At 45.1% G+C, this 65,921-nt stretch overlaps 1 protein-coding gene across 2 annotated transcripts; it reads right to left on the bottom strand.

Moving 5' to 3' along the window:
- Positions 1 to 29,148: 29,148 nt before the first annotated feature.
- LOC120989472 (serine/threonine-protein kinase PLK2-like) lies at positions 29,149 to 65,133 on the bottom strand. 2 transcript variants are annotated; one of them, XM_040417592.1, is made up of 15 exons: positions 64,924 to 65,133; positions 64,284 to 64,391; positions 63,908 to 64,024; positions 60,610 to 60,739; positions 52,205 to 52,292; positions 52,025 to 52,120; positions 48,915 to 49,113; positions 47,983 to 48,121; positions 45,540 to 45,625; positions 43,070 to 43,166; positions 40,619 to 40,693; positions 40,060 to 40,219; positions 35,962 to 36,091; positions 32,266 to 32,376; positions 29,149 to 32,170 (listed from the first exon to the last, which is right to left on the bottom strand). In XM_040417592.1, exons 1-15 carry the CDS (start codon positions 65,020 to 65,022, stop codon positions 31,988 to 31,990), a joined length of 1,818 nt encoding a protein of 605 aa, XP_040273526.1. In that variant the 5' UTR covers positions 65,023 to 65,133; the 3' UTR covers positions 29,149 to 31,987. The 2 variants fall into 2 exon arrangements, with proteins under 2 accessions (XP_040273526.1, XP_040273527.1); XM_040417593.1 differs by lacking the exons at positions 45,540 to 45,625; positions 47,983 to 48,121.
- Positions 65,134 to 65,921: the final 788 nt, after the last annotated feature.

Genomic DNA, 65,921 nt, shown 5'->3' with positions numbered 1-65,921 from the left:
CTGAAGACCCTACAATAGTGAAGGGACACGACCACCGGCTCCCTACACTGACACGGAGGGAGTCACGGTCACCTGGATCCAGAAAAGACAAAATCATAAATACATAAACAGCACTTATCTTGCAGACGACTGGGAACTGGGAACAGCATGCACACACACTCCAGGAAGTTGTATCAGCCGCACACTACTGCATTATGGGGAGAAACTTAAAGGGTAGCAATCAGTCCAACTGCATGACAGCTGAGATAGACTAACGAGATGAGAAACTAAACCAAAACAAAGAAATTCAAGGAGGAGGATCTGAGAAGCTCCTGTGAGCGCTTCTCAGCTGTCTGGCTGTGACAGTACCCCTCCCTCTAGGAGTGGACTCCGGACACTCAGAGCCCACCTTCTCAGGATGGGACCTATGGAAAGCCCTGATGAGACGAGAGGCCTTAATGTCCGTCCCTGGGACCCACATCCTCTCCTCAGGACCATAACCCTCCCAATGAACGAGGTACTGGAGGGAACCGCGGACAAGACGAGAATCCACAATCCTGGAGACCTGAAATTCAAGATTTCCATCAACCATAATCGGAGGAGGAGGCAAAGGCGAGGGTACAATAGGTTGAACATAAGGTTTCAATAAGGACTTATGAAAAACATTATGGATCTTCCAAGTCTGAGGAAGATCAAGACGGTAGGCAACAGGATTGATGACAGACAGGATCTTGTAAGGCCCAATAAACCTAGGACCCAACTTCCAGGAGGGAACCTTCAATTTGATATTCTTGGTAGACAACCACACCAGATCACCAACATTCAGGTCCGGACCAGGCACACGTCTCTTATCCGCCACATGCTTATATCTCTCATTCATGCTCTTTAGATTATCCTGAATCTTTTGCCAAATAGATGACAAAGACGAGGAGAATCTGTCCTCATCAGGCAAACCAGAAGAGCCCTCTCCCGAGAAAGTCCCAAACTGCGGATGGAACCCATATGCACCAAAAAATGGTGACTTATCAGAGGACTCCTGACGACGGTTATTTAAAGCAAACTCGGCAAGGGACAAAAAAGAACACCAATCCTCCTGATTCTCCGCCACAAAACAGCGCAGATATGTCTCCAGATTCTGATTGACGCGCTCTGGCCATTCGACTGCGGATGGAAAGCAGAAAAGAATGACAACCGAACCCCCAAGCGAGAACAGAAAGCCTTCCAGAATCTGGAAACAAACTACGTGCCCCTATCAGAGACTATGTCTGAAGGAATCCCATGCAATTTGACAATGTGGTCAATAAATGCCTGCGCCAGCGTCTTAGCATTGGACAAACCAGGAAAAGGGATAAAATGCACCATTTTGCTAAAACGGTCCACCACCACCAGAATCACAGACTTCCCCGAGGAACAAGGCAAGTCCGTTATGAAGTCCATGGACAGATGTGTCCAAGGACGGGAAGGAATGGGCAAAGGAAGGAGAGGACCTGATGGCCGTGAATGAGGGACCTTGGCACGAGCGCAAGTCTCGCAAGCTGCCACAAAACCCTCAACCGACTTACGAAGCGCAGGCCACCAGAATCTCCGAGCGATGAGATCCAGTGTGGCTCTTGCCCCGGGTGCCCAGCAAGGACCGTGTCGTGGTGTTCTTTAAAAATCTTGTGTCTCAAAGCGAGAGGCACAAACAACCTCCCAGGAGGACAAAGATCAGGAGCTTCTGACTGGGCTGCCTGCACCTCTGCCTCCAATTCAGGAAAAAGAGCAGAGACCACCACACCTTCAGCCAAAATGGGACCCGGGTCTTCAAAATTCCCACCTCCCGGAAAACAACGTGACAGGGCATCTGCCTTCACATTCTTAACCCCAGGGCGGAACGTAACAACAAAATTAAACCTTGAAAAGAACAAAGACCATCTGGCCTGTCTCGGGTTTATACGCTTGGCTGACTCCAAGTAGGCCAGATTTTTATGGTCAGTAAACACGGTAATAGGGTGTCTGGCTCCCTCTAGCCAATGGCGCCATTCCTCAAAAGCCAACTTGATGGCCAACAATTCCCTATCTCCCACATCATAATTTCTCTCTGCGGAGGAGAGTTTCTTTGAGAAAAAGGCACACGGTTGCCATTTGGCAGGAGAGGAACCCTGAGACAAGACCGCACCCACCCCTACCTCAGAAGCATCAACCTCAACTATGAAGGGTAACGAAATATCAGGTTGTACTAGGATGGGAGCGGAAGCAAAACTCTCCTTGATATTAGAAAAGGCCTTACGTGCCTCTACCGACCAGGAAGAAAAATCTACCCCCTTTCTGGTCATATCAGTGAGTGGTTTAACAACAGAGGAATAATTCAAATAAATTTCCTGTAATAATTGGCAAAGCCCAAAAAACGCATCAGCGCCTTCTGATTCTCAGGAAGCTCCCACTCAAGCACAGCGCGGACCTTCTCGGGGTCCATGTGAAAACCAGAAGCGGAGACAAGAAACCCCAGAAATTGGATTTCTGGAACCGCAAACACACATTTTTCCAGTTTCGCGTATAATTTATTCTCCCGCAGGATGAGCAAGACCTGACGTAAGTGTTCCTTATGAGTCTTGAAATCAGGAGAAAAAATCAAAATGTCATCCAAATACACTAATACAAATTTTCCCATTAAATGATAAAAAATGCTGTTGACGAAATGCTGAAAAACGGCTGGGGCATTCATCAAACCAAAAGGCATAACCAAATTCTCAAAATGGCCCTCAGGGGTATTGAAAGCCGTCTTCCATTCGTCTCCTTCTCTGACCCTAACCAGGTTGTATGCCCCTCTTAGGTCTAATTTGGAAAAGACTTTAGCCCCAACAACCTGGTTAAACAGGTCCGGGATCAGAGGAAGCGGATAAGGATCAGGAATAGTGATACTGTTCAGCTCCCTGAAATCCAGACAAGGTCTTAAAGAACCATCTTTTTTCTTAACAAAGAAAAAACCAGCGGCAACAGGTGACTTCGAGGGTCGTATGTGTCCTTTTCTCAGACTCTCAGAGATATAAGCCCGCATAGCGACCCTCTCAGGTTGGGAGAGATTGTATAAACGAGATTTAGGCAGCTTGGCGCCTGGGATGAGATTAATAGGGCAATCATACTCCCTGTGCGGAGGTAAACCCTGAACTCCACTCTCAGAGAAGACATCCAAAAATTCAGAGAGGAAAGGTGGTACAGTCTTAGTAGAAACCTCAGAAACAGATGTTATGAGGCAATTCTCTCTGCAAAAGTTACTCCAACCATTTATTTGCCTCGCTTGCCAATCAATGGTGGGGTTATGTTTAGTGAGCCAGGGTAGCCCCAACACTAGAGGAGTAGGCAAACCGCTAAGGACGAAACATGACACATCCTCAACATGAGCATCACTCACAATTAAACGGATATTGTGAACTATGCCCTTTAATGATTTCTGAGAAAGTGGAGCTGAATCAATAGCAAAACAGGAATATCCTTTCCCAAAGTGCATACCTGGAAACCATGAGTTATTGCAAATTGATTATCAATGAGGTTGACAGCTGCTTCACTATCCACAAAAATCTCACAAAAAATGCTCTTGCTCTCTAGCGCCAACCTAGCTGGCAGGACAAAACGGGAACTACAAGCAAACGGAAAACCTTCAATTTCCGCCTCAACCCTGCCAATAGTAACAGACGGAACATTTTTAAAAGATTTTTTCCTTTTTGTCTCTTTATTACTCCCAGAAAACTGCCTGAATCTCCTAGAGGGCCAAACATTTGCCAGATGATTTATACCTCCACAACAAAAACAAACCCTCCCCTGCGGGCTGAATCTTCTATTGTCAGAGGCAATCAACCCCAGCTGCATGGACTCCTGCTCAGAAGGGGCTGACAGCGACTGAGACCCCTGTGCACAGAATGAGACCGCTGCACTGTCCCGGGACTGAGTATGACAGGAAGGAGAGATCTCTCCTCTCTCTCTAAGACGCCTGTCAATACGAACAGCCTGAGACATAGCAGAATCCAAGGAGGTAGGTCTTTCATGAAAGGCAAATGCATCTTTCAATCCCTCTGAAAGACCATAGCAAAATTGACTTCGGAGTGCAGCATCATTCCAACCCGTATCTGCTGCCCATCTCCGAAATTCTGAACAGTATATCTCTGCGGATTGTTTACCCTGGCATAACAGACATAGTCTAGATTCAGCCAGAGCAATACGATCCGGATCATCATATATCTGACCCAGGGCTAAAAAGAATTCATCCACTGAACGAAGGGGCCGTGCTCCCTTCGGCAGCGAAAAGGCCCAGGACTGAGCGTTACCCCTGAGCAGCGATATAATGATCCCCACCCTCCGTTCTTCATCACCAGAAGAATGGGGAAGAAGGCGAAAATGGAGTTTGCAAGCCTCTCTAAAACGCATGAGGGAGCCCAATGCAAAGGAATTTGTACATTTAGGGCCCCTTGCACACAATCGGTCTGCAAATTGCACATCCACAAAATACCGATGTGGTCTGTGTTGCATCTGCATTGACTTCAAATAGTCCCCCGCCAAATATATGACGTGTTCTATCTTTTTGCGTAAATAGATGCAGACAGTACACGGATCATGCATTGAAAACAATGGTTCAGCAAATAAACTGCGGACAGCATACAGACTGCATCTGTATTTTGCAGATCCACAATATGCGGACCGCAAAACAGAAACGGTCGTGTGCATGAACCCTTACTGTAATAATCTTTTTCACGCTCCCCCTGGTGGCAGCTGCCTGAAAATGCAGTGCTTACATGTCTGCAAGAGAGGAAGCTTAGCATTGGCCCCTCCCTCCATGGAAGGTGCACCACTGACTCTAGGAGCATTGGCACAACCAGTCTCAATTAAGAATGAGAACCGGTTATTCTCAACAAAAAATATTACATCAGCTTGTTTTCTAGAACACTGTGATTAATATGTACTTTTCTTAAAGCATTGTTATTGAATATGTTTTAACCTTTTGTGCCCTGATAACCATGTATGCTTCAAGGTTAAGACCCTGCTGTAAGCACATCTAGCTGTATTTGTATGAATGAGGGGGTGTTAATAGCATTGAACAGTCTCCTGGCTCACCACTTGAGTTTATATAAAGAAATTGGCCTAGACAAGTGTCAGTCTAGTGACACCATGGTTATTCTGAGTAGAATGAGGCAGACCTAAATTCCTAGAACTTGTATATCCTGGCATGGTTTAGATAGCTACATTATTCTGAACTGGTAGCACTTGGGGAGTAGAAGACTAATCTTTGAGAAGACATGTCACATTCTTGAAGTGTCCAGGGGTCCTTGGCAGCTGCTTTTTGACGATGCTGAGAAAAAATATGCAGGCAAAAGGAAATTGAAGACCATCCCTGGTCTTAAAGGAACATTCTGGCTTTTATTTATTAGTTTATTTATATAATAGGATATTATACAATTTTGCTTACATATCTGTCTGGGCTATGGGGTAGAGTGGCAAGACAAAATACCTTTCTTACGAAGAAAAACGTCCAAGCCAGGCTACATTTTGCAAAAACACATCTGAAGTCTCCCAAAAGCATGTGGGAAAAGGTGTTACGGTCTGATGAAACCAAGGTGGAACTTTTCGGCCATAATTCCAAAAGATATGTTTGGCACAAAAACAACTCTGCACATCACCAAAAGAACACCATACCCACAGTGAAGCATGGTGGTGGCAGCATCATGCTTTGGGCTGTTTTTCTTTAGCTGAAACTGGGGCCTTAGTTAAGCTAGAGGGAATTATGAACAGTTCCAAATACCAGTCAATATTGGCACAAAACCTTCAGGCTTCTGCTAGAAAGCGGAACATGAAGAGGAACTTCATCTTTCAGCAAGACAACGACCCAAAGCATACATCCAAATCAACAAAGGAATGGCTTCCCCAGAAGAAGATTAAAGTTTTAGAATGGCCCAGCCAGAGCCCAGACCTAAATCCGATTGAAAATCTGTGGCTTGATCTGAAGAGGGCTGTGCACAGAAGATGCCCTCACAATCTGACAGATTTGGAGTGTTTTTGCAAAGAAGAGTGGGCAAATCTTGCCAAGTCTAAATGTGCCATGCTGATAGACTCATACCCAAAAAGACTGAGTGCTGTCATAAAATCAAAAGGTGCTTCAACAAAGTATTAGTTTAAGGGTGTGCACACTTATGCAACCATATTTTATTTTTATTTTATTTTTATATTTTTTCTTCCCTCTACTTAAAAGATTTCAGTTTGTTTTTCAATTGAGTTGTACAGTTTATAGGTCACATTAAAGGTGGAAAAAGTTCTGAAATGATTTATCTTTGTCTCATTTTTTACATCACAGAAACCTGACATTTTAACAGGGGTGTGTAGACTTTTTTTATCCACTGTATGTGCTGGGTCAGCACACTGGACACTTCCATAACTGCATAGGACTAATGGTGGAAACCATTGCGGTAATAATAAATATTTCACTGTATGTGTGCATTTAGTGTTACATGGCTGCCTGTTTCTAGCTGATTTATAAAATGGTTGCCTGTCTGTGATGTCATGTTAATAAAGTTAACTGTAAAAAATTAAAAATGCAGCACATACAAGGGAGAATGGGAGAACAATAGTATATCCCCTTTAACAGACACTGACAGACTGAGGTGCTGCTGGTAGTAATACTGTATGCATATGTGCTGCATATCAGTGAACTACTGTTCCCCTGCTAGATATCTTGATAGTTAACTGAATGCCAGAGGTCACATGACTGACGCCATCTTTAGTGCTATTCAGATTTCCTATGTATGAACTACACAGGACTAAAATGGGGCGTGCCATTTATTTTCTTTAGAGAGAGAGAGGCTAATACAGTCCTGATCAAAAGTTTAAGACCACTTGAAAAATGGCAAAAAAATCATATTTAGCATGGCTGGATCTTAACAAGGTTCCAAGTAGAGCTTCAACATGCACCAACAAGAAATGGGAGTGAGACAAAACATTTTTTGAGCATTCAATTTAATGAAAACAACAAATAAACTGAAACAGGCTGTTTTTCAGCTGATCAAAAGTTTAGGACCACACCTCCAAAAAAAAATAAACCCCCCCAAAACAGAAATCCAACTTCCAAACATGAACTCAGTAATGAGTAGCTCCGCCGTTATTGTTTATCACTTCCAAAATTCGTTTCGGCATGCTTGATGCAAGCGTTTCCATGAGGTGAGTGGGAACATTTCTCCAAGTGGTGAAGACGGCCGCACGAAGGCCATCTACTGTCTGGAACTGTTGTCCATTTTTGTAAACTTCCCTTGCCATCCGTCCCCAAAGGTTCTCATTAGGATTTAGATCGGGAACACGCAGGATGGGCCAAAAGAGTGATGTTATTCTCCTGGAAGAAGTCCCTTGTCCTGCGGGCATTGTGTACTGTAGCGTTGTCCTGTTGAATAACCCAGTCGTTACCACACAGACGAGGGCCCTCAGTCATGAGGAATGCTCTCTGCAACATCTGGACATAGCCAGCGGCCGTTTGACGCCCCTGCACTTCCTGAAGCTCCATTGTTCCACTGAAGGAAAAAGCACCCCAGACCATTATGGCGCCCCCTCCACTGTAGTGCGTAGAAAACATCTCAGATGGGATCTGCTTGTCATGCCAGTAACGTTGGAAACCATCAGGACCATCTAGGTTAAATTTTTTCTCATCAGAGAATAAAACTTTCTTCCACCTTTGAATGTCCCATGTTTGGTGCTCTCTTGCAAAGTCCAAATGAGCAGTTCTGTGGCGTTCAAGGAGACGAGGTCTTTGAAGACCTTTTTTGTTTTTGAAGCCCTTCGTTCTCAGATGCCGTCTGATGGTTATGGGGCTGCAGTCAGCACCAGTAAGGGCTTTAATTTAGGTCAAGGATCGTCCAGTGTCTTGACGGACAGCCAATTGGATCCTCCGGCTTAGTGCTGATGAAATTTTTTTGGGTCTTCCACTTGACTTTTTTGTTCCATAACCCTCAGGATCATTTAAGAAATTCTTACTGCGTCCCACCTCAGCAGCGATGGCGCGCTGTGAGAGACCCTGCTTATGCAGTTCAACAACCCGACCACGTTCAAAAAGGGAGAGTTTTTTTGCCTTTGCCATCACAACGTGTGACTACCTGACAGAAAATGACAATGAATCCACATCTTTGCACAGATTTGGCCTTTTAAAGGCATGTGGTCCTAAAATTTGGATCAGCTGAAAAATAGCCTGTTTCAGTTTAATCGTTATTTTCAATTAATTGAATGCTCAAAAAATGTCTTGTCTCGCTCTGATTTCTTCTAGTTGCATGTTGAAGCTCTACTTGGAACCTTGTTAAGATCCAACAATGTAAAATATGATTTTTGGCCATTTTTCAAGTGGTCTTAAACTTTTGATCAGGACTGTATGTAGATATAATAAAGGTCTGCGAGGAAAATTTTAAATATATGTAGATTAGAAAATTGTTCAACATTAGTGTTGTGCAAGCATGCTCGGCCGAACACCATTTTGACTCGAGCATCGCGATGCTGTGCATATTGTGGTGTTCGAACGAACACCGCGTGTGCTCGAGCGCGATGATCAAGTCTCCTCCCCGCACGTTTGTTGGCTGCTACGCAGCCAATAAACGTATAGGGAAGTACTGGTACTCACTGTAATTCCGTAGCCATGTTGGTTACGGGCATTACAGTGATTGGCTGGCCGGAACGTGTCATCGGGTGCTATATAGCACCCGATGACACGTGGTGCGGCTCAGTCTTAGTCAGGGAGAGCTGCAGCAGAAGGGACAGATAGTGTAGGGACAGGAATTGTTTTTCTTTTTTTTCAGGCAGGGTTTACTGTTGAAAGGTGTTAGAGACCCAAAAGTCCTGCTGACAGTGACACAGCCTCTGCTACATCTGTTGTGTTACATTTGCGCATCCTAAATGTCTGTGACATTCAGGGCAATTGTTTGGCCGCTGCTGACAGCGACATTACCTGTGCTACATCTCCTGTCTAATGTTTGCGCATCCTAAATATCTGTGACATTCAGTGTAATTTATTTGCGCACTTACAAAACCTGCACTACTGTACGTGTGACATACTTGCAAGCATATATACCATTTAATATGCTCAAGGCGAGCAGTAAAGGACGGGGAAGTGGCCGTGCTGCTGATGGTGCACGCAGAGGCTGTGGCGAAACTGTGCCTGCTGCCAGAGCACAAGAAACACACTCATCCATGATACCTAGCTTCATGTCCCAGTTTGCAGGGTGGTGCAGGACACCACTCTCGAAGTCATACCAGTGCGACCAGGTGGTCGGTTGGATTTCAGCAGATAATGCTTCCAGGTGGTTAAGCACCACCCTGTCTTCCACAAAGTCCAGTCTCAGTAGCCAAGAGTCTGGTCAACAGAATCCTCACCCTGATCGATCCTCCTTCCTCCCACCATGGAGAGTGTTGGCAAACAAGTGATCCTGGGGGGGGCGTGGCCTGACCGAGCTCGATGGCGGCTGCTTGTTAGCAGAGCTCCCGCCATCAGGCCCTATCTCAGCCTTATTAGCATCACCCTGTGACCGGCATGAAGATCCAGCCGAAGGAGAGCCCGCAAGACGTCCCCGAGCATAAGGGAGACTCGAATCCACGGTTGGACATGGAGAAATTCCTCAGTAAACCGGCCTCTCGGCCAACAGCGAGGGCCTCCAAGATGGTGCCGAAACAGCATGGTGCGGCCTCAGCCGGCGTAGCAGACCCCCAAGCCGTGAGGGACGGCGAGACTATGGGGGCATGTAGCTTGCAGCACGGAGGTGAGCAGTCTGAACTCACCAGGGAGTTTTTGGAGGGGGCACTACAAAGAGCTCTGGCTCCGCTTGCGGCAGACCTGGCGACCATTAAATCTGATGTCCGCCATATTGGAGATCGGGTTGATACCCTCGAACAGTCCCAAGACGCTCTACTTACCTTCAACTCAGCAGTGAAGGACTCATTGCACTCTCACACTAGGGCGATGAATACTCTACTGCTGCAGATGGAGGACTAGGAGAACAGGAATAGGCGTAGGAAAATCAGGACCCGGGGCTTACCAGAGGCAGAAGATAAAGAGGATCTGTTCCTGAAGCAATTGAACAAATGTGGGTCTCTGTCAAATTTTAAAATTTATCTCTCCAAATGTACCGCTTTAGGCATAAATATAGCCCGTTCTTTAGTGGAAGGACTTAAGAGGGATTTCTCTTTTCAGTGGCATGACTCCCATATTGGATATTTAGGGTTAAAGTGACAAAGGAACCTAGTCAGTTGTTCTCCCTGAATTATGTACCTCTGCTGTCCAGCATTAGACAGCAACTCGCGGACATCAAGATCTCATATCTATTCTGGGTGGGTAGGAAAAATTTACTAAAAACCTATGTCTTACCCAAACTCTTATACACGCTGCAGATCCTTCCCATTTCCCTTCCCTGGGTCCTTTCTGACCCAAACTCGTAGACTCTTCTCTTCCTTTATATGGGGGAGCAGCAGTCCTAGGCTTTTAGATAAATCTAGACTTAAGGGGGGCTTTGGGTTTCCAGACGTCGCTAATTATTACAAAGCGGTTCAACTGAGATTGCACTCGGAACTTAGCAATCCAAAAGTTCATAAATTAGAATGTCAAATAGCCAGGAGGTTATTGGGTCCGAGGGGACTAGCCGGGTTATGGGACCCTAAAGTTAGCTGTAATAGGGGCTCAGACAAACATGACCTTCTCAAAGGCGTTTTGGATACGTGGTCCAAAATGTCAGCACACATTTACTCTACTCAATGCCTGTTGCCGTTCACCCCTATATGTTACTTACCTTATCTGCTGGTTAATGACTTCAAAGACGACTTAGGAATATGGTCAGCTTTAGGAACAGGTGCAGTGGGGAACTTTATGGAACAGCGCAGGGTCCTTTCACTACAACGGCTCCAATCTAGCTTCCCACATATATTGTGGACCCTCTTTGCATTACTCGCAGATTTAGAAAATATGCACTCAATACATTGCTTGTACCCCTGGTCATTATGATCCTACTTGGTATGATGCAGTCTTGACGCAACAAGCGGGTATGAAAGGGGCAATCTCACTGATGTATAATAAATTACTAGACATTACTGATTCCTCCAAACCCCTTTACATTACACAATGGGAAAAGGACATGGGTACCTCCTTTGACAGTGAGACGGTGGCTCGGATTCTATGCCATTCACACGGTTATTCACGCTGTATTAGGATCCAGAAAATGCCTATACGTTAGTCACTAGGTGGTACAACACGCCTGACAAACTCAGAGCCGTGGATTCCTCACGCTCGGCTCAATGCTGGAGATGCGATAATGCTATAGGCACATTGTTTCATATATGGTGGTCGTGTCCACTGATATCCCCCTTTTGGGACATGATTTCCAAGCATATACAGGAGATTTGCCCTACTTCCTCGCCACTTACCCCGTTTGTAGTTTTGCTTAATCTACCTAGTGCCAGCTTAGCAATGTCAAAGCATTCCCTGTTAGCCTCCCTAGTCTCTGCAGCAAAGCTATTAGTTCCGATGTTCTGGTTATCCAGTAAAACGCCGTAAATTGGGGACTGGGTTAGTAAAATACATGAGATATGTCAGCTAGAGGAGCTGTCCAGCTGGGAATCTTTGTCGCACGATAAGTATCTACTGATGTGGAATCCATGACTCGAATGGCATAAAAATTTCCACCTTCACTAGTGCTACTTACTTACAAGGATAAGATTCACTCTGTCTTGGCTCACATTGCTGGTGGTTAGTGAACCACCGATCTTCAGACGTGACCAAACTAACTCCTGTATATTTGTCTCTCTGTTCAGCTGTGCTGAAGTTGTCCTTTAGATGTGGGTCGATGGACTTACTGTTTTAATGTCTCTGTCTCTCAACATACTGTATGGTAATGATGGTTGCAAGCGATCATATGTATGTCCAATCCTTTGTTATGTATTTTATGACTCAAAACCAAGGATGTTGTTATTGTTCTGTCCTCTATGATGCTTGCATATACAATGTCTTACCCATTGTTTTTCGCATGTGAAATCTTAAATAAAGATTTGATAAAAAAAATTAAAAAAAAGTGATCCCACACTTGGATATTCCGAGGAGCTCTTTTCATCGCCATTCCTGATTTGGGCCTCTCGCCAAGCCCGCTTGAAGAGGGACATGAGGAGATCTTGTGCACTGATTCCCAAACTCTTGAGCATCCACTGTCATAAGAAGTTGACGGTGGGGAACGGCAATTAGTGATTCACAAGGTGGATGATGATGATGAGACACAGTTGCCAATAAGTCAACGGCAATTAGTGTCTCAAGAGGTTGATGATGAGGATGAGACACAGTTGTCAATAAGTGAGGTTCTTGTTAGGTAAACAAGTCAGGAGGATGACCAGAGTGAGGAAGTGGAAGAGGAGGTGGTGGATGATGAAATCACTGACCCAATCTGGGAAGGTGGCAAGCCGAGCGAGGACAGCAGTACAGAGGGGGAGGGATCCGCAGCACCGCAACAGGCTTGAAGAGGCCACACCAAACAGGCCCACAACTGTTCCCCGGAGCACCCCCTTGCAGCAATCTCCCTTGCCAAGGGGTAGGTGTTCCCCAGTCTGGCGCTTTTTTGAGGAAAGTTCGGACGATAAAAGAATTGTCATTTGCAACCTGTGCCATACCAAAATGAGCAGGGGCGTGAACATTAGCAACCTCACCACCATCAGCATGATCCGCCACATGGCATCAAAGCACTCTAATAGGTGGGCCAAATGCCTGGGTCCACAATCAGTGTCTGCGGGTCACACCACTGCCTCTTCTTCCCCTGTGTTAGGTTCTGGCCAATCCCCTATCCAAGATGCAGGTCCGGATGCCTCCGGCCCTGCACCTGGACTTTTGCAAGCACCATCAGCTAGCACATCCACTTCTGTGTCCCAGCACAGCGTACAGATGTCCATATCCCAGGCCTTTGAACGAAAGCACAAATACCCAGCCACCCACCCACAGGCCATAGCACTAAATGCACACCTTTCCAAATTGCTGGCCCGGGAAATGTTGCCATTTAGGCCTCATGCAGACGGCGGATCCGCAGAAAATGGAAGCCGCCCGTGTGTCTTCTGCAATTTGCGGAATGGCGGCCCATTGTAGAAATGCCTATTCTTTTCCACAAAACGGACAAGAATAGGACATGCTATTTTTTTTTTTGCAGGGCCTCGGAACGGAGCAATGGGTGCGGACACACATTGAAGTGAATGGGTCCGCATCCGAGACACAAAAACTGCGGCTCGGATGCAGACCATAACTACGGTCGTGTGCTTGAGCCTTAGGCTTGTGGACATTGAGGCCGTCCCTCTTTAATCAGTTCCCAGTCACCACTATTTTTCCCGGTGTGCCGTCCCCACCTTACACCAGCATGTGTCCCATAACATCACCCGTGCCCTGACCAACGCAGTTATTGAGAAGGTCCACTTAACGACTGACACATGGACAAGTGCTTTTGGCCATGGACGCTACATTTTCCTGACGGCACACTGGGTGAACGTTGTGGAGGTTGGGAGCGAGTCGTACCCTGGGATGGCACAGGTGCTACCGAAGCCAAGGATTGGGGGCCCACTTCCATAAGGATTTCCGCCACCTACATTAGTGGCTGCAACCTCCCTTCTCCTCCTCCACCTCCTCCTCCACTTCCACCTCTGAATTCTCATCTTACAGCACCAGTCAGCCATTAGTCAGTAGCTGGAAGCAGAGCACTGCAGTGGGGAAGCGGCAACAGCCCATGCTATAACTAATTTGCTTAGGCAGTGGCATGCCCAAGGTGTTTGGCACCCGGGGCAGGTCATTTCTCTGGCACCCCCCCCCCCCCCAATACTCCTGTCATGTAGACCTTCTCTTTCCTCTTCTCCTCCGTTAGACCGCCATGAGAAATTCTTTCAGCCGCATCTCGTCTCTACAGAGTTTGTAACACAGACACGTTAGATTTCTCAATCAACCTCCCTATCCTGGTGTCCCCACAGTGTCATCCTGCTGCCACCCCCAATACTGTGCCCGTTGTGCCCCCCAATGCCCCAGGTACTGTACTGCTGAAAAAATAGTGACCTTAATAGACATAATTGGGGGTCATTTATCAAACTGGTGTAAATTAGAACTGGATTTCCAAAGGAGCTGTCAAATATGAAAGGTGGAATATGATTGGCTGCTATGGGCAACTAAGCCAGTTTGATAAATTACCCCAAAGGTCCCTATAGTGTCCACAGCAGCTATAATGTCCCCTAGAGTGCTCCCAGTAATAATAACACCCTATATTGTGCTCCAGGTAATAATCCCTGTATAGTGTCCCCAGAAATAATAGAATGGCCCCTACAGTGCCTCCCCAATAGAAAGGCCCCCATGCTGCCCCCCACACAGTAATTTCCCCCACAGTGTCCCCCAGGGCCGGTTCTAATTGAAATGGGGCCCTGGGGCGAAAAACAATAAGGGCCCCCCCCATGACACTTGATGACTTTTACAGAAGAAACTGTATATTGTGGGGCACGGTGTAGGCTATATGTGTATAACATAAACATATTTCATATGAAAACTTACAGTTACTTGGCTTGGCCCTTGGGGATCTCGGACACCACTTCAACACTTTGGCCGGGGGCTCGGTGGAGCTGATGTGTTTTATCCTAATGAGAAAGATTTCATAATAAGGATTTGGAGAATGGGCAGAGGGATAGCAGAGCAGGGAGAGGCTGGTGCTGCTACTAGGGGGCTTATACTATGGGGGAGTAATAAAACCCACCATAATGCCCCCCCCAGTAGAAATAATTCTCCTTATAATGTGACAATGCAAAAAATACCCCCTTGTAATGCCCCCAGTTGAGCCAATGTCCCCATAGTGCCTCCATAATGTGGCAGTATAAAATACCCCTATATAGTGCCCCCAGTAAATGCCCCCATAGTGCTCCTCTCCCCCCTCCCTCCTAGTGCCCCCCATAATGTACCAGTATAAAATGCCCCATATATAGTGCCCCAGTAGATGCCCTCAGTGTCCCCCATAATTTGTAAGTATAAAATACCCCTTCTCAGTGCCCCCGTAGATGACCCCATAGTACTCCTCTCCCACCTTCCCCATAGTACCCACCATAATGTGTTCCAGTATAAAATGCCCCTATACAGAGCCCGCATATAAAATAACCGTTCTTTGTGGCCTCAGTAGATGCCCCTATATTGCCCACCAATAATGTGCCAGTAAGAAGTGCCCCCAATCATGTGCTAGTAAGAAGTGCCCCCACAGTGCCACCCAATAATGTTCCAGTAAGAAGTGCCCCCAATGTGCCAGTAATAAGTGCCCGCATAGATTTCCCCCAATAATGTGCCAGTAAAATGTGCCCTCATAGATGCCCCCCAATCATGTGCCAGTAATAAGAGCCCCCCACCATCATGTGTCAGTAACAAGAGCCCCCCATATCATGTGCCCGTAGCCAGAGGACCCCCCATCATGTGCCAGTAGCCAGAGCCCCCCTATATCATGTGCCAGTAGCCATAGCCCCCCCTATATCATGTGCCAGTAGCCAGAGCCCCCCCTATATCATGTGCAAATAGCCAGAGCCCCCCTTATCATGTGCCAGTAGCCAGAGCTCCCCCTATCATGTGCCAGTAGCCCAAGCCCCCCTATCATGTGCCAGTAGCCTGAGCCACCCCTATCATGTGCCAGTAGCCTGAGCCCCCCATCATGTGCCAGTAGCCATAGCCCCCCCATCATGTCCCAGTAGCAATAGGCCCCCCTATCATGTGCCAGTAGCCTGAGCCCCCCCATCAACATGTGCCAGTAGCCATAGGGCCCCCTATAATGTCCCAGTAGCCAGGGCCCCCCCTATCATGTCCCAATAGCCAGAGCCCCCCCATATCATGTGCCAGTACCCTTTGGGCCCCCCTATCATGTCCCAGTAGCCAGAGCCCCCCATATTATGTGCCAGTAGCCATAGGGCCCCCGCTATCATGTCCCAGTAGCCATAGGCCCCCCCATCAACATGTGCCAGTAGCCAGAGCCCCCCATCATGTGCCAGTAGCCACCAGTATTGACAAAAAAAAAACACTTATACTTACCTCCTTGGCAGCGATGCGATGCAGGCCTCTTCAGGCCTGTGTCCCGCGCTGTACGGCTCAGGGCTCAGGGCTCAGGCTGATGCAGCCTATCAGAGGAAGGGGAAGGGACACACCTCTCCCTCCCCTGCCCTGCTGCACAGCCATCTGTGTCGCTGTCCTGAGGACGGCGATACAGATGACTGGAGATGAACGCTTCCACAATGGAAGCGCTCATCTCCGTGTGACACTGACTGACTGTCCTGCCTATAGTTAGTTGCAGGCCGGCGCGGGGGGGCCCCTAAGGACTCGGGGGCCCGGGGGCAATTGACCCCTTGCCTCTATGGAAGCGCCGGCCCTGGTGTCCCCTACACTGCCCCCATACAGTAGTGTCCACCACACTGCAGTGTCCCCCACACTGCCCCCATACAGTAGTGTCCCCCACACTGCCCCCATACAGTAGTGTCCCCCACACTGCCCCCATACAGTAGTGTCCCCCACACTGCCCCCATACAGTAGTGTCCCCCACACTGCCCCCATAAAGTAGTGTCCCCCACACTGCCCCCATACAGTAGTGTCCCCCACACTGCCCCCCACACAGTAGTGTCCCCCACGCTGCCCCCCACACAGTAGTGTCCTCCACGCTGCCCCCACATAGTGGTGTCCCCCACACTGCCCCCCACACAGTAGTGTCCCCCACACTGCCCCCACACAGTAGTGTCCCCCACACAGTAGTGTCCCCCACACTGCAGTGTCCCCCACACTGCAGTGTCCCCCACACTCCCCCACACACAGTAGTGTCCCCCACATTGCCCCCCACACAGTAGTGTCCCCCACGATGCCCCCACATAGTTGTGTCCATCACACTTCCCCCTACACAGTAGTGTCCCCCACGCTGCCCCCCCACACAGTAGTGTCCCCCACGCCTCCCCCCCCACACAGTAGTGTCCCCCACACTGCCCCCCACACAGTAGTGTCCCCCACACTGCCCCCCACACAGTAGTGTCCCCCACGCTGCCCCCCACACAGTAGTGTCCCCCACACAGTAGTGTCCCCCACATTGCCTCCCACACAGTAGTGTCCCCCACATTGCCCCCCATGCCCGCGCCGGGATTTCACTACCGCATTGTAATGACCGACGACACGCACAGGGAGGAAAACAGGGAAAGCCCTGCCCAAGGGAGAGGGAAAGGTGGTGACCCCTAACTCACCTTGCGGCTGGCACCTGACTGCCCCGACGTCTCTAGACGGGTTCCTCACCCGTGCGGCGATCGCGTGCCTAAACCCTGGCTTTCCCTAATATGAGCCCTGGATAGTGAACAGGCCGGTGGGATCGCTAGTCCACACCACTATCACTAAGAGGGAAACACCAGGGAGAGGACAGACAAAACATACAAACACATACACCCAGGTGGGCGACCACAATAAACCAAAAAGGTCCAACAGGGATCTGGAGGGTAGCGTACTGGACCAACTACCAGCGAACGCAGCAACACAGCTCCAGAAGGTCAGAATAGATGTCCAGGCAGGAAGCTCTATCTCTGGCAACCAGAGAAGTGTGAGAGAGAAATATAAGGAGGTCTGGGAGTGCTGGACAAGGAACAGCTGAGGAGAAGGAGCTACGGATCCCTGAGTGAGCCAAAAGGGTTTGCTAAGCAAACCCAGAAAGCTACCATAAGGAAAACAGCCCTATCTTAAATAGAGCGTGCAGCCAACCTCTGCGACTTCCTGACCCCGGGTATAACGGAGTCAGGCGTGGTCCTCGACACCCTCGTGACACGCATAGGCTTCAGGCCTAGTAGGCCTGAAGGCTATGGCGGTGATCGGCGGCGGGGCAGGGAACTATGCGCTCCGCTCCCTGCCCCGCCGCAGTATGTGGGTCACGGGTGTCAGCGCTTCAGCAATGAGTGCTTCCATTTGTATTGATGGAAGCGCTCATTGCTTCTAGGCCTGCTGGCACGGCCGTCAGAGCCGGCACCCGGGGCGCACCGCAAAATGCCTTGTTTGCCCCTTGTCCCATCCGTCTTATATGCCGGTATACTCAGAAGATCCGATGGTATATTCTAACCCCCAGGCGTTCCCATGGTGACGGGGACGCTTGCCTGGGGGTTAGAATATACCATCGGATCAGTGAGATCGTGAAAACTCAAATCCGATGGTATATTCTAACCCCCAGGCGTTCCCATGGTGACAGGGACGCTTGCCTGGGGGTTAGAATATACAGGGCCACGCCGCTCACAGGAGTACATTTATAAACTGTAAGCAGTAACTTAAACTTTAATCATTGCTGATCTCTTTACTTGGATACCTTACTCTGTCTTAGCTCCGGTAACAGCAGGCGGTGCGGACGGCGCTCACTCACTGACGTCATGCGCCTGCTCCTCCCACTAGGCGGCACAGGTGAGTGAGCGCCGCCCGCCCGCACTGCCTGCTGTTACCGAGCTAAGACAGAATAAGGTATCCAAGTAAAGAGATCAGCAATGATTAAAGTTAAAGTTACTGATTACAGTTTCTAAATGTACTCCTGTGAGCGTCGGGGAGGGGGATCTGTGGATGTCACTGTTTAGGGGAGGGGGATCTGTGGATGTCACTGTTTAGGGGGGATCTGTGGATGTCACTGTTTAGGGGGGATCTGTGAATGGCACTGTTTAGGGGAGGGGGATCTGTGGATGGCACTGTTTAGGGGAGGGGGCTCTGTGGATGGCACTGTTTAGGGGAGGGGGATCTGTGGATGTCACTGTTTAGGGGGGATCTGTGGATGGCACTGTTTAGGGGAGGGGGATCTGTGGATGGCACTGTTTAGGGGAGGGGGGTCTGTGGATGTCACTGTTCAAGGGAGGGGGATCTGTGGATGTCACTGTTTAGGGGAGGGGGATCTGTGGATGTCACTGTTTAGGGGAGGGGGATCTGTGGATGTCACTGTTTAGGGGGGGATCTGTGGATGTCACTGTTTAGGGGGGATCTGTGAATGGCACTGTTTAGGGGAGGGGGATCTGTGGATAGCACTGTTTAGGGGAGGGGGCTCTGTGGATGGCACTGTTTAGGGGAGGGGGATCTGTGGATGTCACTGTTTAGGGGGGATCTGTGGATGGCACTGTTTAGGGGAGGGGGATCTGTGGATGGCACTGTTTAGGGGAGGGGGATCTGTGGATGTCACTGTTCAAAGGAGGGGGATCTGTGGATGTCACTGTTTAGGGGAGGGGGATCTGTGGATGGCACTGTTTAGGGGAGGGGGATCTGTGGATGGCACTGTTTAGGGGAGGGGGATCTGTGGATGGCACTGTTTAGGGGAGGGGGATCTGTGGATGGCACTGTTTAGGGGAGGGGGATCTGTGGATGGAACTGTTTAGGGGAGGGGGATCTGTGGATGGCACTGTTTAGGGGGAGATCTGTGGATGGCACTGTTTAAAGGAGGGGGATCTGTGGATGGCACTGTTTAGGGGAGGGGGATCTGTGGATGGCACTGTTTAGGGGGGATCTGTGGATGGCACATAGGAAGGGGTGGGGTTTAGAGAGGAAGGGGTTTGGCCTTGACAGGAAGGGGTGGGTCAAATTTATATTAGGGGGTGCCCGAGTTTAGTCTCGCCTAGGGCAGCACAAAACCAAGATACACCACTGAACACAGATGGTGAGCGGCAATGCCGCTATTATCAGCATAACCATCCCACTTCTGTGTCTACTGAAACACTCGCTGCTCACAATGAAGGCGGACACTTTGCATGTGGAAGAGGTGGAAATGGGGCAAGACAGTACACAGAGTGATAGCCAGACCAGCCTCAGTTCGTCTTCTCAGCACGAATTGGATGATGATGAGGAGGAGCAGGAGACGGTTGCCTCCGCTACAGAGGGCAGTACCCATAGCAGGTTTATTGGCTGCAGAGTACGTAGTTACTTGGGCAACCGAGGAGGGGAGACAAGGGGAACAAGCAGCAGTTCCAACAAAGGCAGGGCAACACTCTCCAAGTCCTGTGACAGTTTCGTGACACCCCGCCAGCACCCTCACCCTGATGTGCAGCCTAGTGTCACAAGGAGGGAAAAGTTTTGGAAGATGGTGAAGGAGTACATAGCAGACTGTGTCAGCGTCCTCAGTGTTCCCTCTGTGCCTTTAAACTATTGGGTGTCCAAGCTGGACACATGGCACGAACTGGAGTTCTACGCCTTGGAGGTGCTGGCCTGCCCTGCCTCCAGCGTTTTGTCAGAGCGGGTATTTAGTGCTGCTGGGGACATAATAACTGAGAAGCGCATCCGCCTGTCAAATGAAAATGCTGACAGGTTGACTCTTATAAAAATGAACAAGGCCTGGATTGCCTCTGACTTCTCTACTCCACCAGAGGAAAGCGGCCGAACATAAAGGCACTTTAAATGTGGCTTTTATGGTGTATTGAATACACTGTATTCCCATGCACCCCTTCCACCACAAAAAAGGGTATATGGTTCAATCTTCCTTTTCTCATCGTCATCTTCCTCCATAATATCAACATGCGTATTAGGCTGCCCTCGTTCCTAATGTTTTAGAGGGTCAGCTCAGCAGCAGACCCTCGCCCCTAATGTTTTAGAGGGTAACCAGCAGGCCCTCGCCCATAATGTTTTAGATGGTCGGATCAGCAGCAGGCCCTCGCCCCTAATGTTTTAGAGGGTCAGCTCAGCAGCAGACCCTCACCCCTAATGTTTTAGATCGGTGGTCCCCAACTTTTTTTGCACAAAGGATCAGTTTTATGCTAGACAATTTTCCCAGGGACTGGGTGGGGTGGGGTTCTGGGGCGGGGCTTAGGGGGTGGGCATGGCTTGGGGGTGCTGGTCGGCGCTGACTGATTCACGCTCATAACAAAACACAAGGTGCATATTAAAATATATAATGATGGGGTTAATGGCATCAGGAACATGCTGGAGTAACTTGCTCTTAATATGAGGCACATTGTTATATCAATTTGGACCTGTATGTGCCTCACATTAATAGTAAGTAACCTCATCATGTGTACCTCACATTAATGGTTAACCCAATGTTGCCCATTATTTGATGAGGGGCTTGGGGCTACTTACTTTTAATGTGAGTTACATAGGGGTACTAATGTAATAGCACCATGTACCTCAGATAAATAATAGGTGACCCCATCTTCTTAAATAATGGCTACTGGCAACACACTGCGGTTAACGAGTCACATTAACCCCAAATCTTGCTGGCTGCCTGATACATGCTTTTTGCCTGCCTTTATTTTGAGGCAGGCTAATAATCTTGCAGTATGTGGGACGGGGTGTGGGCCGCGTACCTGCGCTGGCTGCTTTTCAGAGCACTAGTGGCTGGGAACTGGAGAACACAAGACTCAGGAGGAGGAGGCTGCCACTTCTGCCGTTTGCCGAGTACACTAGCTAAGATGGCGTAGCGGTAAACCCTCCCCCGTCCCTCCTTCTACTTTAATATTAGCCACACATTCATTGGTGGCAGTGGTGCGGGCAGCGTCAGAGCCCGTTCATTTTATTGGGCTCTGCGACGGCCATGGCATGGGAGGGAGGGATTCCCTCCCTCCGTCCCTCCCTCCTTCTCCACTGACTCTGGCCACTCTGATGTGTGCGTCGGGTGCGCATGCGCCTGGGTTCTCCGCTCCTCTCTCCTCTGAGGCCCGGCAATCTTCCAGGGCCCGGTCCCCGGCGGTTGGGGACCACTGTTTTAGATGGTCAGATCAGCAGCAGGCCCTTGCCCCTAATGTTTTAGAGGGTTAGCTCAGCAGCAGGCCCTCACCCTGAATGTTTTACATGGACAGATCAGCAGCAGGCCCTCACCCCTAATGTTTTACAGGGTCATCAGCAGGCCCTTGCCCATAATGTTTTAGATGCTCAGATCAGCAGCAGGCCCTTGCCCCTAATGTTTTAGAGGGTCAGCTCAGCAGCAGACCCTTACCCCTAATGTTTTAGATGGTCAGATCAGAAGCAGGCCCTCGCCCATAATGTTTTAGAGGGTCACCAGCAGGCCCTTGCTCCTAATGTTTTTGAGGTTCACCAGCAGGCCAACAATCATAATTTTTCAAGGGTGTGTATGATACTCTCCTTTATGTGTAATAAAGGGTATATTGGAGTGTCTGTTCCTTGTAATTTTTGCCAGCCCTTTCACTTACAGTAGTGCATAGGCTTTATGAGTGTAGGAGTCCCACTACCTGAACAATTGTACCACAATGTGAATGAGGCCCTCCTTTATGTGATATACAGGTTGTATCGGAGTGCCTCTTCCTTGTAATTTTTTTATTATTGTCAGTCTGTAAAAGTGGCGTACTACTCGTACATCATCGTTCCCAGCAGCGACCTGGGAGTCCAAGATGCATCCAGACATCCTCCCCATGCTGTTCCAGAACCATTTCAGTGGTGTTTCCATCAATTTCTGACCTTTTCCTGTGAACCAGACAGCCTCCCCTCTTCAGAGCAGGGGGTGCCTGGTTTAATGCTCTGGTTCTCCCATTGACTTCCATTGTGCTCTGTAGAGCACCCGAGCATCCCAAAGTGTTCTACTCGAGCACCCGAGCACCCGAGCACTTTGGTGCTCGATCAACACTATTCAACATCCTATTTTCTAAACAAATAACTGTAATCATTAAAACTGGAACACTCCTTTAAGAAGTCGCACTTCTTAAAATCTGTAGTAAAAACTGCATCTGTAGTCAGCACTGAAAATGTGATGGTATGCATATTATATACCTAGCAATATCTCCGTCCTATTTTAAAGAGGACCTATTTCCGCCCCTGATATGGCTGTTATAGTAAATACTTGTGTAACATCCCAGAGTTATGTTACTAAACTCTTTTTCCCCGCTACTATTTGTTGGTAACATGTGCCTTGTCATCTAATGTGATTTTATTTGATATTTCTCACAAATGTGCATTTTCTAAGCCTGTTACATGTAATTGCTGTAATTTCCATGTACACCAGCAGGTGGCAGCAATGTTTAGCAAGGTCTTAGGTCAGTTTAGTATATCTAGACTGGAATAGTTCATTCCAGTTTAACTCCCCCCTCTTTGAGCAGAGTGGGCTTTCCCACATCCTGCCTCATGGGGAGGAAAGAAAGTTTCAGTTAGTGTGCCAGCTACCCCAGCTAGGGGAAGGCTGTGCAAGTAGGAGCTCCCAGTTCTAGGGATCCCAAACCAGGATTTTGTCTCGGTTGAGACCAAAGATCACCCTTCCCAGTCTGAGCCCTTTAGCCTCAACTGGTGACCGGCAAGCAGCCACCTCCAGACCTCTAGGACGAACCATTCCCTGTTAGCAGAACTGTGAGTAACTATCCAGAGACCAGGAGAAGCCAAATTCCTCCTCAGCTAGTCAGTCCCATACCAAGCAGAAGATAGACAGAGCAGAAGACAGATTCCTGCCATATTCTCCAGGCACATGATAGGAGCAGAAGAGATATTGATCCCTGCCATACATTGCCAATACCTACTGGGACCCAAGACTATTGCTGTAACTCATATGGATTAATGCTGCCTCCAGTAAAGAAAAGTTGAATTATATTCCAAGTCTGGATCTCATTTACTGATACTAGATCCCTCAACTACTCCTACTAGCAACACACTCATTTATTGCAAGTGAGCCAGGATCCAGGAGTCCAGCCGTATCAAGGTAGGAGACACCGTTGACACTATTACTACTGCTACACAGAGATATTACACCACTCTGGCATTCCTAACCTGGTACGTGAGTTGCAACACCTTAAAGGGCCCTGAGACTGTACCCTGTGCACGCTGCAATTGGCGTCATGAAAAAAACCCAGACTATTATACCCATATCCGGACCCACTGCATATTTTGGCGTCCCCCTAACCGTACCACGGTCCTGCTCATTCCATAAGTGGCGTCACTCGAACAGGATCGAGCTGTGTGCCAACAGGATCGAGCTGTGTGCCAACAGAACCGGATCCAATTGTGTCCCAACAGAACCGGATCCAATTGTGTGCCTAACCGGATCAAATTGCATGTTTCACAGTACTGCAAGATCTGCAGATTGTGCAAAAACCTTGAAAATTGACTTTATTGCTGTACCAAGAAAGCACCATGCGGTGTCCACGAGTACTCAAAGGGTTAATTCGCCATATTCGCAAAATGGCGCCGCCTCTCCATGCTTGTCGGAAGCGGGAAAAGTCAAGAACGCCCCTCTCAAGAGCACGAAAATGCCCAATACGCCCCCCAGAAGCAGGAAAACACAGGAACGCCCTCTCAAGAGCGCGAAGATGCCGAATACGCCCCCCTAGAAGCGGGAAATCTAATGACTGCCCACCAAGAACTGCAATGCGAGCCAAGGGAGTGCAGACTCCTCACTCTGGGCTCCACCCTTACCTCATGCACTCTTCATGACAGAGGAAGCAAGGAAGATGGCGCTCCCTCTACCAAAATGGGACCAGATGGCAATACAGGGAGAACTCATCTACGAACCCACTGTGCCTGAAATCCGGGGTTCCCAGCTCGTGAGGAGAGATGGCCCCTGCACATTTGAAGTGTCTTCAGAGCCAGCACCTGCTACAAGCAAGGACGAGACAGCCGCCGCTAATTTACCTGAGAAGGCCGCTGCTACTGAACCAGCTCCCGCGGAAGAAGACGCGACTCTGGTCAAGTCCTCGGAGGCTGTGGATCCCTCCGCTTCCATTGCTGTCAGCGCTGAAGGCGAGACGTCACGCAAGATGGCTGCCGACGCTGAACCTGCTCCCGCGGAGGATGCCGCTGATGTAGCTGCTCAGGCTATGCTGCTCCCTGAGGCCCAGGCTCGGTCCGTACCTGCCCCTGCACCGCTTCCCGCGGGTCCCGATACCTCCAACATGCCTAGCCTGCTCCGCTAAGGACATCTACTGGTGCGGCGGAGGCGGCTGGTGTTTCCACTCCGCCGCCCAGTTCCACCGATACTAAACTGGGACGCATGAATCCCGAGGTCCCATGGGAAATAACCGCTTATGCCCAGACGGCGTGGGAGTACAAGTTCGCCATCGAGGAATGGGTTAAGCAGGTGGTAGACAATTCCCAGCCAGGAGACCCTAAACTCACCAGGCACACTGGGACTGTGCTCTGGTTCTCCGTGGAAAGGGGAGTTGGATTTTTGCAAGATAGCCGCTCCGGGTTGGAGATCTTTGTGGGCCGCCGCTCAGTGAAGCGCCACTATCTGCCGCAGGCCCATCACAACCTGTACGCGGGGGATCAGGTAGAATATACCCCCATGCGTTCAGTACAGGGTCCCTTCGCTGCTGGTGTGACTTTGTTAGACAAGCCATTAACCCCTGCATTCACCCTGGAGACCTGGCAGGAGGACCCAGGCTCTGCAGGGAAGGTGAGATGCCTTCAAGAAACCTCAGATGGCAGGTTGCGTTTCAGGGAACAACCTCAGCCAGAACCTGCACCCCTTATTCTGGACCTGGCCGCACCACCAACACTACGGGTGGGTCAGATAAACAATTCGGTGTTGACATTTAATCCCAAGGTGCATCCCTATGTACTGCCCTGGAAGCAGCCTCAGACACCTTTGGTGCGTCTACCAGAGCCCCTTCAGCCAGAGGTTTTGAGCCCCTCTGCACCGGCTAGCGATTCCGGCTCGCAGCAAGTCACGGCTGCATTTTCCAGGCTGTATGCGCAGCCAACTCCAACAGCCACCACCAGAGGTCAGTGGCGCACAACAACTGCTGCGAGGATGAGCTACCAGAGGCAGGAGTGGCCCCTGATGCGCTTCAGTAGCTCTAGTAGCGAGGAGGACATGGATGCCCTCCTCTAAATGCAGCTTCCTTTAAAATAAAGACATCTGGGAGCCACGTCGTGGACTATTCCTGACGGGTGAGGACCCGTTGGCATTGTGTGCTTTTAACGTTTTTATTTCAGGTTGCCCTAGTTTGTCCTCACCCTGATGGTCATGCATTGTAAGGACTCCCCCCATCAGCATTTAACCCCTCATGTCCAAGTTCATTGTTTTATCCCCTTTCTCAGGTTACTTGATAGCCTTGTGGAACTACGGTTCTAAATATGCTGCTTTTATAATATTTTACACTTCCTTGGATTATAATTAAATTTATTATCCCTGTGGATTACAATTGACTTTTACAGTTTCCAGAGGATTCAACGTCAAGCACTTCAAGAAAAAAGGACTCAAGTTATTGTTGAGCCTACTCTTGCATTAATAAAATTGCACTATTTTCTATAAAATGTTTTATTGCAACATAAAAGCTTGCACCCAAAGAAAAGACTCAAACGATACCTGAGCTCTTTGTGATTTTCATACTATGTAATATTATTGCACTAATTACCAGTTTACAGTTATGCAACGTTTAAGATAACATGCCCATTGTGTGTATTCTCTCCTAGGTGCCGCAATGTGACCTTCCTGCACTATTTGTGACATTTGCACTTACCATCGCACTTAACCAAAAATGTAGCAACTTACTCTTGTATGCCTTATTTGACAGCTCTTGCTCTCTCCTTCCTTTATACGGACTGCCTTCATGCGGACACTTAAAACTAATGGCCTACACCCGGTGATATATACCCATAGGTACCCAGGGTAGGACCAAGTGGTAAGTCCCAGGCAGGTCCAGCAAGAGTAACCCCGCTGCTTCGGGAATCGTTAGAAGTCCAAGACTGCTCGTTCCCGCTTGTTTCATGTTCAGGATTGTTCCGATCCTGAGGTGTCTTATTTCCAGGAGATCCATGGGATCGTAATACCCTCCTCCTGTAACATTGCCAGAAGTGCATGGAGACGATAAATACCTCCCCTTCTGAGCCTTTGCCTAAGGTAAGGCGCCTCAAACCTTAGAGCCATAATTTAGCTACCCCTTAGTCACCATAGTGATCGTGCTTTAAGCCAAATTTCTCAGACTTTGGTGCAGGGAAAAGAATACAGGATAAAGCCACCCTTTCATTTGCGGGCATTTCATTACACAATGGTGGGACTACAGAGTAAAGACACCCCCATACTTTCTTTCGTGTCTACAGAGCTCAGGACACTGCAAAGTCAGTCAGTAAAGTTTGCTTTGCGCAGTATTTAGGTTACCTGGTTATACCAAGAGAAGGAAACTGTGTGTTGGACACCTTACTCTAGCGGGCAGGAACCTGGGGAAAGCCGTTTCATGTTTTATCTATGTATGTTTTTATATGTAATTCATGCAGCACTTTGTACTTTATTGGGTACCCCAGAGCTGATTCCTCTCCCTCCTAAGCACAAGCCGAGGACTGCTTGATTTGAAGTAAAGGGGTATGTAACATCCCAGAGTTATGTTACTAAACTCTTTTTCCCCGCTACTCTTTGTTGGTAACATGTGCCTTGTCATCTAATGTGATTTTATTTGATATTTCTCACAAATGTGCATTTTCTAAGCCTGTTACATGTAATTGCTGTAATTTCCATGTACACCAGCAGGTGGCAGCAATGTTTAGCAAGGTCTTAAGTCAGTTTAGTATATCTAGACTGGAATAGTTCATTCCAGTTTAGCTCCCCCCTCTTTGAGCAGAGTGGGCTTTCCCACATCCTGCCTCATGGGGAGGAAAGGAAGTTTCAGTTAGTGTGCCAGCTACCCCAGCTAGGGGAAGGCTGTGCAAGTAGGAGCTCCCAGTTCTAGGGATCCCAAACCAGGATCTCGTCTCGGTTGAGACCAAAGATCACCCTTCCCAGTCTCAGCCCTTCAGCCTCAACTGGTGACCGGCAAGCAGCCACCTCCAAATCTCCAGGACGAACCATTCCCTGTGAGCAGAACTGTGAGTAACATCCAGAGACCAGGAGAAGCCAAATTCCTCCTCAGCTAGTCAGTCCCATACACAGCAGAAGATAGACAGAGCAGAAGACAGATTCCTGCCATATTCTCCAGGCACATGATAGGAGCAGAAGAGATATTGATCCCTGCCATACATTGCCAATACCTGCTGGGACCCAAGACTATTGCTGTAACTTATATGGATTAATGCTGCCTCCAGTAAAGAAAAGTTGAATTATATTCCAAGTCTGGATCTCATTTACTGCTACTAAATCCCTCAACTACTCCTACTAGCAACACACTCATTTATTGCAAGTGAGCCAGGATCCAAAAGTCCAGCCGTACCAAGGTAGGAGACACCGTTGACACTATTACTACTGCTACACAGAGATATTACACCACTCTGGCATTCCTAACCTGGTACGTGAGTTGCAACACCTTAAAGGGCCCTGAGACTCTACCCTGTGCACGCTACAATTGGCGTCATGAACAAAAAACATAGACTATTATACCCATATCCGGACCCACTGCATATTTTGGCGTCCGCCTAACCGTACCACGGTCCTGCTCATTGCACTTGCATTCCCCATGAATGATCCTGGAGCATTTCTTTCTTAGAACGAATGCTGACAGGACAGATTGGACAGTGTCAGAGTATGTAGAGATCCACCCCAACTGGTAACACCTAGTTGTCATAAATTTCTAGTAGCAGTAACAGAGGAACTGCAGAACACAGTTATGAAGAAAAGAAGAATTGCAATATTGTAGGGAATGCGATGATTTACTAAAACAGACATGCCAGGAGAGCCAACAGGCCCTGTTTATAGTTTTCTTGGCTATGTGGCTCTGCCCATGTTCCCTCGATGAGCTCGTCTGCATTGTGGTTCATCTTTGGTATGTGGGCAGAACAGTTGCTGGAGGCCTGCCATCTGTGCATTTTCAAGCAGAAACATTTTTGGGTTGTTATATTGGACGTAGATACTAATTACTACTTTTATCTGTGTTGCTATTTTCAGAAGAGCTTTTTAGAGCCAAGATCGGTGAAGCGTGTGAACAGATGTTCGTGTAGCAGACACAGGGATGCTACTTACTTTCTATAGCTGTATCTAAATGAACATGCATGCGTCTTTTATTGACATCGGCTGATCAGATTTATGCATCATGGGCTTCCTCCTTGCATCAGTGCTCTGTGTGTATATAAAGAAAACACCTCATTCTTTTGGGCAAATGCCCAGGCTGGAAGTCAGAAGGTTGAAATAAATAGAGCTTGCAGTCTTGGGGAGGGGGCGTAGTTTGATTCATCGCGATGGCGACATCCATCTATCTACACAGCCAGGACGCCCCTGCTTTTCAAAGGTCAGGTTCAGAATAAACAGTTTGTTTTACAGAGTCAAGCCATTGCATTCATGTGGCTAGCCATTAAAGAAAAGTAAATGTCCAGCAATTTAGTATGGATTCTTTTTAATAAACTATAAACGGACGTACATGCTGCTATGTGCAGAGCAAATGAATGTACAACCCCTTATTGATGTCCATGTTATAGAGCACCTGCTGGCTATGCTCAGTTCTTACAACCACTTTGAGGATGCCCCCGTAATAAATTAAACAAATACAGCTTAGCTAATGCTCAGTCACCAATGACATGACTGTCCTTCCTTCTACATTATACATTGCTTTCTAATGTATTCATAATATTACAATTTAGACGGAAGACATGAACAATATAATTTGACAAAGAGGCATCAGAGAGGAATTATCTATGATCACTTAGTTCCTGACAGGGGACACAGAGCTCGCATACTGTTATGGGGGAATTTATCATAGACCACCATTTTACACTAGTCCAGGATATCCCCCGTGCTCTGCTGGAGACTGCACCTAATTCATGACGAAGCTTCCGCCTCGTCATAAATTAGGTGCACCTCCGGCAGTCTGGGTGCCTACACGGAAATCTACATATGCCCCTTGCTGGTGTCAATTTCATAATTCTTTAACCTAGAAAACTGGCGTAAAAGAAGATCAATATGCCCACCCACTCTCTGTCCTCATCATGCCCCCTTTTCAGGAAAGTGGCAGAGAAATGCCACTTGCATAAAAATTTCCTCTAATCGATGTTTGCCTTTGGTTTGTACATTGTATCTAAAGCGGACCGTATTACAGGCATCAAGTAGTCTGATCACCATTGCTCTCCTGCAAAAGGTATAGCTATGCACTTGGCACCCGGAGGAAGGTTAAAAGTCCATATTTGCAGCTTGAAATCCCAGAAGTGTTATTTTTGTGGGAGGTATAAATAGGGGGCTATGGCTACATGCTACTTACCTCCCGACGAAGCTGAGGCGAAACGCGTGTCCAGGTTCCTATCCTGACCTATGCTGCCTCTTTCACCCCCTATCATGTCCTGCGGTATACATTGATTTTATTACTACTATCTATCTGGCTCAGTTTACCCTTTCACTATAGGGTTTTGCATTGCTATTTCTTGAGGGACTTACTTTTTTCTCTCTTGTTCTTATAATTAGCTCTTGCTGTACTTCTGTCCTCGGCTATTGTCTCTATTCCAGTGATAGGTTTCACCCCTTTTAGGATTGGTATACGTTTAGAGGATACTTGAATGTTATATACTGGGCCTTACATTATCGGTATTACTTCTATGACTGGATGTATGCATAACCTGTGCTCGACATGTTTTACAACTTTTGGTGGGTGACAGCGGCATAGGCCAGTGGAATCTGGCACTTGCCTTTCTGCTGGCGTTCCCTGCTATTTCTACTTTTATGTACATATGTTTTGTTATGTATTCATGGATGATAATAAATTATATTTTTGATTATTTTGGGCATTTTGTCGTTGTTTGTTAACAACACTGTAGGTATATATTGGTTTCTAATTTTTGCCCAAACTTATTGTGTTACATATTGAGGCTTGTTTTTGGTTTTACAGTGTTAAAAAGAGTCTGGCACCTCCAAAATTTGTTTCAACGTAAGCATACCACCATGCCTTCTCCTGACATTTCAGAGCTGGTAACAATGCAGAAGAAGAAGCCAGGTGACTTGAAAGGAGTGCGCTGAAAACCTCATTTTGTCAAATAAAATAAAGCATTTCTCAGGATTACTGGATTTTCCAATAAAAGTATGGTTGTTTCAGGTCCTCTACCCTACATGCTCGTATTCTTACTTTGAAACAGATTTTTGAGGTGACAGACTCCCTTTAAAATATAACTCGTATTCTGTCCAAGTAAGACATCCAGATACAAAGCAAGAGTGACAACATTTGCACGTTTAGGCTGCTTCACTTCCCCGAATACAACAATCACATGATCAAGACTACACATGTCCACATAATTAGAACATGGATATGGTGGAATTACATTACACACACAGCTGAAGTTACCAAAGATAATACTGATATATCAAATCTTAAGTTGATTAAACTGTCTCTTTTTTATGTGTAGGGGAAGAGACTAGGACTATTTTCGTACTATAAGTGTTTTTTTTTTCTTTTTATATTAAGTGACTATTTTTTTTATTAATAAAAACTGCCTCCGAAGTTGTCCCTTAGCAATGCTCTCTAAATAAACACTGCTAAGGAAACCCCATCTTCAGTGTTTAGTTCAGTACAGTACTGCATACTGAAGATGCTTCTGGCTCACTGCCTCCCTGGTACTGACATCTATACAACTTACTTATTGAATGGATCTCTGGGGGCTTTCTAACTCGTATGAACCTAGATCTTTGCACAGCAATGTATTTTACAGTTTCTAGCCATCAATAGCAATGTAAGGAAATGTCTTCATTTTCCAGGGGACGGTCTCAGGGCTAGAAAGTTGACTTGAATCTGAGAATACAAAAGATGGGTGACTGAAGGCATGTACCCCCAATACAACTATGGCTGAATATATTTTATTCTTTCGTTAAGGACCATTTTCACCTTACCGCTGTCTTCCTCATGATCGTAATTCTGAACATTTTCCTCATCTACAAATGAAGACTTCTCTCCTATGGACATTCCTGCTTATTTGTCACATTCTAATCAACCTGAAATCTTGATTTTCACTCACTGACTTGCATGACTTTCTTTGACCCAAGATATCATCTGATATACAACCAGACCAAGCTATCTCTCTTACTGACCAACCTTGTACATGCTAACATCCTGTACCACTGATACTTTCACTTGCGTCAACCCACAAGTTACAATAGGCCCTTCTCTATGTGTGTTCAATGGTAATCACACCATTGAAATCCGCAAAATTGTGCCTCAAATAACACACTGCTATACAGTGGACCGGTTATTCTCATCACAAGCTTTGCAGCATCATAAGAGCATATTCCAAACGATGGATTATAAATGGAGGACAACTGCTCTGCAGTACTGACAGAAGCACGGTACAGCTCTGTCTCTCTTGGTCAACGAAGCTTAGTAGATAACCCTGCTGTCCTTTGCTTAGAATTATCTTGGTGCGGTCATGGTAAAAATTCACCTATCAAAGTAAATAAGAAAGATTATTATATTATTATGGCTCCTACTTAGGGGCATTCAGGTACTAAATAATGGAATTTGATTAATTATAATTACCTGGAAAGTTCCATTACTGAACAACATCAGCAGAGCCTGGTCTGTCTTTAAAAAGTGCAGCAGGCACAAAGTCCTGACAGAGCGGCTGGGTGCTGCTCGGAGATCTCCACCCTGTAAATGGCAGTAAAGTTTCCTTGTCAGTACAATACTATGCCGGTGACTAATAACTATGACATATTTAGCCCCTAATTAGCCATGATAATTGATTGATGGCATTATAGCTTTTTCTATGTAATTGGTTTTATACTAAAATGTTAGCGCCTGAAAAGTGACTTTTAAACTGTCATATGTGTGTACATGACGTGTAGCACTATTTCTGACCATTATATGACTTGTATTCTGCATTTATCACCAGTTTTTCCAGTGCTGGCTCCATTTCTAATTGAGATAGTGGGTGGGAACTAGCTGCTATGATGTCTCCCATACACAGCACACAGAGATGAGGTGATCCTGCTCCTGTGTCTCTATCACATAGAATTAGAAGCAGCAGCGGAACACTAGGTGTAATGTGCAGGTTTACTGTGGATCCAGCACTGGGGTGAGATACTGTAGCAGTACACTTACTTTAAGCAGCAGTGTTTAAATATGAGACCAATATTTCCAGTATTCTGTATTTAACTCAATGATTGGTAGCATCACTTGCTGCAGTAAACATGCCCATGGTACTAATATAATACATTCATTGACAAAAAATTATAATTAAAGCACCCAGATAGAAATGTTGGATTGCTGCAAAACTCCACATGCAGTTATTTTTTAGGCAGATATGTAAATGATTACAGGTTTGGTCTGATTAGTCTTGCCATGAGGGCGTAAAAATGCTTTCCCTGTTGCCCTATAAAAAAAGCTCGCAGAGGCTACTTTTTGGAAATGTACCTCTTGGTGAGAGATTGTTGACTGCTAGGCATGCCTCTATAATGCACTTGAAGACATTTTGCCCAGTTGACAGACTTTGATAGGGGGCACATCATTGGACTGAGAGAAGCAGGATGGTTGTTTCGATTAATTGCCATTCTGACCTAGCTATCAGGAGGTTTGGGCAACATTGGCTACGTGAGGGCACGCACACATGGAGAACAGGATACAGAGGGCCAGACAGACCACAAGCAGTTAAAATCCTTTTATCCATCGACAAGCATGAGCAGCTCCCACAGTTTTTTTGTCCCCATCCAGACACAGGTGGCACCTTAATTATTCACCCTTGTCTCTACCTGGACCATTTCCAGGCACTTAGCAAGAGAAAATTTGATGTCATGGCTCCTCTTACGTGCCCTGCTTCATACATGATACACTATATACCACCATGTCCAGCTCTATACATGATACATTATATACCACCATGTCCAGCTCTATACATGATACATTATATGCCACCATATCAATCTCTATACGTGATACCTGAGACCTTACAGGGACCTGCACATGGGCCTGACTGCTGCTTTCCTCACACTCAGTCAGTCACTAGAGCAACATCAGACTCACCATACTGCAGTCACAGAGCGGGATGTGGGGCAGGCTATGGTGACTGACAGCCTTAGGCTACTTTCACACTAGCGTTTTTGCTAGATCCGGCAGGGTTCAGCCAAAAACGCTTTCGTTACGGATAACGGATTGAACGGATCCGGTTGTATTATCTTTAACATACCCAAGACGGATCCGTCATAAACACCATTGAAAGTCATGTGGGGGCAGTGTGGTGGAAATTACTATATGTGGGTGTTGCTATTGGGGAGGCACTGTAGAGGCAATTCTATTATTTTTGGGGACACTATGCAGGGATTATTGCCTGGAGCACAATATAGGGTGTTATTATTACTCGGGGCACTCTAGGGTACATTATAGCTGCTGTGGACACTATAGGAACATTTGGGGTAATTTATCAAAGAGGTGTAAAGCAGGACTGGCTTAGTTGCTCACAGCAACCAATCAGATTCCTTCATTCATTTTTGACAGCTCTTTTGGAAATCCAGTTCTACTTTACACCAGTTTGATAAATGACCCCAATTATGTCTATTAGGGTCACTATTTTTTCAGCAGTATAGTACCTTGGACATTGGGGAGCACAACGGGCACAGTATTGGGAGTGGCAGCAGGATGACACTGTGGGGACACCAGGATGGACACCAGGATGGGGAGGTTGATGGAAAAATTTAGAAATCTAATGTGTCTGTGTTACAAACTGTAGAGACGAGATGTGGCTGAAACAATTTGCCATGGTGGTCTGGGTCAAATGGAGGAGAAGAGGCAAGAGAAGGTCTACATGACAGGAGATGTTACTGGATGTAAGAGGTATGTGGTGCTGTATTTTCCTCCATGTCTTTTTTATTATAATTATATGTATTTGAAATTTGGCGACCAAATTTTTCAGTTTAGGACCCAATTTGGGGTAATTTGGGGTATTTTTTTTAGTCTGAAGATGTCATATGGCCTAGGAAGAGACTGTGGCGCTCATGAAGCACCGCAGCCTCTTCATACAAAAAAAACCTAAACTAAAATGGAGGGAGGGGCCCGAGTTGGGTAGACAGCCCCGGGCCTATCATGCACTTAATCCACCCCTGCTTGGGTGGTGTCCTTTCTACTGCAGTTCTCTCCCTATCACAGCTCAGGGGGTGTGTTCTTTTTTCTACAGCTTTCCCCCTATAACTTTCACAGCTTCTAGACATTGCTGGTGGTAGTTGCAGACATTCCAACCTGCAAAAACTCATTTCAGGGAGGTGCACTTCTCATTTCAGGGAGGTTTTCATTTTTTTTTCTTTCACAAACTTTTATTACATTTTCCAACATATGCAGTATCTGCACATTTTGCTCTATGGTGTGGAGGACTGGGCTCATTACCCTGCCCCAAATTATCATATTTATGTATATGATTAAAGGGATTATGTCACCACCTATAAGCCCTGTGAGCTAAACATATGCTCATGTCCAGGGTAGCATTCTGATTTGTAAGGTGGCCTTATAAAAGCTATTTGTGGCTTTATTCTGCGGAAAAACAGGTTTTACTAACCTGTCAATCATTGAATTAAGGTGCCCAAGCAGGGGAGGTCTGTGGATGCATGGTGCCCGGCCGCACGCATCGCCGTTCGTGCCCAGCGCCGCCTTCTACTCCTCAGTGCCGCCTCTCCCTCCCTCCCCCTCCTCCCGCTGGCTGCTGGCGTCGGCTTCTTCTTGCACTGTGCGCACGCGCCGAGAAGGGGACACTGCTACAGGTTGCCGGAAAGGTTTACTGCGAGAAAAGTGAGTAACCTTTCCGGGATATATTGTTTCACATGCGGGTGTCAGGGAGCCGCTATCTAATAGCGGAAGACTCCCTGAACGTCCGGGAGACTTGAGATCCCTGTAGTTGAAGGAAAGAACTAAGCATGTGTGACCACCCCAGTAGGCTAATGTGCACATTACTATACAGATTAAACACCAATGCCATTATAATGATGTAAAGAGTATATTTCACAACTGAAGCATTTTTGTAATAAAAATTTGATTGGATGGAAGGTTCTGTCCCCTGTATAGTTCCCTGCACCAGCGTACTGCAGCTCAGCTCCTATTCATTTGAAATAGCTGCAGCACCCCACTGCAGCCACTACTTTGTGGAAAGAACCTTCTGCTTCTGGCTGATCCACTATATAGTGGCTGCCTGAAAGAGCTGAATGCTAAAGGTGCCAGGTATCAGACCCCTAATGATCTTGAGCATATCCTTACCTCCAAGATATTTTCCTTCATGTACTGGGAAAAGAACCTTAGTATCCTCATTTTTATATCAAGCTTGCATGGTGGGCTCCGTTCGGGGAATGTAATATGCTCTTGTAAGCTTGTTGAGTAGCAGACTTTTCTGAAACACATGGAAATGAAAAGTAGATGACACACTAACATTGCATTTTTTTATATATATATATACACTGCGTGCAGAATTATTAGGCAAATGAGTATTTTGACCACATCATCCTCTTTATGCATGTTGTCTTACTCCAAGCTGTATAGGCTAGAAAGCCTACTACCAATTAAGCATATTAGGTGATGTGCATCTCTGTAATGAGAAGGGGTGTGGTCTAATGACATCAACACCCTATATTAGGTGTGCATAATTATTAGGCAACTTCCTTTTCTTTGGCAAAATGGGTCAAAAGAAGGACTTGACAGGCTCAGAAAAGTCAAAAATAGTGAGATATCTTGCAGAGGGATGCAGCACTCTTAAAATTGCAAAGCTTCTGAAGCGTGATCATCGAAACAATCAAGCGTTTCATTCAAATTAGTCAACAGGGTCGCAAGAAGCGTGTGGAAAAACCAAGGCGCAAAATAACTGCCCATGAACTGAGAAAAGTCAAGCGTGCAGCTGCCAAGATGCCACTTGCCACCAGTTTGGCCATATTTCAGAGCTGCAACATCACTGGAGTGCCCAAAAGCACAAGGTGTGCAATACTCAGAGACATGGCCAAGGTAAGAAAGGCTGAAAGACGACCACCACTGAACAAGACACACAAGCTGAAACGTCAAGACTGGGCCAAGAAATATCTCAAGACTGATTTTTCTAAGGTTTTATGGACTGATGAAATGAGAGTGAGTCTTGATGGGCCAGATGGATGGGCCCGTGGCTGGATTGGTAAAGGGCAGAGAGCTCCAGTCCGACTCAGACGCCAGCAAGGTGGAGGTGGAGTACTGGTTTGGGCTGGTATCATCAAAGATGAGCTTGTGGGGCCTTTTCGGGTTGAGGATGGAGTCAAGCTCAACTCCCAGTCCTACTGCCAGTTTCTGGAAGACACCTTCTTCAAGCAGTGGTACAGGAAGAAGTCTGCATCCTTCAAGAAAAACATGATTTTCATGCAGGACAATGCTCCATCACACGCGTCCAAGTACTCCACAGCGTGGCTGGCAAGAAAGGGTATAAAAGAATAAAATCTAATGACATGGCCTCCTTGTTCACCTGATCTGAACCCCATTGAGAACCTGTGGTCCATCATCAAATGTGAGATTTACAAGGAGGGAAAACAGTACACCTCTCTGAACAGTGTCTGGGAGGCTGTGGTTGCTGCTGCACGCAATGTTGATGGTGAACAGATCAAAACACTGACAGAATCCATGGATGGCAGGCTTTTGAGTGTCCTTGCAAAGAAAGGTGGCTATATTGGTCACTGATTTGTTTTGTTTTGTTTTTGAATGTCAGAAATGTATATTTGTGAATGTTGAGATGTTATATTGGTTTCACTGGTAAAAATAAATAATTGAAATGGGTATATATTTGTTTTTTGTTAAGTTGCCTAATAATTATGCACAGTAATAGTCACCTGCACACACAGATATCCCCCTAAAATAGCTAAAACTAAAAACAAACTAAAAACTACTTCCAAAAATATTCAGCTTTGATATTAATGAGTTTTTTGGGTTCATTGAGAACATGGTTGTTGTTCAATAATAAAATTAATCCTCAAAAATACAACTTGCCTAATAATTCTGCACTCCCTGTATATATATATATATATATATATAACTCTATAAACATTACTGTTGTTTTAACCTGTAGAGGACCCTCTGACAGCCGGGCCCCTGCTGCATACGCCGGCATCGGTGAAAACACAGATGCCGGCGTATTAACCCCTTGTATGCCGTGATCAAAGCTGACCGCGGCATACAGAGGGTTTGCGATAGTACGGGTGCCCTCCACTTCCCCATCGGGTCCCCGCGCTGCAGTGACGGGGACCCGATGGCAGCCCGATGCCTTTCATAGGCATCAGGGCTTGCCTTCTACGGAAGCCTGTGAGATCCAGCCCTTTAGGCTGGGTCTCACAGGTAGGCTGTCAGCATAAAAGCTGACAGGCAGCTTGCCGGCTTTTGGAGTGAGGTATGGCGTATCACGTCTAAATTCACCTCTTATGACTTACCTAAAACACCAGCATTCTTCCTGGCGAGATCCTCATGGCTATGTACAAGAGGTCGGTGATGCGACATATGGTCAATGCCGCAAGAGCATGTATCCTATACACGTGGAGGCAAACATTTTCTCCCACAATAACAATGTGGATTAACAAAATACAGGAGATCATGAGGATGGAGGACCTAACGGCTTCTTTGAGAGGTACCGATGTCAAATTCCATAAAACATGGGGACACTGGATTACTTTTCAAAACTCTCAGGAATTCAAAATGTTGCTGACAACATAAAGATAGACATCTTATGTATTTTAAATTTTTTTTTTTTCTTCTTTCCTTTACCTCTCCTCCTCTCCCTTCCCACCCTTCTGCCTCTATTTGGATCCCATATCCACTAACTAAAGCCCCCTGCACACGAACGTGTGCTTCCTGTTGCCGTATTGCGGACCGCATTTGCGGATCCGCAATACACGGGTGCCGTTCCGTGGGCATTCCGCATCATGGATGCGGACGCATTCACTTGAATGGGTCCGCAAATCCGGAGATGTGGAATGGTACGGAACGGAAGCACGGAACGGAACCCTACGGAAGCACTACGGAGTGCTCCCGTGGGGTTTCATCCCGTACTTCTGTTCCGCAAAAAGATAGAACATGTCCTATCTTTTTGCGATCTGCTGCGGCTGCCCCACGGACTGTGTTCGGGGTGCACACGTTCGTGTGCAGAGGGCCTAACACTTCAGTGTTCATGTAATAACTATGTACAAAAATCTGAGCAATAGGTTTTCATTGTCTAAAGCTACATGCACACAGAGATTGAACCATAAAGCTACATGCACACAACCGTTGTTTTGGTCCGCATCCGAGCCGCATTTTTTGCGGCTTGGATGCAGACCCGTTCACTTCAATGGGGCTAGAAAAGATGCGGACAGCACTCCATGTGCTGTCCGCATCCGGTGCTCCGTTCCATGGCCCGCAAAAAAATATAACCTGTCCTATTCTTGTCCGTTTTTAGGCAATTTGCGGACCGCAAAACACACAACGATGCAAGTAGCCTAAAAACAAGAAAACAGAGCTCATAGTACCAAAAGTAAAAATATAATTTTATTGTAACATGATTAAAAAGTATAAAGCAATAAGTGATATGCCGTTAAACAGTGAACGAAAGCAGAAAAAGAACGCCACCCTGGGATAGCACACGTGTCAAATGTAAAAAATAATGATCAATGGAATAGATTATATACGGTACAATGACCAGCCAATGACCAAAAAATGCAGCATAAATAACAGTTGAGTCAGCAATCAAAAGAAAACCTACACGGCAAAAACTGGAACAGGGTTTGTGTTGCGAGTGCAGCATAAGTGAAATAAGAGCAAACCTCAGTAGTGACTAGGTATAAAATAACCTGAATCAAATGCCGTATAGGTAAAAAAGAAAGCAAAGACTCACCAAAAAAGACTGTGTGCTATGTGTAAGCCCCACAAAGTGACTGACTTCAGACCTGAACTGGTCCTTAAAAAGTGGGTTTTGGAAATTTTCTGAAAAAATTCTAGATTTGCTTTTAAACTTCTAAGCCTTCTAACGTTCACAAAAAATAAAATAGCATTCACAAAATGATCCAGACATAAAGTAGACATACATATGGGAAATGTAAAGTAATAACTATTATATGAGATATCACTATCTGTTTTAAAAGCAGAGAAATTGAAATTTGGAAAGTTGCAAATTTATTTTTTTTTGTTTGTAAAATAATAATTAAAAAAAATTACTGAAAATTTCCACTATCAGAATGGCTTGGGTAAGTAAAAGCGTTCCAAAGTTATTACCACATTAAGTGACATGTCAAATTTCCAAAAAATGGCCTGGTCCTTAAGGTGAAAAATGGCAGGGTCCTGAAGGGGTTAATAGGTAGATGCCACTCTATTCCCTTTACTTACCTCAAATGTGGGGAGAGAATTGTGTGAGTTCCATCGCTCAGCAGTACTCCTATACAATTGTCTGACAGCTGGTAACCAAAGCCATATTTATTAGAATAATCCACCCACTTGGTCACCCACAGTATGGGATAAGTAACCTGAACTTTGGAATCCAATTCACCTGATGGATTAAAACATGAATTCAAGGTCAGTTGCTCTATAAATACTGCATATCATAAAAATCCATGCAAAGTGACTAAAACCTGCACCCACTTAGACGTAGTATGCAACAATTTCACAAAAATCTGAGCAACTTTGAAACTAGATTATCTGATCTATGATGTCAGAATACTATACAGCAGGGATCAGCAGCCTTCGGCACTTCAGCTCCTGTGAAAATATAACTCCCAGCGTACTTGGCTGTTCTTGTAACTCCCATAAAAATTAAAGGAGGATTCTGGGAGTTGTAGTTTCAGAACAGCTGGAGTGCTGGAGGATGCTGATCCGTGCTATACAGGTTAGCAGTCAACATCAATCAATTGTTGACACTGAACAAAGGAATAGTACATCATTTTTTCACCTGGCACAATGTTTTGTAGATAGTCTTCTAATAGCAGCATCAGATCCTCCACCACTCTGTCCTCCGAAACCTCTCCTGCAAGAAAACCAGAGAAATGAGAAAAAAGGCTGAGTACCATGCATCTAACTTGCTAAAATGTATAGATCCATATTAGTTTGGCCTGATTCAGACTGACATATCAGCACACAGACCCACTGAATTCAATGGTCCAATTCCCACATGCATTGGTCTGTGTCAAGACAAGATCAAAAATAAAAAACACACATGCAGCCACCATACAGATGTCCACCTGGAATAATGTATTTTTTTGTGTTTTTGTTTTTTTGCAGTGTAAATCGGAAAGATCTTTGAGTCAGGTCATAGGTGATTCCGTCCTTGTATCCCCATAAAACCCTCTGTCCCAACTTTGAGCAGATCTGTCTATGCAACAGAATTTTTTAGACTATAAGACTCACTTTTTTAACAGGAAATTTTTTTGCTTAAAAGTGCCTGCAGTCTGTAGTCAGTGATTTCTTCCTTAATAATTTTCTCTCTGTCGGACATTGATCCATGTGATCGAAGCAGGCAGAAGAGGTGAGTGAAAGATTATTCGACTCTTGCACAGGATTGTGAAAAACACCGCAGCAGCGAAGTACATGAAATCTCTGACTTAGAGTTAAAGGACCTTTGATGATGTCACCAGTGGGAGGGGTCAGACCAATAAGAAGAAGAGGACTGCATGTATTGTACACTGTAACTAGTGATCTTTATTGTTATGTCCCATCATGTTCACATGAGCCATTGCTGTTTATTTCAATGGTCAAAAGATGGCATACTAGGATGAACAGGAGCTGACTGTAAACTATTAACCCTCTGTACCCTAGACTATTAAAGTTAATGACATTGTTTCTCCATATCATTAAAGTACCAGGGATGTTTTAAAGGGGTTGTCTCATCTCAGATATCGGAGGCATATCCCTAGCACAGTGATGGCGAACCTATGGCACGGGTGCCAGATGCGGCACCCAGAGCCCTCTCTGTGGGCACCCGCACTCTGGAAAAAGTCTATGATGTACAATATGCCTTAGACTTTTCCTGCCATTCATCAGCGCAGGCGCAATATGAACAGCACAGGCAGCGCACTGAATGTAGGCAGGCTATTATAGCTAAATAATAAAGTACATAGAGGATATACTATATTGGACTATAGTATTCAGGTTAAATTGCTTTGTTGGCACTTTGCAATAAATAAGTGGTTTTGGGTTGCAGTTTGGGCACTCGGCCTTTAAAAGGTTCGCCATCACTGCCCTAGCATATGCCCCCAATGTCTGATGGGTGCAGGGTCCACCTCTGGGACCTGCACCTATCTTTAGAACAAAGCCCGTAAAGTGAAGGAGGGCGCACCACGCATGCATGGTCTTCCTCCATTCATTCCTATGGGATCGCCGAAAATAGCCGAGCACTGGCTTGGCTATTTCCGTCAGCCCCATAGGAGTGAATGGAGTGGTGGCTGCGCTTGCGCGGCATGCTTCCTATTCATTTCAATGGGACTGATGAAAACAGACGAGCACGCAGTTCGGCTATTTTTGGCGCTCCCATAAGAATGAATCGAGGGCAGCTCTGCATACGCAGTGTGCCTTCCTTCACTTTGTAGGCTCCATTCTAAAGATAGCGATATGCCCCCTCTGTCTGAGGTGAGACAATCCCTTTAGTTAGCAGAAAATATATTTTCTTAAATTTCCTGTTGTCTAAACCTGGGCGGCGTCTTATGGTCAGGTACGTCTTATAGTCAAAAAATACAGTAAATGCATGACATTGAAGGTCCACTTGGTGGGGTCTGTGGCAGGTAATTCAAATCTGGTATTCAGACAACAGTCTTTTCTTTTCCATCCTTGTGCTTACCAGACTGCACCCACATTAAAGTATATGGTGCAAGTCACCTGTCTGTTTTTCGGTATCGATTTAGTATGTGGCTAGAAACTTGCAGCATGCAACATTCTTGTCTGTTTTCCATTGTAGTCTCCATTCAAATGAATAGAGCAGTAACTGATGCATCCAGACGCCATATGAAGGTCCAAATGCATCAGCATTTTGTGAATGTAAATTGAGTTGGCCATCCAAATCCAGCCTAACACAACTATCTGATCTACTTGGACAAGTGGCCATGTTTAAAAATGTTTACAGCAAATAATTCTGAAAAAAGCAAAAAATTTGCACCTTAATAGCCCTTTATACCCTTTATATGACATAAGAGAAACCTGGCATTGTAGAGTACTGCCATGATTATTACAGTTTCCTAATGTCAATTTTATCATTATCATCTGCATTAATAAAAGTGGGGGGATTGTGGATTCTAAAGCCATACCACTGTGACTATGAGGAGGGCTCCCAGTAATGTAAATGGAAGGCCAATGTTCTTGTAATTTATAAACCTAAGCTAAATATTATCCAATTGGTAAAAATGAAGCTCACTCTGAGAAGTCATCTTGTTCCTGTGGTTCATTCTTCCTTTCATCAGAATGTTCAACGATTCATCACATGTTCTTACTGTTTCTTCTGCTTTTTCATCCTGTCAAAGAAGGGATTAGGAGTTTATGCAATATGCTAAACATTATGTAGCCATTATCTATCCCTGTGACATCACTGTGTACACTATGCCTTACCTTTGATTTGACTATCTTTTTATTAACCTTGTGAGGAAATAATACCTGTATTGTCACAAGCTTGCCTACACAATTACATAGTTAAAAAGACACAAGTCTATCAATTCCAACACTAATGGCCATACTGAGAGGGGAGATTCCTTCTGAACTAACTGAACCATATCTAGCAATCTGATACACATAAGTGTAACTTCCATCTATTATTTCTTCTAATGTGTAGGGGCAGTGATAGGGAACATTTTTCCTATACTCTTTATTTAGAGAACTTGTAAATTTATATGAGAAAACTTGCCCTGAAATGTCCATTAGCATGACATGTCTTTCTACACAGTACAGAGCAGCGCTCACTGTGAAGACGGCTGCGGTTAAACCTTTTTCCTTCCCTGCTGGCTCCTATATATTTCTAGAAATTAACATCTGTATTTTGCATATATATACAGTATATTTGCTCTGCCCTGCACTTTCAAAGGTTTCAAAGCATTCATTTCAGGTCCTTCTTGATCTATTTAATCACCCCAACATCATTCAGCACAGAATTTCATAGCTTCACTGCTTGTACAGCAGTAAATCCCCAGCTATGATGATTGCCTAGTTATAAAAACATCATTAGACAGATCTCTGCACCATTCATTGATATATTTTTACATTAATTAGTAATTAAATTATTCTAAAGCCATCTTTGTGGTCTAACTAGTGAGGTAAAACTATGCTCATGTCCTGAGCATCTAAGACTCTTTTGAGGCATCCCATGATTTTACTTGCCTTGGCAGCAGCTGCCTGGTACTGTTCACTAGTATTCCCAAGTCTTTTCTGCATAGTGTTTTACAACTAAATACAGAATTTGTTTTCTTGGTCCATGTGCATGACCTTACATTTATTCGTCCAAGCCTCTGGAGTCACCAAATTCCTCTGTAAAATTATATTATCCTCCTCTGTGTTTATTAAAGGGAATCTGTCACCTGGTTTGACCATATTAAGCTGTCACCATTGCCATGTTTAATAAAATACCTTATTTCCTGCAGTCGTCTTCTTTCTTCTCTTCATGGTTTCATTTAGTTAAAAAAGCGATTTTTGTATTATGCAAATGAACCTCAAAGGCGCCCAGTAACGCCCCCATGCAGTGCCTAGCCCACCTTAATTTAGAGCCCAAGCACGCCTCCTCGTTATGAACTATTGTCCCACAGCCTAGTTTAACGGCGCCGCCCCCTCCGCTACGTCAACTAATTAATTCAAGCTACGCACCTGGAATCTTCATTTCGACCGGCTGAAATCTCGCGTAGGCGCAGTAGCGCCTACTGCCTGCGCCTGTGCAATCCAATAGCTCCTGAGGGCAACAGCCTCAAAAGTGTCACTGGGCATGCGCCGAGCCCAGTGACGTCTTCTTATCGCTGTAGCAGTAGGCGGTACTGCACCTGTGTGAGATTTTCGGCGGACGAAATCAAGATTCCAGGTGCGTAGCTTGAATGAATTAGTTGACGTAGCGGAGGGGGCGGTGCCGTTAAACTAGGCTGTGGGACGACAGCTCATAACGAGGAGGCGTGCTTGGGTCTTAATTAAGGCGGGCTAGGCACTGCAGGGGGGGGTTACTGGGCTCAAAGGGTGATAAATAACGCCCCTCTGGGCACCTTTGAGGTTCATTTAAACAATACAAAAATCGCTTTTTTAACAAAATGAAACCATGAAGAGAAGAAAGAAGACAACTGCAGGAAATAAGGTATTTTTATTAAACATGGCAATGGTGACAGCTTAATATGGTCAAACCAGGTGACAGATTCCCTTTAAAGGGGTTGTCCAGGACTCAAATACTGATGATCTATCTTTATTCTTCAGGATAAGTCATCATTATCTGATCGGTGGGGATCCATTATCCATACTGATCAGCTGTTGGAAGGAGACATGGCGCTCAGGTGAGTCCTGCAGTCTCTTTCTAGAGATTGATGTTCGGTCTATTGATAACATAGCCTTTGTGCAGCTCAGACCCATTTAAGTGAATAGGAATGAGCTGCAATCCCAAGCACAACGGCTATACAATGAATGCTTAGTACACTGAAAGGGCCGTAGTGCTTAGACAAGCATAACAGCGGATTGGCAGGGGTGCCTGGAGTCGGACCCCACCAACCTGAGAATGGGTCATCAATACTGAAGCCCTGTATAACCCTTTTAATTTGCTGAGCTCTCGCATATCAGTGTGATTCTATGTCTGTGGTGGAAGACCTGTGGTGCATAACAGTTGGGATGGCCCGATACTGGTTGTTTAGTGGGGCTGAGAAGCGTCATACCTCACACATTTTAACTGTGCTAAGCGACATCAGGCTTTCTGTTGGCAGGACCATGGAGCTCTTGTGCCCTTCTGTTTCCGCAAAGTCTGGAGAAATATAAAAATACATCACATCTATATAGATGTGTGTTTTGTAATGGCCGACTACCTCATTTTACGGCGTATAATGAATTGCACTGATAGATAAATGTTTTCAATATGCATTTTCAGCATGGTACGGAAAATAGAAATGACAGCAATGATTGGAAGTGAAACCACTGTAACATTTATCTCTAGCTTAAAGGGGTTGTGCAGCCAGTACATATTGAAGACCTATCCTCAGGATAGGAGATCGATGTCTGATCGGTGGGGTCTGACTCCTGGCATCCCCAAGGGCCAGCTCCTCCCGGAAAAGCTGTTTGAAGAGGAGGTGACGCATGTGCAAGTGCTACTTCCTCTTCAAGATTACACTGCCCATCGTCTTGCTTGCAGCAGTGGCACTGCACGTGCTCGTCCCATTGATGAACCAGCACTTGTAATTACACTGTGCAGTGTAATCTTGAAAAGGAAGTAGCGCCCGGACATGCACTGCCTCCTCTACAAAGAGCTGATCAGAGGGGGTGCCTGCCGGGTGTCGGACCCCACCGATCAGATATTGATGACCTATCCTGAGGATAGGTCATTAATATGTACCGGCTACACAACCCCTTTAATGCAGATTTGTCAGGCCATAAATATTACCCTATCTGCAGGCAGTATAGCATGAGGCAGAATAGTGAGAAAAAAACGTCTGCGACTGCCCCATGCATGTGAATGGAACTTGCAGAAGTTCATGTACATACTACGAAAACTACCCTATTCAGATGAATTTAAATTTCTGCAACAGATTTCTGGGAATATACCCTATGGCCTCTTTCACACGAGCGTGACGGATTAGGTCCGGATGCATTCAGGGCGCGTTCAGTGTAACTCGCACCATTTTGAAAGCAAGTTCAGTCAGTTTTGTCTGCGATTGCGTTCAGTTGTTCAGTTTTTTCCACGCGGGTGCAATGCCTTTTGATGCGTTTTTCACGCGCGTAATAAAAAACTGAAGGTTTACAAACATCTCCTAGCAACCATCAGTGAAAATCGCATTGCATCCGCACTTGCTTCCGGATGCAATGCGTTTTTCACTGAAGCCCCATTCAGGCCCCTTTCACACGGGCGAGTATTCCGCGTGGGTGCAATGCGTGATGTGAACGCATTGCACCCACACTGAATCCTGGCCCATTCATTTCTATGGGGCTGTGCACATGAGCGGTGATTTTCACGCATCACTTGTGCGTTGCGTGAAAATCGCAAGCAAGGGCGGATGCGGTGCGATTTTCACGCACGGTTGCTAGGAGACGATCGGGATGGAGACCCGATCATTATTATTTTCCCTTATAACATGGTTATAAGGGAAAATAATAGCATTCTGAATACAGAATGCATAGTACAATAGCGCTGGAGGGGTTAAAAAAAAAAAATTTATTTAACTCACCTAATCCACTTGATCGCGCAGCCCGGCATCTCTTCTGTCTGTCTTCTTTGCTGTGTGCAGGAAAAGGACCTGTGGTGACGTCACTCCGGTCATCACATGATCCATCACCATGGTAAAAGATCATGTGACGGACCATGTGATGACCGGAGTGACGTCACCACAGGTCCTTTTCCTGCACACAGCAAAGAAGAAGACAGAAGAGATGCCAGGCTGCACGATCAAGTGGATTAAGGTGAGTTAAATATTTTTTATTTTTTTTTAACCCCTCCAGCGCTATTGTACTATGCATTCTGTATTCAGAATGCTATTATTTTCCCTTATAACCATGTTATAAGGGAAAATAATACAATCTACAGAATACCTAACCCAAACCCGAACTTCTGTGAAGAAGTTCGGGTTTGGGTACCAAACATGCCGATTTTTCTCACGCACGTGCAAAACGCATTACAATGTTTTGCACTCGCGCAGAAAAATCGTGCATGTTCCCGCAACGCACCCACACCTTTTCCCGCAACGCCCGTGTGAAACCAGCCTCACTTCTATGGGGCTAGGGCTGCGTGAAAAACGCAGAATATAGAACATGCTATGTTTTTCACGCAACGCAGAACTGATGCGTGAAAAAAGCGCTCATGTACACAGACCCATTGAAATGAATGGGTCAGGATTCAGTGCGGGTGCTATGTGTTCACATCACGCATTGCACCCGCGTGGAAAACTCGCTCGTGTGAAAGGGGCCTAACACAAAGCTCTATGTAGCATGGTTACATTAATGTGCAATCAGTGTACAATGACTGCATATCTGCGCTTGTAACTTATACCATGGCAGCTAATGTTAATGTCTACACACTATTGCTAAACTATGAGATTATGTAACCAGGGAAGAATGGAAATATGTTTTGTATGTGTCAGTATACAGTCATTCCTAAGTACTTTCAAGCTGTACCTGAGCAGAAATACTTATGGAAGACCCCTCTGTACAGCACTTTGGCTGCCTTTGTGAAGAACCTGGGGAGGTGGAGTGAAAAGGAGAAAGTAGGAGCTGTGTGGCACGTAGATGAAGATAGCTTCTCAGGCGTAAATCCCTGTAAGCAAAAAATATTAAGAAAATAATCGAGCCTTTGGCCACTTTCCTGCAGTCAGTCAGCCTGTTTGGTCAGTGATTTCCATCAGTGATTGTGAGCCAAAACCAGGTGTGGGTCAAATACACAGAACAGGTGCTGGTCTTTCTCTCATACCTTATGTATGTGGAGGCTCCAATCCTGGTTTTGGCTCACAATCACTGATGGAAATCACTGATCAAACACTGACCATGTGAAAGCGGCCTCAGGGCTCATGCACACGACCGTATGTCTTTTTCAGTGTTTTGCAGGCCATTTTTAACGGATCCGTTTTTCAATTTTTTGTTTCAGTAGTTTTTCCGTTTCCGTTCCGTTTTTCCATTCCGTTTTTCCGTATGGCCTATACAGTATACAGTAATTACATAGAAAAAATTGGGCTGGGCGTAAAATTTCCAATAGATGGTTCCGCAAAAATGGAACGGATACGGAAGACATACGGAGTACATTCCTTATGTGTTCCTTTTTTTGCGGACCCATTGACTTGAATGGAGCCACGAACGTGATTTGTGGCCAAATATAGGACATGTTCTATCTTTGAACGGAACGGAAAAACTGAAATAAGGAAACGGAATGCATACGGAGACACTTCAGTTTTTTTTGCCGATCCATTTAAATGAATGGTTCAGTATAAGTAACGCATACTGAACTAAAAAAACGGCCAGTATACTGAACGCAAAAAAACGTTTGTGTGCATGAGCCCTTACCTTCACTTGCTCTCGTATATACAGTTCAGTCACTATACAACATTGTTCTGTACCTGGGTGAAGAATTCATGAGAGATGATGTCCTCTATACAAGGTCTACTACTGGGGCAGCTTGCAAGTAAAGAGATGATGAGTCTCTTGCCACTGAGCGATATGTAAGAGGGCACGGGGAAGAAGCCTTCGCGGATAAAGTAATACATCTCTTTTTGTGAGTGAGCTCTGAACGGTGAGTATCCACTAAGCATTGTGTACCTGAATATGAAATAAGAAGAAAACACAACACTAAGATTATGTCATTCCAGTGATCGTAAGAACAAGAGCCACAAATTAATAAGCAATTGATACAGTCTGTGCCTCCATACCTGCCCCCATATGTTGTCAGGATTACACATGGCCATAACTAATAAGGGTACTTTCACATTAGCGGCAGGACGGATCCGACAGGCTGTTCACCCTGTCGGATCCGTCCTCTGCTATTTCGCCGGACCGCCGCTCCGTCCCCATGACTATAATAGGGACGGGGACGGAGCTCCAACGCAGCACAGCAGTTCGCGATGAGAGGCCGCCGGACTAAAAAGTTGGACATGCAGTAGTTTTAGTCTGGCGGCCTTTTGCCGTGCACTGTCGTGCTGCGCCGAAATAGCGTGAACAGCCTTTTGGATCCGTCCTGCCGCTAGTGTGAAAATAGCCTAAAAGGATCCATGGAAACACTCAGAACAAAACCTAAATACCCAAAGTCTGCCTGAAACATTCCCAGTATGAGGACAATATCAAATGTAATGGTTTTGCAGCCTAGTAAAGCATATTGCAATGCTATGAGCTTAGAAAGTCAATTACAAGAAATGATGAATATGAGCTGTCAGCATGTATTCAATAACTACAGTGTATAACCCCATTTCATTAATTGTGGGTATGGAAAAATCTATATTCTACAATGCAAGCAAAAGAGAAATTGCTAATTGTTTGGGCCTCCACTTGGCAAATGAGATTCAATATAAATAAATGTAAAGTTATGCACCTGGGGGCTAATAATCTACATGCAGCATATGTCCTAGGGGGAGTAAAACTGGGAGAGTCACTTTTTGCTAAGTATCTGGGAGTACTAGTAGATCATGATCTACTCACTAAATAACAGCATGCAATGCCAGTCAGCTGCCTCCAAGGTTAACAGAATTTTGTCTTGTATTAAAAGCGGTATGGACTCGCGGGAGAGGGAAGTAATATTGCGACTATACAAAGTGTTGATGCGGCCTCACCTGGAATAAACGGTTCAGTTCTGGGCACCAGTCCATAAAAAGGATTCCCTGGATTTAGAAAAAGTGCAAAGGAGAGCAACTAAACTCATAAAGAGCCTGGAAGATCTTAGTTATGAGCAAAGATTAAATGAACTGAATTTATTTAGCCTTGAAAAAAGACGTCTAAGGGGGGACATGATTAACCTGTACAAATATATAAATTGACCATACAAAAAATATCAAGTGAAGCTATTCCTAGTTAAACCCCCTCGAAAAAACAAGGGGCCACTCCCTACCCCCGGAGAAAAAAAGATTCAGTCATAAGAGGCGACAAGCATTCTTTACAGTAAGGGCTGTGAATCTCTGGAATAGCCGCAGGAGCTGGTCACAGCAAATACAGTAGATGGCTTCAAAAAAGGTTTAGATGACTTTTTAATTCAAGATAACATTGAGGCTTATGACAATGTATAGAAATCTTGTTCTACACACCCTTTCCCTTTGGCCCAACCCCTTTTTAAAAGGAAGATGGACATTGATCCAGGGATTTGTTCTTTTTTTTTTTTTCCTGGATCAGTATAGCAGGATAATGGGCTGGACTTGATGGACTTTTGTCTGTTTCCAACCTTAACAACTATATAACTATAAGAAAATTTAGCACATTCATAGTGGCATGAGCTGGAGAGGGTCCAAAGGAGGGCAACTAAAGTAATAACTGGAATGGGGCAACTACAGTAATAACTGGAATGGGGCACTTAGTGTCGTGTTTTCTGAAAGATTATCAACATTAGGGTTATTCACTTTAGAAAAAAGACGACTGAGGGGAGATCTAATTACTATGTATAAACATATCAGGGGTCAGTACAGAGATCTATCCCATCATCTATTTATCCCCAGGACTGTGACTGTGACAAGGGGACATCCTCTGCGTCTGGAGAAAAGAAGGTTTGTACACAAACATAGAAAAGGATTCTTTACGGTAAGAGCAGTGAGACTATGGAACTCTCTGCCTGAGGAGGTGGTGATGGTGAGTACAATAAAGGAATTCAAGAGGGGCCTGGATGTATTTCTGGAGTGTAATATTACAGGCTATAGCTACTAGAGAGTGGTCGTTGATCCAGGGAGTTATTCCGATTGCCTGATTGGAGTCGGGAAGGAATTTTTTATTCCCCTAAAGTGAGGAAAATTGGCTTCTACCTCACAGGGTTTTTTTTTTTGCCTTCCTCTGGATCAACTTGCAGGATGACAGGCTGAACTGGATGGACAAATGTCTTTTTTCGGCCTTATGTACTATGTTACTATGTGCACATCCATAAAGCTAGCATGCAGGAAGCAAACAAAAACAGGTATGGCAGCACAACATTTCACATACAAACAATAAAACTGGAAAATAGGGATTATACTAAACTAAAGTGGTATTATACCTACTATATATGAAAAAAATAGAAGCTCTTTGCGCATATTTTTGATCAAACGTGTGTCGGGCCCATCTACCAGGCGTCAAGGTGGCTTCTGCAGAGGGGTACCTAACACTAACAGATTTGCCTCTGCTGGGCCTAACCTAAGCCTACAATATTCAGGGCGGTGTAGGAACCAGCTACATTTATACTCTGCTCAGAAGCCCTGGGCAGATGGGCGGGGGGTGCTCAATCTAAAAGAGGCAGCTACCCTCAATATATACTACAAGGAAATTTAGACTAGCACATTCATAGTCGCAGGGGCACATCCATAAAGCTAGCATGCAAGAAGCAAACAAAAACAGGTATGGCAGCACAACATTACACATGCAAACAATAACACTGGGAAATAGGGATTATACTAAATTAAAGTGGTATTATACCTACTATAAATCTACCATCTACCAGGCATCAAGGTGGCAACTATGTAACTATGTAATAAAACAGATATCAGCAATTGATCAAAGTTCTTACATTATACATCCAAGAGCCCAGATGTCTGATTTAAAGGAATGACCATCCTTGGCCAGAACCTCTGGAGACAGGTAGTTTGGGGTACCACATATTATGCTGCCAAGAAAAGGACACCAGTAAGACATTTAGGAAATTCCTAAGCAGGTTTCAGCAGTCATGATTTATGAAATCTGTCCTTACCCTGGGATTTTTTCACACTGTTCCACGGTTGTTGCTAATCCCAGGTCCCCAATTTTTACAACCATGTTCTTGGCAATGAAAAAATTACCTTAAAAGATATAATGGAGTGTGAAATGTAAGTGCAACATAATGAGACTTGGGTACAGGGATACTGGAATATAAATTTACTGTGACATTATTAAAGCATTTATGAGGTAGTGAATCATGGGAGAATCAGATTAGTTTCCTTGGGAAGCAACACAATTTTATCTGCTAGTTTTCATACATGACCCAGTTTAACAAAGTTTACAATAAACTCATGCAAATATTCAACTGTTTCTATTAAAACAGTGACACCCAGTGGCCAACTATAGTAATAACTGTTCTAAGATGTAGCGTTTTAGTTGTGATTCAATCTTGCCCATTAGGGTGGATTCATATCATGTTTTATGCCTCTGTTTCATGTATATGTTAAAAAAAAAAGGATTTAGAAACATAGCACACCACGTACTTGTATCTTGCACAGTCCGGTAAAAAAAACATATACTTTTTTTACAATGGTAAAAAAAGTATACATGTTTTTTTTTAACAATAAAATTATATGGTGGACGGATGCCACTATATGGCATCAGTCTGATGCATCCGCTTAATGTATGATGTATTAAACATGATGTGAACCCAGCCTTAGCGGGAAATACAGGATATGTTTAACGTTCCCATCAAGAACATGGACTATAATATTAGATTTATTGACAGCCACTGTTTTTGACTATCTAAAAAGCAGACACTGAATGCCCGCTTTATTACAGACATCTGCTCTTTCACAACTGGAGCTTCCGTCTATGGTAAGTGGACATGTGACCCCCGAGTGCAGCATAAAATAATACAAGTGCAATAAGAGTGTAATAAGAGTGCATAAACGTGAGCAAGTTTTCCATGGATCAGTTTCAGTGTGAATCCCACCATTACCATGATATATTATTATGGCACAGAGTCTTAACTAGCAGTGCTCTGTGGTTAAATGGGTTCTCTGGGTTTATAACCAAAGTACTGCCCAAAGTACCCCAAATGCACATAGTTTTGGCTCATATTCTTGTTTTTTTTTTTATTACAGTACTTTCCTCCAGTTTTTCTCAACATCACTATGTCCTTGCAGGATGTTTACATGCAGAACTTCCTGTTTTCATCAGCTTCTTGTTGGGTTTTCTAACCAAACCCAGCATGCATTGCTCTGTAATGTTACACAGGACACATTGTTCTATCGTCAGTAGTCATGCCCCCTACACCTCCCTTCTATATGTTAGCTAAGTGAAGCAAGTCCTGTGAAAGATTACAGAGCAAAGCATGCATGGTTCGGCTAGAAAACCCAACAGGAAGCTGATGAAAACAGGAAGTTCTGCATGTAAAGAAACTGCTCTGACACTTATGATTTCGAGAACAGGGAAAAGAAAGTGCTGAAAAACTGTCAATGATCTACATTGTGTCAGGGTGTTCAGGTTACAGGGGATTGCCCAGACTAGATGCCATAGTGCACATTTTCTGCTGACAGCAGGACTACTGTGGGTCTGCACAGTGGTTTGGGTGGGACAATGTTTTCATTTACTGACTACAAACACAGGTCTTAAAAATGGTTAGTGAACCGAAACACAAAGAATATGACATTATTTAATAGCTATTCATACTATAATGAAGAAGCGTTATACATATAAAGCTGAAAAAACCCTTTAATCAAGTTGGCTCAATGAACCTGCTCTGCAGACAGAACTGGACACTATTAGAAGACATGACGTGTGTTTCTCTGAAGCCCCTGCTAAAAGCAGCCATGCAACTGTGTCTGGGTTATATATTTGTATCTAGTAGAATTTCTGACATGTCTGGTGAGAGCAAAGGGGTAGAGGTTCACTGAACGGGTACATGGATGACGAGCCGGTCTATTTCTAATTCTAAGAACGGTTTATTTTTAGCACATCCTCTCAGTTTCTTTTATTTAAGGTAACACTATCATCAACATTGTGTATAATTTATATTGATGGTTAAACATAGCAGTAACCCACATGCCAACATGGCCCAAGACATGCAACCTGTCTGCAATTTCCCATTCGGCTGAATTCATCTCTAGACATAATGATTTTATTCTATGACATATTTTACACCAACTAATTATCTGAGATCATCAAGTTAAAGTCTAAAGGAACCTGTTAGATACCAGACCACAAATGCTTTCATATCTGATATAACACTGATGTATGTGCACCAGGAGAACATTATTATAATCATTTGGCAGGTGCACCCGTCATGCAGGTAAAACTGCATTGATTTACAGGTTTATGGGTGGCATAGCAGCTTCTCTGAGGCCCAACAACTAAGGGAGCCCATATCTATTCAGACATAAGGTGCAGTTAGTGGTAAAGTGTATATAAGGTACCAGGGGCATAGCTATAGGGGTTGCAGAAGTAGCAGTCACTTCCCGGCCCATGAGTCTGAGGGGGCCCAAAGACCCTTGTGGTGCATAAGAAGACACCGGTATTATAGAAAGTGCATGCTGGTCAAGTTATACCTCTGGCTGGAGGGAAGGGGTTAGGTCAAGAATTTGGCATGAGGGGGTGGAGGTGTGTTTCAATTTTTGACTCAGGCCGCACAAAGACTATATGCCTCCCAGCCCCCGGCCACAAAGCACTGAGGGAAGGGGGCACCAAGCTGAACTCTTGCACCAGGGCCCATAAGCCTTTAGCTACGCCCCTGTAAGGTGCCATGGAATATTTATTACGACCCTATTCTAAATTGTACTCTGAAGCCTCATGGTTACTTCTGCTGTTCTGCTGTACTTCTCCCTTCTGTGCACCATTACTTTTTATATTTTTCTTGTGCTGTGACAAGATTGGCCATAGACCTTACAGGGAAATTTCCCGATGGGCCGATGTCCAGGGGGCTGCCTGGGCCCTCCTTCTGGCCAGTGGAAGTTTTTTGAGATGCATTTTGTGCTGCTGGGGCAGTATTTTGTGATGGACTGTGGTATTTAGCTCTGTTGGGGCGGTATAATGTGCCGCAATATGATATTGCTGGCCCTGCCTTCCATCAATTTGGACCCGACTACAAAACGGGGCCACTTTTAGTATTTTTTCCAGGGGCACTTTAAGTTCCCAGTCTGCCCCTGGCTGTGACATCCCTACATTATTCCTGTACTGTGACATCATGTGTGCATTATACTTGTATGTGACATCACTGTTTGCATAATTTCAGTGCTGTAACGTAACTGAGTAGATTATCCCTGTACTGTGATATCACTCTGTGTATTATATCGATATTCTGACATCATTCTGTACTCTATTCCTATACTGTGACTTCACTGTGCACATTATTCCACTATTATTACATCATCATTATGCCTGTACTGTGACATCACTATGCATTATCTCTGTACTATAACATCAATGTGTGCATTAGCCCTGTACATTAGGGAGACCAATCATAAGCTTTTCTGAAAATGTTTCTGAAAGTGGTCGTGGTGGAATGGGGCCCCATTCCAAGTTTTTCTCTGGTCCCCATGGTTACTTGTTATGCCTCTGTACATACTGACAAATTGAAGCCAAATGCAGTTTAAATGATAAAGAGGTTGGTCATCAATATCAGATCGGCAGGGATCTGACCCTCGACACTTTGCCGATCAGCTGTTTGAAGAGTAACTTGTAGCAGTGATGCAGTGTAATTACAACTGACTGTGTCATTTGGTGGTGCAGGGATTTGGAACTCCACCGATCTGATAATGAAACTGAAGAATTGGACACTATAAGGCTCCATTCAGACGTCTGTAGAATGGGTCCGCATCCATTCCGCAATTATACGGAACGGGTGCGGACCCATTCATTCTATATGGGGCCGGAAGAGATGCGGAGGGCACACTATGTGCTCTCCGCATCCGCATTTCTGGAGTGCGGCCCCGATCTTCTGGTCTTCAGCTCCACAAGAAAATAGAGCATGTCTATCGAGGTGCCGGCTGGGTGTATTGCGGATCCGCAATTTGCGGATCAGCAATGCACTACGGACGTCTGAATGGAGCCTTATCCTTGTATCAATTTGAAAAGTGCCCTGAACTTCATTTTAGTACAGTCTCAGCTGCATTGCCTACCAAGCGTCTGCAGAGTGTGAACCCTAACTAAGGTAGTTTTACACTGCAGAATCTATCAGATGATTTTCGGGGGGGGGGAAGCCTGCTCGTGAGTGAAGGAGACCGCTTCATTTCCATGCAGCAATCAGTCCGTGTTTCATCCGTGAAGATATCCGTGAAGGAGCCGTGTTTGGTCCATGTGTCTGTTTTATGTCCTCATCCATATTCCACAGACACTGCTCAGCTGAAAATGAATTTCAAAAGCATTTGCTGTCAGTGAAAAACAGACCTAACACAGACCAAACACGGATGTTATCCGTGTTGTGTCTGTGATTTCTACAGGCCCGTAGACTTCAATGGGTGTGTTTGGTCTGCATCACGGACTAAAGTAGTGCATGTCTCTGTGATTTTTTTCACTGAGCCACAGTCAGTAAAAAAATGCTGGTGTGTGAACAAACATATTAAAGGCAAAAATTCTCACAAACACCTGTTGAAAATAAAGTTAAAGTTTAAAATAAAGTTTTGCTAAGGGGCCCTATGAGATTTGTGTACACTCCTGCACCTACTGGAGCTTCATGTAATCACAGATATACTCGATAATGTTGAGATGAGGGCTCTGTCGGGGCCATATGATCAGTTTCAGGACTTCTTGTTCTTCTATACACAGAAGATAGTTCATAATGACATTGGCTGTATGTTTGGGGTTGTTGTCCTGCTGCAGAATGAATTTGGAGCCAATCAGAGGCCTCCTTGATGGTATTGCATGATAGAAAAATATTTTTCTCTACTTCTACACCATTAAAGTGGTTGCGGCATCTCAGACTTTGATGGCATATCACACCCCTGAGACCTGCACCTATCTCCAGAACAGGCCCCTGAAAGTAAAGCAGAGCACACCGCGATTGTGCGGCCACACTCCATTGATTTCTAAGGGAGTTCCGAAAATAGCGAGTGAATGTGCTTGGCTATTTTTGGAAATAACATAGGAATAAATGGAGCCCACACCACGCAAGCCCGGCCACCGATCCATTCACTTCTATAGGACAGCCGGAGATAGCTCAGCCAGGGCTTGGCTATTTTCGCCAGTCCTAAAGAAATGAATGGAGGGTGGCCGTGCATGCGCAGCTGCTCTCCACTCACTTCAGAGGTCCCATTCTGAAGACCTGCAACTATCTAGAATTGGTGGCATATCCTAAGATGGGACAACCCCTTTAATTCTGACCACATTGATGACAGTAGACGCAGTGGTCCTTCAAGTAAACTTCTCACTTTCCTTCAAAATCAGAAGATGTCCAGCAGTGCCATCAGCTCAGAAATTATGAGATCCAGGTACATCCATCCACTCAATTATGCATGAAAACATAGGAACTGTGGTGTACAAAAATGCCAGCAGGTCCTCTCGGCTGTATATTTTTTTAATATTTAGCTGTAACAGAAGGTAGTTTGTTCCCCAAAGGGCCTTCAGAGCAGTACAATAATGACTGTCTGCAGGCAACAGTGAAGAATGGTGGAGGTTCCTTGCAAGTTTGAGGCTGCATTTTGGCAAATGGAGCAAATTAATTTGCCTCAACACTGAGAAACACAGGAAGATATTTATCCATCATGCCTCCCTATCCATCACCAGGGAGGCATCTGATTGGCTTCAGATTCATTCTACAGCAGGACAACAACTCCAAACATACAGACAATGTCATTAAGAACTATCTTCAGCGTAAAGAGCAAGAAGTTTTGGAAGTGATTATATGCCCCCACAGAGCCCTGATCTCAACATCATCCAATTTGTTTGGATTTACGTGAAGAGACAGAAGGATTTGAGCAAACCAACATCCACAGAAGATTTATGGTTAGTTTTCCATGTTGTTTGGAACAACATCAATGCCAAATTCCCTCAAAAACTGTGTGCAAGTGTACCTAGAAGAATTGATGGTGTTTTAAAAGGCAAGGGGTGGGCACACCAAATATTGATTTCATTGAGATTTGTCTATTCTTCGTTCACTTTGCACACCTCTATTCTTAAAAGCATTCTTAAACATTTATACAGTACTATATATATATATATATATATATAGTCAGGTCCATAAATATTGGGACATCGATGCAATTGTAACATTTTTGGCTCTATATACCACCACAATGGATTTGAAATGAAACAAACAAGATGTGCTTTAACTGCAGACTGTCAGCTTTAATTTGAGGGTATTTAAATCCAAATCAGGTAAACGGTGTAGAAATTACAACAGTTTGCATATGTGCCTCCCACTTGTTAAGGAACCAAAAGTAATAGGACAATTGGCTTCTCAGCTGTTCCATGGCCAGGTGTGTATTATTCCCTTATTTTCCCAATTACAATGAGCAGATAAAAGGTCCAGAGTTCATTTCAAGTCTGCTATTTGCATTTGGAATCTGTTGCTGTCAACTCTCAAGATGAGATCCAAAGAGCTGTCACTATCAGTGAAGCAAGCCATCATTAGGCTGAAAAACACAACAAACCCATCAGAGAGATAGCAAAAACATTAGGCATTGCCAAAACAACTGTTTGGGACATACTTAAAAAGAAGGAACGCACAGGTGAGCTCAGCAACACCAAAAGACCCGGAAGACCATGGAAAACAACTGTGGTGGATGACCAAATAATTCTTTCCCTGGTGAAGAAAACGCCCTTCACAACAGTTGGTCAGATCAAGAACACTCTCCAGGAGGTAGGTGTATGTGTGTCAAAGTCAACAATCAAGAGAAGACTTCACAAGAGTGAATACAGAGGGTTCACCACAATATGTACACCATTGGTGAGCCTCAAAAACAGGAAGGCCAGATTAGAGTTTGCCAAACGACATCTAAAAATGCCTTCACAGTTCTGGAACAACATCCTATGGACAGATGAGACCAAGATCAACTTGTACCAGAGTGATGGGAAGAGAAGAGTATGGAGACGGCAAGGAACTGCTCATGATCCTAAGCATACTACCTCATCAGTGAAGCATGGTGGTGGTAGTGTCATGGCGTGGGCATGTATGGCTGCCAATGGAACGGGTTCTCTTGTATTTATTGATGATGTGACTGCTGACAAAAGCAGCAGGATGAATTCTGAAGTGTTTCGGGCAATATCTGCTCCTATTCAGCCAAATGCTTCAGAACTCATTGGACAGCGCTTCACAGTGCAGATGGACAATGACCCAAAGCATACTGCAAAAGCAACCAAAGAGTTTTTTAAGGGAAAGGAGTGGAATGTTATGCAATCGCCAAGTCAATCACCTGACTTGAATCCGATTGAGCATGCATTTCACTTGCTGAAGACAAAACTGAAGGGAAAATGCCCCAAGAACAAGCAGGAACTGAAGACAGTTGCAGTAGAGCCCTGGCAGAGCATCACCAGGGATGAAACCCAGCGTCTGGTGATGTCTATGCGTTCCAGACTTCAGGCTGTAATTGACTGCAAAGGATTTGCAACCAAGTATTAAAAAGTGAAAGTTTGATTTATGATTATTATTCTGTCCCATTACTTTTGGTTCCTTAACAAGTGGCAGGCACATATACAAACTGCTGTAATTCCTACACCGTTCACCTGATTTGGATGTAAAAACACTCAAATTAAAGCTGACAGTCTGCAGTTAAAGTGCATCTTGTTCGTTTCATTTCAAATCCTTTGTGGTGGTGTATAGAGCCAAAAATGTTAAAATTGTGTTGATGTCCCAATATTTATGGACCTGACAATATTTATGGACCTTATGGATCATTTATGGTAGTGGTTTGCACATTAGTTTAGCGACAGTCAATAATGATTGACACTGTGAAAGAGCAGAGCAGACATAAAACCGCTAAAAGCATGACATGCCAATTGTACAGACTAAGGCCTCATGCACATGGCCTTGCTCGGCCGTGGCCATATTGCGGCCCGCAAATAGCTGGTCCACAATATGCGGGCATTGTCCATGTGCTCACTTGAATGGGTCCACTATCTGGAGCTGCATGTTCTATTTTTTTGCAGTGCGGACGGATCACGGACCCATTCAAGATGAATGGGTCTCAATCCATCCCAGCCGCGTGTGCATGAGGCCTAAAATGTATGAAGATGAGGATTATGTGAGTAGATCTAAAGTTTTATTACATGTAAAGTATGCCAAGAAGTGCCAGGTTTATAATGTCTGTGTGTGGAATGTCCTATTTCTGGAGCCAGACTGTGACTAAATATTCTAGAGAGATACTATGTGACCTTTTGGCTGTTACAAAATAAATGCAAGCTTGACTGAACTGGAAACGTCCGCAGTGCACAATGAGAGGGACTGCAGGTGACACTTGTGATTTCACATAACACATTACTCACTCAGCTTCAGGTCCCGGTGGATAATACCTTGGTGGTGCAAGAACTGAACCCCTTGTAATATCTGCTTCATATAGTATCGCACTTCAGGCTCTGTCAACAGTTTCCGTACCCTTAAGATATGTGCAAGAGACTGCAGAGGGAAAAGACAAAGAAAACTTACCTAAAATATTAAAATAGACAATGAAGAAAGTGGACAAAAGGAGAATACTTTAATAGTAAATGATATGTATGACTTTTACATTAAAACAATTACATAAACCTCATTATAGATTACCGAGGCCTCATGCCCGCGACTGTATCCGTTTTGCGGTCTCCAAATCACAGATCTGCAAAATATGGATGCGGTCCATGTGCTGTCTGCATTTTTTTGGGACCTATTAACTTAAATGGGTCCCTGGTCCCCTTTTTGAGGACATATTCTATCTTTTTCTGGAATGGACATATGGATGAGGAAAGCACATGGATGATCTGTGTAGTTTCTGCATGTCCATTCCACAAAAACATAGAACACGTCATATACTTGGCTGCAAAATATGGACCATGGATCCATTGAAGTCAATGGGTCCACAAAAGATGCGGAAACAACGTGGACAGTATCCGCATTTTGTGGATCTGCAATTTATCATGCTCTGAAAACATACTGGTGGGTTAATTGGCTGCCTATAAAATATGCTTTTATGTGTGTCTGAGAAGGGAAATTAGATTGTGAGGCCCACAATTACACACTGTGGATATTGCAGCAATGACTTATAGAAATACGGCAACTCATTTTTGCTGCATAAATTTCTGCAACATACAACGTGACACATATGAACATACCCCTAAGAAGAGAGCACCGTGAACCAGCTTTGTGATCCCACAACTGCTGTTATAGAGTACGTCCACCGGGCCAGAAAATAAAGTGGGAAAGTCTACAATGGCTGTGGATTCCACCCTCTGTGTTACAAAAGGTGAAATCCACAGTGGAGATCCGCAGCATAAATTGGCAGATTTCAAATTCACTGCACTTCAGTTTAGGGCTCATGCACACTGACATTTTTTCCACCCTTTTTTCACCGTTTTTTTGCAGCCTGTATGCAGAACCATTCACTTCATCGGGGCCGCAATAAAACAAAAATGACTGCATTCCGTGTCCGTATGTCCACATGGCCGTTCCGCAAAAAAACAGAACATGTCCTATTATTATCCACATTACAGACAAGGATGGGAGAGTTCTAATAGAGGCTGGCCATTCCGTTCCACAAAATTCGGAATGCACACGTCCGGTATCCATGTTTTGTGGATCCGCAATTTGTGGACTGCAAAACATCCAACGGTCATGTACATGAGCCCTTACCCTGTGCATCTTTTATGCAATGTGTGAATGAGATTTCTTAAAATGAAATCTGCTTTGCTGGTACTGTACAACTTGCACGGCACGCAGTATTTATGCCAGGTATGGACGCACTCTCAAAGTTTTCATTTACCTATGCCAGTGGCATATTAACCACAAGCTGTAGTATAAACTTTTTAAAATTATTAAATGTAATTAGAGGTGCTTACTTCTCTTGGTATTGATAGGGTGTAAGGATAGCTATCTAATTTTTAATTCTGCAAAGGTATACAAGAGGGTGGAGTGTACTTATAAAGTGTCACTCTCTACTACAAGAACTGATAACGCTGAACAGAACTGGAATAATACTGCAGGGACTTATGCGCAGTCGAGTCACATTATTATGACCACCAGATAATATCCAGAGTAACCACTGTGTGCAGCACAGACAGCAGTTAGACAGCCGGGAGTGACTCCTGGTAGTTTGTCACAGGTATCTGGAACCATGCTGACTGCAATGCATCCCACAGCTGTTAGAGGGTGTGTGGGGGAAAATCCATAGAACAAACAACGATTGAGGCGGTCCCACAGATACTCAATTGGGTTCAAGTCTGGAGAATTAGGCTGCATTCACACGTCCGTGGAACGCGGACCGAGAGATACCGGACTGGCATCTTGCTTAGTGCAGGAGCGCACGGCGTCATTAGTTGCTATGACGCCGTGTGCTTCCTGCTGCAGCCGCAGTACAGTAATACACTCGTATAGGGCATACGAGTGAGTGTATTACTGTACAGCGGCGGCAGCAGGAAGCGCACGGTGTCATAGCAACCAATGACGCCGTGCGCTCCTGCCCTAAGCAGGATGCCAGTCTGGTATCTCTCAGTCCGCGTTCCACAGACGTGTGAATGCAGCCTTAGGAGGCCAGGTAGTACTTGGAAGTCTTGGTCATACTCTTCTAGCCAATATCAGACGTTTCTAGCCATGTAACATGTCGCTGGAAGATCCCATCTGCGCCAGGGAAGACAATCAGCATGTAGGGGTGTACTGTTGTGGATATGAGACCTGCAAGGAAGAATTCATATCCAAAATCAGTTGAGAGTGCATTCCACATAGATGAGTGGTCCCAAAGAATGCCACAAAACATTCCCCAGACCATAATGCTGCCAACGCCAGCTTGTGTTCTTCCAGAAATGGTTGCACAGTGTTTGTTCTCTGATGTGTCTTGCCTGACATTCCAACACCCATCCGTTTGATGAAACAGAGAAGACAACCCTATGCCAATGAGTGGTGCTCCAATTTCAATACTTTCCACGAAAATTGAAGCCTTTTCTACAGATGCAACTTCATTAGCAGAGGTGCAGTGACCATCCATCTGCTTTGGAGCACCCTATGCAGTAGGGTTCACTGAACCGTTGTTTTAGACACATGTCTGATAGCCCCCTGGTTCACTCTGGCAGTGAGTTCCTCCACTGTAGCGTGTTAGTTCACCCTTGCACACCTTCGTGGTTGAAGTTCACCTCTCACATCAATGGCTCGTGGTGCTCCTCAGTTTTCACATCACTTACTCGTAATGGTGCCATTTGTCCACTCACGATACATTTTCACCACAGCAGCAAAGGAACAGTTCACAAACTGCGCAGTTTCAGAAATAATGCCACCCTTGGCCAAAAAGCCAGCAATCATTCCTTTTTGCAAGCCAGATAAATCTCCCCTTTTACGCATGACACCAATGAGGCATATGTGCAGACCTTATATACTCGTCAAGCCAACTCAAGACACGTGACCTCCTTCATGAGCTATGAGCTCCAACATTGAAACTATGAAGTGGTCATAATAATATGACTGGACTGTGTATGTGATAATAATCTGGCATTCTGTTTTTGAAGAATTATCAATTTACAACATATTTAATGCAGTCTTATGATCTGGACATATGATCACACAGCACCCATTACTAACATATATGTGTGATCCAGCCTAGCAAACCTTGTGTCTGCAGTATTCCATCGCCAAGTACATATACGTCTGGTCTTGAAAATGGTGGTAAAATCTCACAATGTTTCTATGTTTCAGTTGGCTGTGGAGTTCAATCTCTTTTTTAACCTAAAAAAAAAAGAAAGAAATAAAATGGAGGTGATGACCAGACATAAGCACGGACAGGGTGCAGACAGCATGTGATGCTGCTATGTGAGGATGCCCTTTGCTGTCCCTTTAAACGTAGCTAGCAACAAAATGTGTGGCATAAGGTTATTTTATACAGTGAATGGTGAAGAAAATCTGATGAAATGGCCAGCAAAAGCATGGTAACAGCAGACTTGTGCAATTCCTTACAGACATCAATGGGTATGACATTAGTCCTCACCCCTCCTCTTTGCGGTCGCACAATATTTCTGGTGTGAGAGATCATCTTCACTGCAAAGACTTGCCTGCTGGAGACATCTGTGCATTTGTAGCACCTGCCAAAGGCACCCTGCAAAGACATCAAATAATATTAGTGGAGTCATTAATGAGACATGCCAATACATCCAATTCATAGCTGACACATGACAGAGGCATCTCATTCCAGAAACTAAACTTCCTTCCAGAACCTGATTGTCAGCTGAGCTGCCCTCCTAAAGCTGTAATTAACATTTTACAGCAATCTGTCACTTTATAACACATTAACCCTTCCCCGGGACTCTCATGTAACCAACATTCAAAGAGTTGATCACCGGATGAAATTACCATACGGAATGGGTTTCAAAACAATATCTTATCATAGAAACAAAGGGGGAAATAAGAGATTCTGGACACATAGTAATAAGGAGATAAAGGTAATTCACCTGCAGTACAAACAACCAAACACATGGAGAATTTCCAAATAGCCATTCATATAATGGCAGTTTATAATAACAACAACAACACAATAATGTAATAACTATAGTAAACCATCATTCTAATAAACCATCTACGGCAAATGCAACTTATTGTTATGTGATTCTCATGGGAACGTAGACATTTACCTTTCCCAGTAGCTTCCCTCTCTTGTACAGGCTCCCAGATTCTGGATCTTCAATAATATAGTGTAATCTCTCTGGTTGCACATTGCCTGACACCTCCATGTCCTGATCATTTCCAGCCACGAAATCCTCCCAAAATCACGGGCAAAGGACAATCATCCAGCCACCAAAACACTTGAGCTCACCCATTGGAGGAGCTCAGCTGGGACAGAGCACTCTAGAGATGGGAGGAGAAGAGCAGAGGGAGGAGGAGGTGACGGAGAGAGAAGACAGGAGGGAGGGCAGGCAGCAGCATACAGCAACGCTTGCAAGAAGTAGTATGCTTATTGTAATGTGGCTGCTTTGTATGTATAAACTGTAAGTACATAAACATATTCCATTTTAATAATGAAGTTGCACCTGTTAAATCTACCTTATACGAGTGCTGCTTGGCACTCTTTTGAAGTGAAATCTCCATTGATTTCTGCAAAAAATAATTGTCTAATCAGACTACAACAATGAAATTTAGGGCAAGCACGCACACAAAAAACAATGATCTTTAATGTTATGACTAGAGATGAGCGAATCGAAGCTGACGAAGTGGAATTCGATCCGCATTTCAGGAATTATTCGATTCGCTCCGAATTTCCTCATGCTTCGTGGTAGCGAATCGCATTTTTTCCTAAAATGGCTGCTGCACATGTGAGGACATGGAACAAGGAATCCTGGGAAGGCTGGATCGCCCATAATGCCACGCATGCAGCCAATCAGCAGCCAGCCAGCCCTGTGATGTCGCAGCCCTATAAATACCCTCAGCCGTCTTGGATTCTGCCATTTACCAGTGTACTTAGTGCAGGGAGAGACATCAGCAGGCACTAGGGACAGTGCTAGGAAAGAGTTGATTGTAATGAAAAAACGATTTACGAGTGCAGGGAAAGATTATTCAAGGTGTAGGAAAAGGATAGGGAGGAATCATTCCGCAGCATTTATGTTTAACAGGGTTCAGTAGGGGAGGTTATAGC

Source organism: Bufo bufo, chromosome 2 (genome assembly GCF_905171765.1).
Source record: "Bufo bufo chromosome 2, aBufBuf1.1, whole genome shotgun sequence".
Classification (NCBI taxonomy): Eukaryota; Metazoa; Chordata; class Amphibia; order Anura; family Bufonidae; genus Bufo; species Bufo bufo.
Note: the sequence above shows the minus strand (reverse complement) of the source record. Positions and strands in the feature narration are given on the sequence as shown.

Coding starts and splice junctions, on each gene's coding strand:
- LOC120989472 (XM_040417592.1), bottom strand. CDS start 65,022: ATGGAGGTGTCAGGCAATGTGCAACCAGAGAGATTACACTATATTATT. Junction 64,025..64,283: donor TGCGACCGCAAAGAGGAGGG/GTGAGGACTAAT, acceptor TTTTTTTTTTAG/GTTAAAAAAGAGATTGAACT. Junction 43,167..45,539: donor GCACAGTTAAAATGTGTGAG/GTATGACGCTTC, acceptor CTTCTTTGACAG/GATGAAAAAGCAGAAGAAAC.